The following is a 60,948-nucleotide window of genomic DNA, read 5'->3' on the forward strand; positions in this document are numbered from 1 at the left end:
TCCATTCCACATCGCCTTTCCATCACCATCAACAGCCCTGCCATCGTCATCATCATCGCTCCATCTTTTTTGGGGGGGATGGGGCACAGCTGAGCCAATGGTGAGGTCATGGGATGCTCATTCAGGAAAACAGCAGCTGGAAGAAGGCGGGAGGGGGGATAAGAAAGCTTGAGCGGGAGGGGAAAGCTTGCTGTCATCAGAGGACATACAGTATAGCCATGTGCTCATTCAGAAAAAATGGCCTCAGCAAAGAGAAGAAGTGAAAGAGGGGAGGGGTATATAAAGAAGAGTTTATAGCACCAGCTAGCTTCCCATTCATGTAATAACAGAGTATGGTGAATGCAGTGGTTGACAATGGAGCTAGGGTAAAAGAGAAACACAGAGAGATATAAAGAACAATAAAGGATTTTTTTACTAAAACTACATAAAAGGAGGAACAATAGGAGATAGGAACAAAATGTGGAAACACAGAATATTGCAGGGAAAACTCCAACATTGTGATGAATCAATGATTTACTGGAGACAGTGACGTGTGTGTTTTTAGCATCATGCACAGAGGTATAGAGGCCAGGCTACAGGACACAGCCAACATATTTACCGACTATACAGCAAATCTTTAAAAATGGTGGTTAGGAAATAAATCTGCTTCCTTCATGCAGTGAACTGAAGAGGGAGACAAAAACTGAGCACATGCAGTTCACCCAGACTGAACTGCACATGCACGTGATGAGATGTGACACTGTGTGATGACACGTTTTTGTGCTCATTGTGGAAAGAAAACCTGACAGCATGAGATGAGACCTGAAACAGTCTGAGGATGAGTTGCAGGCTTAAAGATAGCGAGTACATTTTTGATTTAAAAAAGATAATGCTGATTTATTAAACCAATAGTGCTTGTTTCCCTTTCCTGGTCTGATGCAAAATACAGTTTTTAAATATTATATTCACATTCACATAGTTCTGTAAATATTAGATAGTAACAACCAAATTACTTTTCTACTTGTTCGCACGAAATATAATGTAGGATAGGATGCTTTACATTATCTACAGTGTTAAGGTTTCGGGAGGAAGATTATGTAATTAATTTTGATTTGACTAAATCAATTGACTTATTTGCACACAAAAAATGTGTCTTGCCCTGTTAAGAGGAAATCACCTCTAATGTTGATGGTTTAAGACTTGACGTTTACTCTCATGTGTTGTAAGTAGGGCTGTCAATAGATTAAAAAAAATTAACTAATTAATCTCACATTTTGAAATCCATTAATCGCGATTAATCGCGATTAAAAGTTTGTTTTTCTTCTAAAGACTAAATCTAATGAATTAACAAGTAATCACTTCATACAGCCTGTATTTTACACAATGCTGTGTTTTCAAAGAGACTCAGGCCTATAACACCTACCTATAAAGTGGCAGCCATGTCGTTAAATATCATGTATGATAATTGTGTAAAAAAAAATATTTAAAAACAACAGTTGAAAATATTCCCAATGTCTTATTACACTGCTTCTTTCTTCAGTGAAACATCCAGATAAGTAAAAGGTAAAAAAAAAGTGTATTTGAGACACCATTACAAATACGTATTCTCCACATAGGCTTGAGTGAAGAATACGTAATTTACCCTCCACACCCGACATTGAACGGAGCAAACTGCGGAGAAGTTCTTGAAGATGTATGACATTAAATTAATAATTGAAGTGGAGAAGTAAAGTGAGCTGTATGATCCTCAGCACATATGAGGCAAAAATACAAACGTTGGGACGCTGTTGCAGTTAATGTTGGAGCAACAAGTAAGTATATGCTTGAAAAAATGACTAAATGCGGTTTTTACTGCAGGCTGATAGCAGCAAAAGTATGTGATATTATTGGCGCTGCGCGGCGCTTCAGCAGCGCAGAGTAGGACAACACACACGAACATGCGCACAAACACACACACAGTTCGAGGAAGTTAAAAAAAATGCACATGAGAGGACGGAAAGAGTGGAGTTGCCTGTGTGACGGTCTCTGTTTGCACTGCTGCTTTCTTCATCCACTTCACTTGACTCAGGCTTAGTGAAACAGTTTAACTTTATTTTCTGTAACATATAACGGGACACAGTCACAGTTATCTTCAAAAGAAAAGTTGCATATTACTAAACCAGTTTCATACACTAAAATAACCATTAGAAACTAACTAAAACACTAACAGACAGAGCGCCACAACTCACTCAGACCGGGGCAATCTGCTTCTGAGATAATAAAGGGTGCGCTGCTACACTAATCCCAAGAAGTTCCTGCTGTGGGCCTTCAAAATAAGACAAACACGGCAAAATAAAAGAAATATAGTTCAGCCAGCGCTGAGCCACGGTGGCAGCGAGCGGACCCTTGTTTCGCTGGATCCGTTTGATAACCTCCAAGGCAGAATTCCACCGGGTGGCAACATCTTGAACTAGCTACTCTTCCTGCTGTCCTTGTGCAGTTTGCTGTGCTTTCTTACAGACGGGACTAATCATTTGACGGGCTGTGTTTGAAGGGCGACGCTGGCAGCTTGCTCGAGGAGCTGAATTTTCTTCCTCACACCGGATGTAAACAAAGCTGCGTTAACTGCGTTAAAATATTTTATCGCATTAATCTAGGTCACAATAATCTCATAGATTAACGCTTTAACTTTGACAGCCCTAGTTGTAAGTAAGTATTAGGCCAATGTTTATTAAATGCTGCAAACATCAATGTAAACAGGGTCAGTCAAACGCGCTGAGGCCCCAGGCCATGTGTGTTGACCAGTGGCTTGGTCTCTCTTTGACACACACAGTCATCTCCATTGTACTCTCGGTCAGAGCAGGAATCAGGAAGTGCATGTGAGTGTCAGTAATGGTGTTAAATTGATTGTTCCCCATAGTGGGTTTTTTGCATCAGTAGTGAGATGGTGTAAAATACCACAAATTCTTATCTGACAGAGAGCAGGAATGAGTGCGACCTGATTTGATCTAGATCAGGGGTCTCAAACTCGCGGCCCGCGGGCCAATTGCGGCCCGCGGGACGATATTTTGTGGCCCCCACCTTAATATGAAAGTTTAATGTTAGTGCGGCCCGCACAAACATTGTAGCAGCTCCGCTGTTAGCTGCTGTGTGGGACAATGTTATGATGTTCTGGTTTCCTACTGTGTGCCTGACCAGTGAACGCAGCATGCAAGTGAGTGACATGGGGGGCGGGGTCGTGTGTGTGTGTGTACGTGTGAGAGTGAGTGAGAGAGAGAGCCGGGAGAGAAAAGAGTGGCTTTGGATGTGCGGTGCAGGAGGGTGAAATTCATATTTTTCTGCCCTAGAATTTCCCCTGATTTCGCGCAGGTCATGATGTATCCAGTGCTTCATTTATAAATTACAAGGTGCCGGAACGCTAAGTACATATCATAGCGCAGGTACGACGAGCACAGGTCCCGGAACGCACATAAAACGCCGCTTAAAACAGCGCACACATGCCACTTACAATGCAGTGGGACTTATTTAGGCTATACTGCAGTGACGGTATCAGTCTTTATGTCAGTGATTAATAAAGTGGCGTCTTGAGCAAAGGCGACTTCTGTGTCCAGCGGAACGGAACACACACACATACACACACACACACACACACACACACACACACACACACACACACACACACGATTTGTTAAATTGAAGGCAAATTCAAGGGACACCACGGCTCCTTTACGCACACGCTGCGCTGTGAGGTTTTGGGAGCTTCTTTACGCAGACAGATTATTCTAAACCGCAGCAGTTTATAACACGTCATTGAGCTAATATCTACATTTAACAGTCTGGGCTGTTTTACATTATTATTTACACCTGATATGTGTGGATGAATTTTAATGATTTAAATTCCCTCATCCTCTGGTGGTGACATTTACGCACCGAGCCACGGACTGTACATGACGATGTGCTAGTTATTTTGGTTCATCTTAGAAGTCTGCATTTGTTATTATTTTATGAAATTGTGATGCTGTTGTTAAGAAAGCTTTATATATAATTTATTCGATTATCTTGTTATTGCGTGGCCACAAATTAGTAATTCATCCACCGATGTCAACAGGGGCTCCGTAATTTTCTAGTGATTACATTATATTGTTATATTTTATTTTAATCATTTCTTAAAAAACTTTTTTTAATGTTCATATTTTTTTCGATACGAGAGGTACCGGATCTGCTCAAATAAGTCCCAGAACGCAGGCAAGCCAACACGCCGGCACAAAGTAAGCACAAAAATGTATAGAAAAATGTGAGGCTACAGGAGGAATTTGATCATAGATTTGCAGACTTCAAGACGCACAGAGCGACTTTTACAAAAATTTTGCGGATCCCTTCTCCTTTGATGTGCAAGATGCCCCTCCTGTGCTTCAAATGGAGCTCATTGGCCTGCAGTGCAACTCTGACCTCAAAGCCAAGTTCAGGGAGGTGAGTGGAAAGGAAGACAAGCTGGGGCAATTTTTGTGAGAATTGAACCCCAGCTTCCTTGAGCTTTCCCGAATGTTCAAGCGGACCATGTGCCTTTTTTGGAGCACATATTTGTGTGAAAAGCTCTTCTCCACCTTGAACTTCAATAAGTCCAGGTACAGGTCCAGGCTTACTGATGATCATCTTCAAGCCATACTGAGGGTCTCAACTGCTTCCTCCCTCAAGCCAAATGTGGCTCAGCTATGTGAGAGGAAGCGCTGCCAGGTCTCTGGCAGCAAGAAGTAGGCAAGAGAAGCCATGTTTACAAGAACTGTTCGTGTTCTTCAATATTCTATTCATGTTCAGAAGAACCCATTGAAGTTAAATAACTGTTAGTAATGACATTAGAGAAGTTTGGATTTTTTTAGCAAAGTTTTTTTTTTTGTGGAATACCTGATGCGGCCCAGCCTCACCCAGATACTGCCTCCAGCGGCCCCCAGGTAATTAGGGCCCGAGCACCTCCGGTGGGAGGCCCTATTGAAATTGAAAGGAACAAATGAATTGGCTTTTTGAGGGCTTTCCCATGCTCAAAAAGTTGTTAAACTTTGCAGGAAGTTAGAAATGTGTGAAAATGGCCATATTCTGTAGGATTTGGAAATAGGCGTGGCAAAATAGCTCAATAGCGCCACCTACGGATAAGCCCCTCATTTAGCATTCACCGATCCTCACAAAAAAAATACCCAGTTGTGTATCGTCACCAGACGCACAAAAAAGCCTCTTGGAGCATTATGAAAAACGTAACAGGAAGTCCGCCATTTTGAATTTAGTCGCCATTTTGGCAATATTCCACGTTTTTACTTTGATGTACTTGTCGTAGAGCTTTCATCGGATCAACCTAAAATTTAGACGAGTGTCATCAAAACAATATGGAGATCTAAAGTTATCAAAAAAATCAACTTTTCGTCAGAGCGTGTGACCGTGGCGTTGCGTCAAAGTTTGATTAAACGCCATCAAAACACGGGCGTCTGTATCTCGGACATATTTGGTCCAATTGAGTCCAAACTACACACATAAGACAAGAGTCGCGACCTGATGACAACGACACAGAAATCCTGACTTAAAATTACAGCGCCCCCTGGTGGCAGCAGGAAATGTCTTGTTTTTGGTACGTCATACACTTGGAAGTATTTCTCCTCATCCACTTTGCGGAACCATGTCAAACTGTGGCGAATGGGTCTTAAGGGATTGATAATGAAGATATAAGATAACTGTGACTTTTCGTCAAACGCCATATTAATGGCGTAGCATCAAAGTTCATCAACTCGCCATGACACATGAAATTGTAATAACTTCGGTGTACAAGGTTCCATCTCCCTCAAACTACATGTGTGTATCAACAGCCCCCCCCTTAAGACTGTCAGATGGGTTTAAGAGATGGGCGTGGCAAAATAACTGACTAGCGCCCCCTAAAGGGCAGCCCCGGCACTACGATTGGCCTACATCTACAAAATTCAACAGGGACATGTGCCTTGTTATGACAAAGAAATAAGTCTCTTGGATACATATGCTAAACCAAACAGGAAGTCCGCCATTTATGATTTAGTGGCCATTTTGGGCATAATCCATATTTTTACTTTGATGTACTTGTCGTAGAGCTTTCATCGGATCAACTTCAAATTAAGACGAGTGTCTTCACAACAAGATGGAGATCTAAAGTTATTGGAATTTTAACGTTTCTTCATACCATGTGACCGTGGCCTGGCGTCAAAGTTTGATTACACGCCATCGAAACACGAGCTACTGTATCTCAGGCATATTTGGTTCAATCAAGTCCAAACTAGACATGTAAGACAAGAGTCGCGACCTGAAGACATCTGCAGAGACAACATGACTTAAAATCACAGCGCCACCTGCTGGCTACAGGAAGTGAAGCGTTTATCCTTGCCACAGCGCGTAAACACATGCAACGCGGAGACGAGCGCTTGCTCATCCAACGTTCTCTCTTCCCCGACCGCAACAGACTTTGAACGCGCGTGTGCTCGTGCCCGTTAGTGCTACAACGTAGCCCTAGTTTGAGTTTGAGACCCCTGATCTAGATGGAGGCAAAATGTCAAGAACTGTGTGTGTGTGTGTTCCTGTACTGAAGCATAAACATGAGAACATTTTGACTGGTCCTTTCCATTTCAATGTGCTGTTTGAGGGTTAGGACTTGGTTTTAGAGTTAGGGTTGGAATTAGTTTGAGATTATGGTTAGGGTTAGGCATTTAGTTTGGATGGTGAAGGTTAGAGTAAAGGCTCCTTTATACTTGTCCGTCTTTTCTAAAACGGACAGATAAGACCGCCCTATCCGCCGTGGAACGCCCTCTCAGAGCGCCTCGGAGAGCTTTTCGTGCACCTCTGATTTTTCTAACTGTCCGTTTTTATTTCAGAGACCCCACGGAAAGCCCTTTGCTGTGATTGGTCCACGAACTACATCATTTCCCTACGACGTCATTTCCGGATTTCACATTTCCGGACCTCAAACTTCCAGCTTCACAATAAACACAAACACAACTACGATTCTACGATTAATGTGAGGTGTGTGTTAAGTCAGCGGAGTTGTCCGGCTACCGGTGGCTCGTTAGAGCACTGACAGCATGTGTGCATGGTCACATACGGTTATAACGAGCTTTCAAAACGGCGCTAGCGGGCTAGGCTAGCCACCATGCTTACTGCGGTGGTAACAGAGCAGAAACCCGCCGTCACGACTTTAATTCCACTTCTATCATAACACTGTTTCTACAATACCGTCAGGTTAGAAGCAAACACTGGGTAGTAGTTAGGACCGGGAGTCCCTGCTGACTGTGTGTGGAAGCTGGGGGGGAAGCTAGCTGGGAGGGGAGCTAGCTAGCTCCGTCTAGCTTCAAGCTACACGGAGCTTCAAGCTGTGGAATTAGCAACACAGTTGGGAAACAAGACCTGGGAACCGTTGCGCTAAGAAACGATAACATCAGCATTTTGACCTGCTGGGTGTCACTTTATTTAGTTCTGTTAGTTGCCATGGTTCAGTGTGTGGGAGGCTAGCTGACAGAGGTAAACAAACACACGTGGACTTCTTCTTCCCAGAAATGGGGTAGGCTTCTCTGAGCTTGTCTTCCATTGCGCCACCTATGGGTTTGGCGGTGAATTGTTTTCAAACGTACAGTCGACGGACAAGTAAAAATCAAAAAGACTCTCTGGTCTCCGTGCGTCCCTCTCCGCGAAACGGATACGTAGAAGCATACTGGAGCCTTAAGGGGTTAGGAAATGTTTTATGTCAATGAGTGTCCTCACTAAGATAGAAACGCAGAAGTGTGTTTGTGTTCGTACGTGACACTTATGTTGGCTTCCTGACTTCACATCAGCACAAAGAATATACTACCACACATAATAGTGTGATTGATTGTTTTTTGTGTGAGTGAGTGAGAGAGAAAGAGAGTAAACTGTACACTAATGGAAAGCCAGTAACAACAGCGAATACGCACACACAGTGTCAGTGGTCACACACAAAGACATTAGTGCAAAGACTCACACAAGGCCACAATCATCTGATGTGCCCCCTGTGACAGTGGGAAATAAGAGCACTGTTCAGTGATACACACACACAGTCCATGTCTTCAGAAGACATTCATTGACTTACTATCAGTTCCTGGAGAATTGCTCTTGGTTTAATTATAGCTATAAATTATAAGTTATAACTACCTGTTTCTACAATTATTCAATTACCATAATACATTCTAATGATTATTATATAAAAAGTACAACATACAGCCTTATGCAATGAACTAAGCATGCATGTCTTCAATGTATTGTTTCACATTGTAATCTAAAACCATCTGATCTACATCTTATAATATATAATAATTACCAATAATTTCTGCCGCTCTGAAGGAGTTGCCTTGTTCCAAAGGGGTCTACTCTGACCTAGGCCCAAACGTCTTCTTCCTTGTTGAACATGGCCTGCAATGTCAGCACGCTGGAGTGCTGCTTATGCTCGTTAAGGTGCTTCTTTTGGTGTCCATTTCCATCCCATTGTCAATGATGGTCCAACAGCCCGTTTAGATTTATCTCTGGGCTCTGAGAGGGTCATCTCCAGGATGTTTTGTTGCATTTAAACTCCTCTACGAGACTTGAGAAAGGCAGCTCGAGGATGCCTTGTCTATACAGGCCAATGTTGCTCAGACATCTTGGGACTCCTAACCACTTTCTCACTTGAAAAAGTTGATCATTCTCAACTCTTGCGATAGGAACGACAAATACTGTAAGTGAACAGATCATTCGGGGTAATCAGCCAAACTGTAAGCACTAGAGCTGTTGCTTGCTAGGAAGCATGGACTGGTAGATTTTCTTAATGCCACTGCTGAAATCTTGCTTTTCAGTTGCTGGACTTGCTCAAGTCTTTGAGGCTAGCATCACAGCATCGTTCAAGGCCTTTTATAGGTTTTTCAGACACTGTTGGAATGGGTTGCTCATTAATATAAAACCTATGGTCTGATCTCTTACCTTCTCATATTGTAATGCTTCTTGATTTTGATGGATTGAGCCTCATTCTGGCCCGAGAAATGTTTTCTTCAAGTTTCCCTAGCAACCCTCTAGTTCAGGGGTGTCCAAAATACGGCCAGCGGGCCAACTACGGCCCGCCATCCATTTTCAATAAAAATATAATTGACTATGGCCCCCTGTATTACACTTCTAGGTTCAAACACTAGGTGGCGCCACACCTACCTGTCCCTCACAACCGGCAACACCGCCGCCACGCCCCCCCCCCCCCTCCTGAGCGAAGCTTAAGGCGTACTGACAACAGTCCGCCCAGTTCATTAGTCGCGACCCCGTTTGGACACCCCTGCTCTTGTTCATGGTGCTGTTGTGGTCAAAGTTCACATGTAGTCCATGTAGGCCCTGATTGGTGTAATCAGACCCCCGACTTTTGTCGCTCACCACCTACTACCCATTCTGAAGCTCTAATAATCACCTTCATCACCATGGTGAATGTTAGTGGCGAGATTGTGCAGCCAATCACGATGCCTACTTCGAGACGCTTTATGGTGGTAAAATCTGGTGTCGTGAAGCAGAATTGCAGATCTTTTAAGTAGGCTTTAATCAAATTTGTGATGGGCTCTGGTACCTTGAAGCCCAGAGGACACTATTTGGTAATGACCCAAACGCGTAGCGAATAGAGAGATCAAGGAAGATGACATGGAGATCTCTCTTCTCAATCTTGGCTGATTGGATTCGGTGCCAGATCATGCCTGTGTTTTCTAAACATCCAGAGAACAATGTAATTCAAGCTTTTTGGTTGTATTCCCCCATTGTTTTTTACCAGATAGCTTGTCAGCCTTTGGTCTGCATTGATGGCCTCCCATTTCGGCCAGTTCACCTTTGGTTTGGTTTGTAAAGGTTTCTTCTTCTTTGTTGGTTTTCCTGGCTGATTGGGCTCTACATCCTCTTCTGATACTGCCTCTGTGCTTGAGTTAACATCCTCAGACTGATGTCCTGCAAACTTTAGGTTGAGTCCGTCTGCTGGACTTCAGTCAACTGGCTTGATTGACTTCTTAGAAAGTACAGATCAAAGCGAGTTCCCTGTTCTCTTCCGACCAAGTACTTATTTTTTACTCTTTGTATTTTTAGTTTCATCTTCTTAAGCAGGCCCAGCGGAGATTTATCAGACCTGGGTGCATGTTCCTAGCATCTTGGGGCCCAGTTCAGATCTTTCCTCCTGATCCACAGTTCTGCAGTGTGTGATGTTTCTCTCATGGTCTGGCCAAAAGGTGGACTAAAAGGTCTTGATTTCACAGGACTATATGCATGATATTACGAGAATGTGATAATTTCCCAAGAAAACTGCCAATCTTTCAAAATGTTAGAAAAAGGATTCAAGATTCAAGGTCTTTATTGTCATCATACTCAGGAACAATGAAATTGTAAGAGGTTTCTCTCTCAAAAGATATATCTAAATAGGGATGTAAAATATATATTGGAATTTTCCCTTCCTCTGGCTCTAAAATATAGAACCAATCTCATCACTGTATTTTATAGGTATTTTCATCAATCCATAAATCAATCAAAGTCCTGATACTTTACAATCTACACTTTATTCTCGAAATCTCAAGATTTTTTCTGTTTAAGTAACCCTAATACTCTGGTGTACATCCTCAAACAAAACCCCCTGATACGTTGAAACTGAACAAACTAGTAAGGTTCAAGAAGTAAAGTTCAATTCTTTTAAATTTGCAATAAAACACGAAAGCAACATTTAATGTAAAATACTACATACTACAACTACTACCCTGCGTGTAGCTCCAGCTCTCTTACTATCTAGTAACACATAAGTCGTTTCAGACATCCGGGTAAATCCGGAAAATTGGCTACAGACTTTACCTGTAGTTTGCCATTCACTAATACACAACACACTAGTTCACAAATCCTTGGCATTATTCGGGTGAGAGGCGTAGCAGCCTGGTGCAGCAGAAAGAGACAGGAACTGACATATTAATTCACTGCATTGATCACGTGATCTTGTTTGAAGCACTTCAACACCGTTGTCAGCTCTTAACACCACAAACTCTCTTGACATCTACGTCTGTGTCTTCTACATGTATGTCCCCGCTCATTCACAAGGAGATTTTGTGTCTGTCGTGTGTTAGAAGCATTAACAACCCCCCCACTCGCTCGTGGTTAATCCAGCAGGGGATCCCTGCATCGACTTCTCGTGTCTTTCTACAGACTTTATAGTAGGAGGCCAGGCCGGACAAAGTCAGCAGAGGCTGCGGAGTGTCTCACTATTACATTTGCGTTCACACATGCACCTCCTCTTGAGAGAAAAACAACTGAATTCTTCCAGGATAGGGTTGAAGTGCTGACGACTCTTTTCATATGATGTTTAAATGCAGCCTGATAAACTTCGGAGCTGATCAAATAAACACTAAGTAGACTTCAGGTCCTGATAACTTGTGATGAGTGTTGGTGTTAGTTTAAGTGAGAGCAGGTCAGCAGGAAACTCCAGCACGGTACAAACCAACCTTCTGATCATTGAGCAGCTTTGGACCGGAGAGAAACTCTGTATTTTCACTGTTTGTTTCCACTGTTCTTCAACTAAGTAACTTTACGTTAAAACGCTCCTCTTGTCCAACTGTGTGTGTCGTTCTGAGCGAGAGAGTGGGGGCAGAGCCCTGGGGCCTTTGTGTGTGCGTGTCTATGTGGACGACACACACACACAACACACACACATTTTCTCGAGTTCCTGGTATTTCACATTATGGCCTATATTATGATGATGAACATATGATGTGCGATATCGTCGTAATAAATTACATATTATGAACATTCATGTCCTTCATGTAAATTGATTTGTTCCGTTCAGTGTTTACAAAAAATATGTGCTGTGTTTGTATATGTATGACTATGCACAACACTGACCAGGATCAATGTATTTTAGCAATGGATGATTAAATATTATGGCTGATAATCAATATCCCTTTTCAGAAGATGAATGGGATTTTTACTTGCAAAACCATGCTGTTGAGCTTTGTCGAAGATAGTGGAGTAAAGACTAGCTTGAACAGAAACAAATGTGTATAAATAAATTCAATATGTTTAAATTTATATTTTCTTTATAAAGTTTGAATGCTATTCCTATTGCAGCCTTACTTATACTGAGTGCCCCAAAGTAAAGCAGACAAGAGTATTAATTTATCGTATACCAACGTCACATCATGAAGACGCCAGTTTTCTGCATGTAAGTAATGTTCACATCACCCGACTTGTTACTAACATGGAGAAGCTTTGCACAAGTGCCTTGATATCAAACAGACAAAAAAAAGAATTAAGTAAGTTTTGAACTGAACGAAACAACAAATAAATACTCATTCGAAACTACTTAAAAACAGGCAAAGAGATGATGTGGAAAAATGAAAAAAAGAAGCTGTAAAACAGTTTCAATAAAAACTGATGAGGTATCAAATATCCCACTGGTGCATCCAAACAAAGACATGTGTCTATCCTCTCTCAAGTGATATAAAAACTCATAAAAAGATCTAAGAGCTGGCAACAACATGTGCATACGTACACTGCAGCAAGCACTCGCTCTGGTTATCACACTCGTTACAACAATGACACTGTCACTTCATCTCCTTTTGAAATATAGTTTAATTTCTCATGCTGCAATAAAAGCCCTGTACTCACACAGGACCCAGAGGCGATGTGTGCAACCCGAGACTTGACTTTGTGCAGGTCTGTGTAGGCCTGCAGCAACATATCTTGGGTTAGGATATACTGTCACACTGTGGACAAAAATAGGTTTTCAGTCTGAAGCATTCACAGGTTTGTGTGTTGTATGGAAAATAGTTCACCTCAGTTCAGCTCCATACTTGGATTCATCGTTGACCCGTAGCAGCTTTGTTTCCCACCACTTTTAAACTAAAGGTGCTGATTGTTCCACTTCATGATCTATTAAGTGTCATAAATCCTTTTAGGGAAGGGAGATACGGTTTCATGTATCTCTTCTTGGAATCTGAATGTCTGTGAGGCCTGAACCAATGTCTTTGTTCGTACTCATACATTGTTGACATGAGATGCTGCTGTTTGGGCCGGTAGTGTTACAGTAATGTCATCTTTCGTCTTTCCGCTCATTTTTTAATGTTTAATTTGCAATTGGTTTGGAGAGTCAAATATTTGAAAGAAAGGGTCCACAAGGGTTAGGTTGATTCAAGATTCATATATAATACATATTGCTTGATAAACTGTTTGCTGGGTAAGAAAACATGTAGTGTTAGCTGAAAAAATGCTAATACGAATGTGATATCAGACTTAGTGGTAAAGAAATATTACACGTGAATATCAAGCTCTGTTTCTCTTGGAAAATGAATTCACACATCCTATACTTGTCTTCTTGCATGATAAAGTGGATAGGTGGTATTTACATCTTAGACATTTTGTTTTTACAACTCCCATTCATTTATATCCGCAGCAAGGGTTAACAAGTGCATTTAACATCATTTTTCGATACTTCCACGTGTCTAGCATGTGAGCTTATGTTGTGTGAAGTCGAATTTTCATTTTCCAAATACCAATCATCAGCAGTCAGCTGCTTCAGAAGAACCTTTTCACAGTGACTTTTCTCTAATGATATTTCTTCCAAAGATGCCATGACATAGGACTGAATTGATTTCTCATTGCCTGAACAAGAAAATGGGTTCCCATTTTTTATGCAGGACGGGGATATTGAACATAGTATTAATGTTGTTGTTTTTTTATATCCAAAGCCTCTCACATTCTATGCATGGTGAAAACAGTGCATCAAAATGGTCAAAAAGTGTAAAACTATGGTAATTTCTCACCCCTCAACATCTTAGCTATGTCATGGAAGGGGAAGGAATACCAGTGTTTGTTCACATTTGTAAAACTCTCTTGCTGTGAGGCAACAGTGCTTGCCTCACTGCATCACTTGCTGACTTAAAATAATACAATCAAACACAGCATGATTGCTGGACAAGAGAATATGGCATTGAGGAGGTGAATGACATACATTATTGCATCAGCATATGCCATAGTTTCATCTCTTCAGGAATGCAGTAAATCTTACCGCGTTCCTATAATCGGCGCACCTAACGCACATCCTGCTATGTACCAAAACCATAAAGACACAACAAAGGTTGCACTTTGGCCGGATCATGACGTGGCTCATTGGGATCATGGGAGTTGTTTTCACCACAGATGCCGTCATTGTCAGTCAAATTGTCCCAGTCTTTTTCACTAAGACAAGTGAAACCGGTTAAAACAAAGATTAAAGCACTCTCACGTAAACAGGGGGCTTTGAGTTTGGCTCCCCCCAACTTTTGCTGAAATATTTATTCTGATCATTTAAGATCCAAACATTTAGGAGGTTGAACATGGTGATTGGGGGATTATATCTGGTCAATGTGATATTTGGCCCATTACACTGTAGTACTTTGTTGTTGTTGTACCATAAATTGGATTGGTTTAAGTTATTTTGATAGACAATGACACTGAAAAATGTGCTTATACATTGTTGTTGTTTTGGTTAAAACAAGGTCAAACTAAAACAGTTAGAAATTAAACAATAAACCTACTCAGTTCATCATTTTGGAGAAGAATTATCTTTATAAAAACCAAGACACGGTTTTTATTGCTTTTAGCGGCGTCAAAGTCTATAGGTAGAGTGAATCTGTCTCATGAGGCAACAGTTACGCTCATGGTGATCACTTGCTTGCCCACAGGTCTTCTTTTGTTCTGAGCATCATGAGGGTCCATGGTTAGTTACTCACATGTTTTGTCAGACGCTTTCTAGCGGATCTGTGTGATTGTTAGAGACGATTGGTAACACATTACACTGTTTTATATTACTGATGGTGTTTTTTACTATTTAGGTGGTGTTTTCAAAATCTGAAAGATCGTTTTCTGTTCTGACCAGCATATCTTCTGATTTCAGCCATGTTGAAGACAAACCTTTTGAGATTTTGGAGAAAAAAAAAAGGAAATATTATGAGAATAAAGTTCTGGTGAAATATCAGAAGATCAATCTGTAGTATAGCTATAAGTCTCACAAATAACAAAAAACTTAGTGTTTTGGCACATCACAACCACGTTAGACTATCATGAGTGTCAGGACTTTGAAAAGATTGTGTAAGAAAACTGAATCTATTCGAAAGAAAGAATTCTCTTTCATAGTAAGAAATGTTTGGCAGTGGTCTTCTGCCGAACGTTGGTTACATCTGCAGGATTTTAAAAAGCAAGCGAGCACAGGTTTCACTTGCATCAAATGTACAAACATTTTTTTTGTCTTTATTCTCTTAATATGATCACCTTTTCATTAATTTGTGAGTCAATTCTTGTAATATTAGTCTCCTCAAAATTGTATTTATTACCATGATTTCATTACTGAAATCTATAATAATAATTATAATTCTAATTGCTTCAATATGGAGTCCAAAAATGGCACTAGAATAGCTTAATCAACACTGTTGTGAACTGTAAGAGGCTTAAGGTACAAAGAGTATTTTCAGTGCAACTAACACCATGTCAAATGTTTGCTGCACACTATTTCAACAGCAGCCTTAGGAAAAACTTTGCCAGCTACACTGAGATAGGATCAGGAACCAGTCGTGGAGCGACAGAATGACCATGAGTTAATGGGAAAAAAGTATAACTCATCAAGGATTTAAAAATTTTGAAACTTGTGGGACCTTGTGGTTGTTTCCGTGGTGTCATTTAAAATTACATGAGTGTCTTCCGACCTTGGGAAGTAAATGAAATACCATGACCTTGGGGCCTCTTTGTGGTGATGATGAAGGTACATGACAAGCCGTGTGTGACATGAGAAAAGAAAAAAAAAGGTTGTCCTGGGCAAAACACTGACGGCCTTTCACGTTCGCCAAGGCCCTCTTCAGGCCTGACATATACTGTATAGTCACCTGATTAAAAGTACAAGTGTGAACGCCCAAGATGCTTGAGAATGCATATCAGTATGGATCACTCAGACCACAGTCTAGTGTGGTCTGGGGAAAATAAGACCTTGTTCTATTGGCTGTGTGAGGGGGGATATGTCGTGGGTCACACTGAGAGATCACTGCTCAACGGATGTCTTGGACCAGCTACAGCATCGAACCTCAAATATTTTCACACTTTTCAATATCATCATTGACGAGAACTTATTGATTTCTTTATACTATTTCAAATTGGTAAATTCTTATTTCATTGTAAAACTGCGTGCAAAACATGGATTTGGCCGACCCCTTCTTTCCCTAAAAAAAGATTGTTTCTAAAATCTTGTTATATTACAAGATTGCAATACAATTCTATGTTTTAGTTACTGCATTAAAACCGTTGAAAAATATGAGACCTTTATTAGAGCTAGCAAAACATATAACACAAAACTATGGTATAAAGTGCGGTAAGTTTTAAATTAAAGTTTCCAATACAAAATAGCTAAATAAATTCTCAATTCTGATTAGCTGGATTGTGCCAATCAAGTAAAACTGACAGTAAGGGGAACATGTCATAAATAAAATGTAACTTTTTAATGAAGTCTATTATTTATAGATTAATAAATATATTTGTAAATGAATATTGCTATTAAAACATAAGAGTCAGCGGAAAAATGTTACCAAAGCAGATTTGACCATCAGGTTGGTTGGGTAGTGTTTAAATCAAGGTCATATCAGAGTGAAATAATATTAAATATATCAATCATTAAAAAATTATATTATATAGATTTTAAATTTACAGTAAATAGCAAACTCCATTTCTTCGAGAAAAGGAAATTAAAGCTCCGAATTTTTCTTGCATGGTAATGAAACTTTCACCAATTTCTTTCCAGCACTAGGTTTTGCTACTACTTGGTTAAACTAGTTGACTTATGGTTCAATCTTTATTGCAATCGAACCTGTGTCAACTTGTGTCTCTGCTAATCCCTCACATGTAGCATATTGCTACAGCGGCTCCTGGCCCAGAAGAACCATTTCTCAGTAACTGCCCTCTCTTGTCAAGTCTCCCAAAGATGCCATGACATAGGAGGGAATCGATTTCTCATCCGCTAAGCAAGAAAATTGTTTCCCATCCAGCATGTGGGACAGTGATATTGAGTGTGGTATTCCAGTTTATTTCATATCCAGAGCGTCACAAATTTCCGGGCATGCATGGAAATAGGAGAAGTGAATATCAGTACTTTTGGGTCAGATGAGGTCTCAAATTTGGAAGACTCTACAGATCAGAGAACATTTTACATTAAAGACCAGATAAAATTGATTATCATGCACAGAACCATTTACATTTGGGTAGGTGTCTGCAGACTCTAAGTTAACTGTCTATTTAAATTGTTCTCACATGGGTGCTGCACGGTTGCTACACAGTAACAGGCAGTTCATAGCAATAACTCAAACAGGTTTTAATCCAATTTGAATTTTAATTACAAAGTTGATTGGATCTTGGTAGATTTCTTCAAGTGTTGATTGTGAATAGGTCAACCATAGCATTTTTAGCCTAACCCTTAGAGAGAATCACAATTACCAAAAATGTGTACCTCAAAACCCAGTGTTGGATAGTCGACCTCCACATCAGCAGCCGCCATCTAGGTTGTCCAGGTGCTCCTCTGTCAGTCATCATATCAAACCTATTTCATTTTTGGTTGTAATTGGTCAGACCTGTCTCGTGATTGATGAAAATCTGTCTGGATGTAAGAGGTAAGACCAAAAAGTTAAAATAATTCAAGCTGCCATTACTTAGACGTAAGGTATTGTTAAACGTGGGAGACATCAGTGTTTTTATGATAATTCACATTGAGCATATCATTAAAACTGACTAAACTACTTTTAACGAGATGGTGAATTAAAGTATTACTGTCTGTGGACCATCAAAAATAATAAAACATTCTTTATATAGTGATACATTATATTGATAACTATGCTGACTAATTCAGAGATACAAATGCATTGCAAACAGATTTGACGAAGCCCTTTGGTTGAGGTCAGGGCAAGATTCAACTCGTGATGAAATAACCTTTACTACTGGTGGTAAGGAAAGATACAATAAAAAGATCCTTTGTAAAGGCAAGTTGCTAAAGTTTTGTGATAAGTTTTAAACTGATTTGTAATAGAGCATCACTGCAGGCATTAGTCCCAGAGTGAGAAATGATTAATGTGAGTTCATGTGAGTTAGTGTAACACAATATTCAGTTCAAGACATAACGTGATATTAATGACAAAGTCGTCCTCTACAATTGTCAGGCATAATGATGCCTGACAATTGACCCCATGTTATAACGTGTCACATAATGATGTGACACGTGATAACATGTAAAAAGGTGGAGAAACAGCCATGAATCAAATAGACAAAAAAGATCCATGAACCGAAACACTCCACCATGATATTCATCATCAAAAATACTAGGTAAGATATGATAAGAGGAAATCATCCTAATGTGTATGACAAAGTGATTCATGTGACAAACGTGCTTGTCTACTCTCTTAGGATCCACTCGTCACACACCAGCAGGCACATGACTGTAAGTCAGGGTAACTAAAGCCTACATTCACTTAGCGGCAGAACAGAAACATCTTAGAGCCACAGAGGAGATTACAAAATAACACAGCCGCTCTCTTTTTGACTGCGATACTCTGTTTCCCTGGTGACACGAGGCGGTCACTTGTCTTCCTCTGGTCTGTTCTCGGTCTGCGGTTAGACCCCCACCGCGTGTGTGTGTGTGTGTTTGAGCTGACTTCACTTAGGTTCTCCGAAGCAACTGTACAACACCTTGCATTCTGATCCAGAATGCAACTCACGACAGAGGAGAAAATAGAGCTCGGGCTCAAGGACCAGGGGTCAGTCAATCCTGCATTTACGGTAAGTCAAGTGTCATCTTAGTTCTTCAGTCGGACTTTGTGACACCAACAAGACCAAAGTTTCAAACAGGCACTATGTGAGGTTGTACTGTAATTGAATGATTTTTCCTTTGAGTTTTCCTAACGGAGCAAGATAAAGTAAAGTACAGGGCTATTTACTTACAACAGTAAGAGCTAAAAGTAAGCCACTGTGGAATGTAAAATTCCCAAAGTGTGCATGGGTTCCACAAAAGACAAGCTGTTTGATTTGAAGCGGTAGAACAGTTTAATGGTGTGTAGTAAAAGATCAGTCTGTCACACTGTATCAAACATCTTCAACTAGAAGTGCTCTTTGATATAAAGTCCCGCAAGACACAGAAATTGAATAAAGAGGGGACATGTGGTGTATTTGTACTTGTGTGTGTGGGTGAGAAGGTCTGGCATCATGGGGTGTGCAAGTGTACACAGCTGACTCCAACGTTGATGTTTCCCCTTTTCTCCTCATCCCAAATAACAAGAATTTGGGAGAGTGGGAACACAAAACACTCGCAGATGTGTGAACACGTCAGGCTGCCAACACTTGCACTGGGAAAAGGCTTAATTAATTATTATTTTGTACACAACCTGACACTCCAACAAGAGAGAGACTAAAACAAGGTTTCATAATAAATGTTAAGACTTTGATCAGGTAAGCAGTCACACATCAGTACAGTGTCCATAAAGCCTCTCAAAAGCTAAATGTTCCTCTAGAAGTTTCTCCTGTTCCCACATATTATCACAAAATCACCCTGATTAAACCCAGTTGTGCAAAAAATTAAAGTTTATTAGTGTTTCTTTTCTCTATTGTGACTGTTGTATATTGGAGTCAAGTGATGTGTGACTTATTTGTACAAGTCACATTGAGCTGTGTTCTAAACACACAATGATGTGTCGTCACAGCAGATATTGTCATCCCCTGCCGGATTTAATCTGAAATGCTGAATTCCATATTGAATGGCTTGTTAAGACTTGATGCAAGTGAGAGATACAGGCAGTCACTTCTTCAGGCTTATAATAATGGGTAACCGATTCAGACCAGAATCAAACAGATAATCATGGTTTTATGAGTGTGAATTCATTAAGTGTTTAGTATTTTTTATTGAAAGATTATTCAATAATTTTGTAACTTGATTTTTTTCAAATTGCTTTTTTTCTCATGATATAGATACAGTCATAGCCTACAGTGTACCTCCCTTTTCCTCATGATGTTCAGCAACCTGCAGTTTCCTAGAGTTGGTTCAGGAAATGGACACAGGACCTTTTGTATGTTGGACAAACGACCCAGTTTATACATTAGCCACAATTATCATATTTGTCGCAAAGCCATCGGCTTGGAAAGCAATTGTGTCTAGTGCATTTTTCTTGCAGCTTAGACAAGAGAGCTTTTGTTTGTCTATCCAACTTTGAATCAGGAGGAAGTCAGGTAGTGCCAGTCCTCCCAGTGTTTCAGGTATCAGCATAGGACAAAGACCAAACTCCAAAACAAAAGGCCAGCTTCGTGTAAATGAAGGGTAAATACCTCTGGTAACAAGAACATCGACATGGTACAGTACTCTGACCCTTGAGCTCCTCACTGATGGTGTTTTTTAATGTGACTTATTAGTGTCCAAACAACCAGTCATAACTGGTGTAAGAACCAGCTCGCTGTACTTGACTTGTCTCCAAAAACTGGAACCTTTTTAACTGAAGTTGGGAAAGTAGACATGGAACATTTTGACAAACTACAACATGTGCAGTTTTGAATAGACAGTTAAATGCAAATGGCATTTCGCTAAATTGTGGGCACAGCACTGGTGACAAGTGGAGCGATGAGTGTGCAGGTTTGAACTTCATAGTTTGAGAAGGAATTCCGAATAAACGTTCCATGCCCTGACTTGAGAAAAACACTATCAGCTTCTGTACATGTGTAAATATAAAACATTTAAATTAAAAAGTAAAGATAAGATAGTTGACCCATGGAAGTCAACTTATTTAGCCCTTTGATTAAAATCTTAAAACAGGGGTTGTTGAGTCTTGGTATTAAACTCAAGGCAGCATATAGGTTTACAGACGCTGTCAACAGAAAAGCTTGTCATCCTGCTGTACTGTAGCATCATTGGACCAGTTGACCACTAGTTTTCTTTAGTTTGCTTTGCGGTCACTGACCACAAGAGCCTCTTGAAGATCAGCAAGGCTTTCAGCAAACTTATGGGGCTTCCCACACCCAACTTATTCAACTGTATCACAACAGCTGTGACATGGAAGGCACACATCTTAGCACATGACACTGTGCACTAAATAATCGCACTGGCTCCATTCATTGATGATTAACCACACTTTTAGCGCCATCTGGTTCAAGCCCCTTCCCATTCAAGATATTTTTATCCATAAAATGAAACCTGCTTTCTGTCTTTGCTGATAAGGAAACTGTCTGATAGAGAAAAATAGTAAAAAAAAAAATGCATATTTTGTTGCTGAAATGCAGAGGTAAGACTTCTGCCTGAGAGACAGAGGGGGGGGGGGGGGGTGTAATATGCAACAAATGCCCCTGGCTGTAAGCAGACCGGGTAAATTGAAGTTTCATGGTCAGTAGCTCATATGCCCAGGTTATGGAGATATGAATCTCTCAGATTTCTGTTGCCTCCAAAAGTAAAAATGGAGGTGAATGGAACGTTGTGTGTGGCACTGTTGTTCACAGCAATCAAGTGGTCTCCTTAAAATAATTAACAATGGTGACGCTTGGTACAAACTGTTATTTAAGCTAATTAATACACAACACATTCAACATTAGCCCCTGAAAGACAAGTTATTTGATTTGATATGATTTAACCCATATAATAGCATTAGGGAAATGGGTGGTGACAGTATTTCAACTACTGCTTATGTTGGACCTCTCCCTGCACACTGACTCATCCCCTGTGGTCAGTGGAGTACAGGTGGATGACCACTAGATGGAAGCATATGGTCATGTGATCCCATAGCAAATGTCTTTGCAAACTGCCAGCTGAGAATGTAGTAACATAAGCATAAATCAAAGACAGGGATGAAATGTGGTGCAGATTAGCCCAGTCTGTCTCTGTCACGTGAATCTTGTGTGAGACAGATGCAATGGTGGGATGCGCACAACAAGGTGTTTTCTTTGAAGAGCTGACTGAATGCCAGACTCATCCTTTGAGACACAGCAGGTTTCAGAGTGAAGGACTCAGCATGTGCCTTTTTCGCTTGTCATGGGACTTTGATGTGATATATCCTTAGATTCACCGCAGTCTGGATCTTATCTTGTGTGCTGTCTCAAGTATGTAAGTTGCCAGACATCCTGGAGGATGCAATAGTCAAGACACGGTTTGATGCAGTTCCCCATTTGGTTCGGATTTGATTAGTAAAGTTATATTTAAAACTCAATGATAAAGCACTGGGGCATCTGTGGCCTAGAGTTAAGAGTTGTGGCTTCAAACTAAAAGGCTATTGGCTCTATTTCCTGGACTGAGGGTGGAAGGGTGTTTGAACACCCCCATCCTTTAAAGTCCATGGTGTATGTCTGAGTGAGTTCACTGCTCCTAGTAGTCTCTTCATACAGATATCCTGATGTAATATCGTTATGGACACCCTAATGTCATTGCTCGCTTACACTGAACCAACCAACTCGATATAATGCCGACCCAAGTGTGAAATTTAAGATATACAGCAGGCATTCCAGAATCAGAGGCGTGATGTGTAACAGAACATCAGCATCCGCCCAGCCCACCAATCTCTACACTCGGCAAGTATGTGGATCCAGCCCCTGCTAAAGACAGAACAACAATGCCAGCTTATTAGGTGTTTATGCCTTTTTTTATATAGATAACAGAGGCATAATAAAAGTGCAACATCCCGCCTTGAAAAGGTTGTGTGAAGGAGTGTAGTTTGTGTATGTTCACTGTTCACAAATGGGTAAAGGGAAGGTCAAATTCCTGTGTGTTTAAAAGCATGCTTGGCAAAGGAAGGGTGATTGTTCTTCTTACATGCTTCAAGAAAGATCACAGCCATCACTCAATATCTTAAAGTGACAACCTAGAGACTGAACAGGTCCATGGACGATGCCATCGCCTTGGTAACCCACACAGCGCTCACCCACCTGGGCAAAGGGAATACATATGTGAGAATGGTCTTTGTTGATTACAGCTCAGCGTTCCACACCATCAAACAAATAAAAATATTAAAATAAATAAACATCACATGACTTCATACTGCTCCTGTGGTGTCATCCAAGTCTCTGTAGGCCCAGACATTCAAATTTGACTCGAAGCAGCATAATTTACACCATGTTTGTAGCCTAAATGTCCTCTGCTATAAGAAGCGATGCTATCGGATCTATATGTTCCAGAACTAGTGAAGCTAACGCTAGACCCTTGCGAGAGAGCCCGTGTGTGCGAGTGAACTTAATGAATGTCGGGGGCCTAAGGACTCTTGTATGACACCACAGGAGCAGTATTAATGCATTTTCTGTTTTTACTGTTGTTTCTTCTGTTTGAAGAAGTGGTCGCCCAGTTACCTAATTTTATTGGATTTGGTTGCATCACTGTTTACCCCTGAAACTCCATAAGTGTGTTGTGGACTCAAACACTTCACCCACCCTTTCCATCCGCATAGTATTAAGTAAACAAAAAAGGGAATTTTCATCTTTCAGGGAACTATCCCCTTTAATATTCCATGTCATCATCTTTTTCGCCATTCACTGCCCCCACTACTGTTCAATGAGATAGAGAGCAGAGTCTTAACCAAAAATCCATCCATCCATCCATCTTGAGATTATCCAAGGCTGGGTCACAGTGGCAGCAGATTAAGCAGGGTATTCCAAACATTCCTCTTGCTGGTAAGGAGAGGAATGATCCGTCCAGTGAGTTCTTGGTCTACCTCAGGTTCTCCTCACACTTGGACATGCCTGGAAAACATCCAAAGTAATATGTCCAGGAGACATCCTAATCAGACGCCTGAACCACCTCAACTGACCCCTTTTGACCCAAAGGAGCAGCAGCTCTACTTAATGTCCTGTTCTGGTGTCTGAACTCTATCCATCATATTTGAAGTCTCTTTGGAACCTTGATCGACTGGTAAATGAAAAGCGTCGCCTCTAGGCCCAGTTCCCTCCTTGCTACAATAATCCCTTTTTATGTCAGGATTAATGATGCCACACCAATCTGTATGTGTTAATGGATTTTGGATTTCAGTATATTATTTTATCAAAATAAAATAGATGTTTCAGTTATTACAGTGATTTATAGAAGAAACATGCTGTTTGTCATAGTTTGAAAGGGTTATTTAACCTTAGGGGTTAAGTGAACTTGCTGAACTTGAAGAAATTTGCCATATTCCAATTTTTGCAGTTTTGCTAGAAACATGCACGCATAATAAACCATAAATTGGGCCCAGGGGTTAAAAGGCTGAGATTTGTGCACAAGACAAAAATTGAGCCTATGTCTTCAAGGCATTTCATCCAGGGTTCACATGGAGGGCGGCGTTACAGTTATGGCTATTTGTTTCAGACCACAATAGAATTGGAAAGTTGAACCTCAGGGGATCCCATACTATTTAACAGTACAAAGTCAAAATCTAACTGTTGGCATTATGTCATTTTGTCTCACTAGATGTTACGTAATGATTATAATGTAGGTCTAACTTCATCACTCTGAAGACAATTACTGTAATTTATTCTCATTATGTTTTATGAGGACATCTGACTAACTGCTTGTTTACACTTATGTTTAACTATCAAAAAATTGAAAAAAACAAAACTGATTTTCAAAGATTTCTTCCCACCTGATTGACCTTGTTCTTGCAATGTTGTCTCATAAGGCACCACCTCTCTTACCTTCCTTCAAACAGCCAATGTTGGGGAGTAACAGAATACATGTCTAAGAGTTATGTGTTTTAGGTTCAGTGTGTAGAATTGAGTGACAACCAGTGGTGAAGGTGTATGTTGCAGCTGAATACATCTCACCTCCCCCTCCTCTTCCGAACATGAAAGAGAAGCTGTGGTAACCTTCAGTTGTCATAAAAACTCAAAAGGTGTTTAGTTTGTAGCGTTTGGACTACTGTAAATCTCCTGGCGGCCTCCGTAGAGAAGACCCGCTCCCAATGTAAATACAAAGTATTTAAATATAAAGGGCCCATTCTAAGGGGAAATAAATATATATAATTAAATATATAGATATATCACAAGCCAACTACAGATCAGTCTGTTTGCAATTTCAACATAGTAGTTGGCCGCTGGAGAACAGCCAATCAATAGATTACATGAACATTACTTTAAAGTCTGCCCTTTTCATTGGGCAATTTAAAAGTAGTTGAATGTTTAGGTTATTTGAACAGTAGCTGAGTAAATTAACTACTAAGCTGAATCATGAGCCTACTACAGAAAAGCCTGCTAGCGAGAATGGTGGTTAGCTTGCTGAACAGGTCTACCTAACAAACCATTGAGTGGAGACACGCCAGTTTAGTCTACAATATTTATGTCCAATCATCAATAGCTGTTTATGTCTGGGAACTCTTTTAAACAACCATTAGAGAACTAAAACCTTTTGGCACGCTAGCTAACTCACTCTCTCTGTGCAGCGAGAGATTTACGTTTGTGTTATTTATATCCTTTTCACCCATCTAATGCTGTGGGAACACAGCAGGTGAAAACTTTCTTTTCTGGTGCTGTCAGTGTAGGAAGAGAATGAAAACAAAATGTTCTACAAGGAACCGTAAATTCACAAAGTTGTATATTCGTCTTTTTCCCTCTTACACAATGCTTTGGAAAATAAAAGGTCTAGAAGAAAAATGGGTCTGCATCCTTTTTGGCAACTAAACATCAGAGCGATCTGTGAAGTCAATCTAGCCTACTTTAAGTATAGGAACTCTGTGAATGCCATTGTTATTCACAGTGTAACATTCAATGAATGAACAGAATGGGAGCAATTCAGAGTTTGAAGCATATTTTACTCATCCAACAAATTACCTCAAAAATGCTTATGGGAATGTATTTTGTAGTGAAATTTTACACTGCAGACATATTACATATACATATTATACTGTTTACACATTAAAAAACCAAACCAGGCATAGCCTTCAAACAGGCACATCAAAAGTGTCTACACAAACCCAGAGGATACTGATCTGTCCAATGTGGCCTGATTTAAAAGGGAGTGATCTCTTGGCATATCAGGTGACCCTCAAGGATTACTTTCCACCCACCATAGCCAGATATCACTATTTTCCAAAGGATAGTTGCATAAAATGCTGGACAGCTGCCTGTCCATCACAAAGACGACACACAGAGGTGTGCTGGAGCATACCTATGATTTGTGCTGAGTACACTGTTGAGTTGTGGCTTGATTCCAAGTTCACATGAACACAGTTCTTATGGTGAATAGTATGCATTCATTGTTCAGCTATAACTCAGCCCACTTTCAAATGTTAAACTGTCTCCATGAATGGTTTTATGTTCATTTTGAGAATATTTCAGTGAGCCAAACATCTAGCTCAGTTATATTGGACAATACATTGGATGTCGTGGGTTGTAGTTAATATGTAATATAAATGAATGAACATGAGTAGTTTGTGTTTTGAATTATTTTACTTTTACTTTGATCAATTTACTACTTATCCAGCAAATGAAGCTGCATTGGAAGCTGAGGGGTAGGCAGATGTAAAGCTATGAAAACATTGCTAAGCTAGCTTTAATCACCAACAGACATTGTGATTGCATCACAAACTTTCCATGTTTAACATGTTTTTCTGCACTTTCATCTTAAATTTTTTTATGTTAGGTGTGTACAAATTAATAAAAGCAATGTGCCACTCGGTGGCTGGTGGAGCTACCGGTAACTTGGAGGTTGTGAATCAATCAATCAATCAAACAATTATCAATATGAAATCTTTAACCTCTCCAATAGTTTTATTGACTACAAATTCTCTATTAAATAAAAACAATTGTGGTTTTATCAATGTATCACATTTATGAATCTATGACATAAACATATCTGTCATATATTGTGACAACATCATGTAGACTAAGCAAATGTTCCAGGCCCTATAATTATAAATATTTGTTAGCCACTTGGAATTTTCAGACTTTGCTTCCATCAAGTCATCAAAATGTATTCCGTGGCCAATTTGCCAGCATACCAGGCTCCTCCAGAGGAATTTTTTGAGAGCAAACTTAACTAATTTTGACCAGGGATGTTGATCAAAATAACGATCCATAAACAATAAATCTTTCAATTAGCATGTTTGGAAGCTGTGTCTTTTCAAGATTTTGTATACTTAAGCATGTTTGTGCACAGACATATACACATTCCAAACTATGCATGTAGCCTAATGACAGCAATGCAGAAACGTCTACTTTCATCTCTCTGTGTCTATGGCTACAAATGAAGTAAGCAAATATAATCTATTGTATATTTAAATGTTGTCCAATCCATCTCCATATACATTTTATACACAGCTTTGGCTCCAACCTTATCAAACACATGTAAGTGGCGGAAGAGAGGGATAAACTCATGGTGCAAATCAAGTGACAGTTTCTCCTCAAAAACATGGTATTGGCAGTAAAGTGTTATAAATGTTGTATGACAGGAGCCTTTCTGCTTTGAACAACCTTATCAACAGCATCTTGACTGGATTTGAGAGAAGGCCGGTCGTTCACCCCACCTGCCCTACACTTAACCCTCATCTCCCACACTATAACTCACATTAACTACATTGCACACACTCTGTATGTCTCTCATCTGAACTAAACTAAACCACAGCTTTAGAAAACACTGAAGACAGAGGGCTTTCCCTGAACTACCCTCACTTTCAAAGGCAAGAAAAAAAACGTTAGCTCCAGGAGAGTTGCTGTTGTGCTCTTAGAAACACTGAGTGACAAGTTAAAATGTTAAAATGTGTTGTCAAAAATGTGGGAGTCGGTGGAAATGTAGTCGGGGGGGGGGGGGGGGGGGGGACAGAAAATATATTTTTTTCTTATTTGATGTTTCTTTGATGAATACCACCGGTGAACTAATGACTTGTTTGTCTTTGCTGTGCTTCTTTCCAAGGGCAAAGACAGTGATGAACAGCCACAGCTGACAGTGGACGTTGAGGAGCCACACACGGAGGTCCTGGAGGAGACTGTGGACAAAGGTGAAGATTTGGTTTACTCCCTCAATGACAGGCCACCATGGTACCTCTGCATTCTGCTTGGCTTCCAGGTAAAGTGATATCACGGCATGTTTTGTCCAGTGTCAGTGCATTCATTGTACTGTTGTTGTCCTCCATAATCTATGTATTAGTGCAGAAAACATTTACACCTACAGAACCTACAATTTATGCCTCTAGAGCGATGAAAAATGCCTTTTAGGCTTAACAGCTAATGTAATAGTATATTAAATATACTAAAAAGGTAAAGTTCACAAAAAAATGAAAATTCCCTCATTATCTACTCACCACCACTTCGTTGGGTGAAGTGTTTGAGTCAACAAAACACTTATGGAGTCTCAGGTAACAGTAATCCAATAAAATTGAAGTAAATGGTGACAAATTCTTGAAATGCTAAAAAAACACAACATGCCAAAAGTCAAATGGCAAGTCAGAAACAATTGATTTTTAACCAGGAACATTTTCAGTGTTACCCTTTTAATAAACATTACCTGTCTGAGGAATTCTGGTTCCGATCAATTGAGCAGTGCTTGCAAAGTGAATGTCAGACACAGTATTACTTCATGTGCAGGCCCAACTCCGTAAGCCCAGACATTCAAATTTGACACTTGCACCTTGTTTTTAGTCTAGATGTCCTCTGATATCCTTTGGACTATGGACACTTGGATGACACCACAGGAGCAGTATGGAGGCATGTTATGTTTTTTCTGTTATTTTATTTCTTCTTCTGAAGGAGTTTAATTTAATTAAATTGTATTGGTTTGGCTGCCACACTGTTTACCCCTAAAACTCTTAAAGTGATTTGTGGACTCAAACACTTCGCTAACCCGATAGGCATAGAGATGAGTAGATAATGATTGAGTTTTCATTTTTCGGTGAACTATCCCTTTAATGAACAGTAACACAAAAATAAAGAAGTATCTATTCAATAGAAGTAAAGAATGAAAGGGCTGCTACATTACAGTAAAGGCTCAAATATTGCTACCAACATTATATAGTTTTTTTTAAGCAATAGTATTTGACTGTCAAGTGAGTTGCCTCTTTCCTAATCACTGTAAACACACAAGACCCTGAGTCATTCCAGTGGCATTTCCTTATCAAACCCTACTTTATCAGCCCAGGAACAAACATCTGCTTTTGTAAGAAATTATAAAAGATTTTGATTTGAGAAGAAGATCCCCATCCTCCTGGTTTATATTCTGACAGTAATTGTTTTCCCTTCAAAAATCACAGAAAGCATTTGTTTATTAATGCGTGAGCTAATGCCGGTACTGTGACCATGACAACAGGTTATACAGGGGGAAAAGGGCGTGATAAGAAAAGTCTTGCTCATGCTTATGCTTGCATAAGGAAATCAGAAGACCAGAAGGTCATGAGTTTGATTTCAGAGCAGAGCAGCCATGCAGTCATGCAGTAAAATTAGTTACGAGGATGCCCTGAAAAATTTATAAAATAGAGTTGGTCACAATACAAGAATTTAGATAATGTTAAGATCGTGATACTCTCCTTTATTTGTGCAATAAGAGGCCCCAGGTTGAACAACAGATAAAGGAAATATAAGAATATAAGAACATCATGTGCTGTAGTGTACTGTAACATACCCTTCTGCTGTGGCTGAGCTGTAGAGTGGTCGTCCTCCAACCAGAAGGTTGACTGTTCAATACAAGTCTTCAACATCTGCATGCTGAAGTGTCGTAGGGCAAGATGCTGAACCCCGAATGGCCCCTCCAAAAATTGTGCTCCTTATAGATGCACTGTATGAATTTGTGTGTGAATAGGTGAACAGCAAACTGTACTGTAAAGTGCTTTGAGTGGTCATCAAGACTAGAAAAAGTGCTATATAAAACCGTTACTTTCAAGTTAATTCCTTCCTGCTGGGAGGTTGAAACAGGACATATGTCAGCTTAAAGACTGATGACTTTTTGGAACACATTTAAGGTATTAACTGTCCCCCAAGGAAATTGCCTTCTGTTTCTCCCAGTTGGATCCTATTACTTTTACAACTACAACAACCGGTTTCCCACAAGGATTGTTGCCTTTCTCCAGCTTTGCATTTCTCAGATCCCCCTGCACCTTCGTTGGTCACCTCAAATTTTTTCACATGAGGACAAATTACATTTGTTTTCCAGGTATGATGACTTCCAGGAAGAGGGCTTTGTGCCACCCAGCTGCATTTGTGTTATTTTGAGTGATCATATGTTAAAAAAAATAAAGGTTCACTGAGAAAGTGATAGTGGAGTAGAAAGTAAAGTAGTAGAAAGAAAGTAACAACTCTCTGAGATGTAGTGGAGTGGAAGTACCACAAATAGAAATACATGTATCTCAAAATTGTACTAAAGTACAGTAACTGAGTAAGGTTACTTTCCACCACTGGATAATAGGTTTGGTTCACTGTAGATCTCAATTCTTGCAGAAGGTTCATCAGTTATTGCTTCAGCATCTGGCCACCCTTTAATCTTCAGCGGCACTGTCTCATTTACTGTTTCCAGCAGCACTCAGTCACTTCTTCAATCTACGTCAACTTTACTGCAGGTTAAATACTACATCTGTTTCCTGTTGTAAGAGAGAAATGTCCCATTTCCATATTTTTTTTGGGGGGGGGGAAGATGACATATGTTTTAATGCAAAAGAGCTTTCTCAACACTTTAAGGATACACACGCTCACGGTGGAGCTGAAGGAGAATCCCACTGTTTTGTATAATTATTATTATTTCCTCTAATTATTCTAAAGAAAAGTTTAATTTTATTTTAACAACCAAGTAATAAATTAATGTTTAAATATATTAAAATTAAATAATCAAACAGTGGTGTTTTGTACGTGTCGCTATGTCCCAATACTCGTTCAGAGGTTCAATTCATTGCAGATCTTGGTCTTTCATGATATTTGTTGACAAGAATGAAAATATAAAATATCACCAGCGTTGTCCTTGAAGTCCCAAGATGTTCTGTTTGGGAGCCAAATCAATCTGTCTCTCATTGTCTGTCATTTTCACAGAAGTATAAACTCTTTTCCCATTAATTTGTCTTTCTTCCTTCCTGTTGCTTCAGTACAAAATGATTATTTATTGCAGTGATTTGTTCCAAGTGCTCAGCTCCTTGCCACACAAGATTTGGTGTTGCACATGTTTGAGATATTTTTTGGAAGTAATGTACTTTGGTATAATATAATTCCTCTCTGGCCCATGTCTGCCTTCATTACTTGGTCGATTTTGGGGAAATTATCAAAGAAACAAATCACAATTATATTTTTTGTTGATTTCATTTAAAAAAAAATTAAGTTTTGGGACAAACTCAAACTATTTAGTATTTAACTCCCCTCTAAGTTTTTCCAGGCAATCACATTTCCTACATGACTTCCAAATTCAATTCGTCAATAAAAGGGTTTATCAAGCAGTTTGCACAAATCATGGGCCTTCTGTCAGTTTGAAATCAATGCGCATTCACTGGCGATGACACAGGGTTCCTCTTCCTGAAGGAATACTCCCAGTTTCCTCTGTCATGAAACTGACCTTCAGCTCTGATTTATGGAAGTTGTAGGTTTGAAAAAAATCCAATAAATCTGTTGGGGCCTAACAACATCTGGCTTCATTTTTAAGGCCCAGCGTGTAACGTACAAACTGTCACAGCAATCCATCTCATGTTGCATGTTAGGTCGGCCACTTGTTGATTGGCAAAACTCAAAATGATCTCAATCAGGAAACTTGAGATGATCTACCAACATGAGTGATATGGAAAATGTTGGATTGAATTGTAGTTTAAAATACAATATTAAAAAAGTGTTGGGGGTATTTGCTTTGAAAAGGATGCAAGCCACTGTTATCAGTAATTATGGAGGTAAAATAATATTTATATTTTTAAATAAAATATGAATTCATCACCCTGACCACTACAACCAATTACTTTATTTAAATTGAGTAATTGATCTTATTTCATTGCTGAGCTGCCATGTCTTTCTCGTCCAACACTTTGTACCCTTAAAACAGTTTTAACCTCATGTGAGAAATTAAACTTGAAAATGGTTCTAAATGTAAATTTGTCAGCCCAACATCAGTGTCACATTACAGCATAATGTGTGCATTTAATAGGTTCACACACATTTTTTACAGGCAATCACTAAATTTGTAATTACATCCATCACAGAGTAGATATGGGTTTTAAAAACAACAGAACATGAACAAATTATACATTGTTAGCAGTCTGTACATAGAAAAATCGCCATTTTCTTTTTACTGAATTACATTTTTGTACATCAGTACTTTTACTACTTGTACTTGCTGCTGTTTTTAGCATACTGTTAATACGTGGAGTTTTGTTGGAGTTGCCTCAGCAGCTCAATCAAATGTCTGTGTTTATGGCGACATCTATTGGCACTTCAGCAAAACCGCAGCTTATATATGAGCTGTGCAGATCTATTAGTTTATTTAAATTGCTGACACTATCCGTGTAGGTAAACCCTGTGGTATGTGTTTTGGTAAACACAGATAAAATAATTTTAACTTTACAGAGATGAAAAATGCAACTTGACAGCAGGGCTTGACGTTTACAGTCGTGTAGGTTTTCAATGTAACAGGTGATTCATTTAATGGCAGGTTTAGATTCAATGGCTGATGGTATTTTCAGTTGTCTTAAATGAGTCCCTTACAATACGCCCTTTGTCCAACTTCTTTCGGATCAATGGATAGCTCCACCACCCGCCCCCATCCACTCAACAAACACATGCGCACACATGGGTTGAGTGTGACAGTTAAGCCTTGCAGTTGAGCAATGAGATCTATAAGATGGTTTCTCTTTAGTTCATATTATTCCCTGTGTGCAGAATGGCCACTTTCTGGCAGACATATAATGAAATAAGTGCAGATATAAAAGCTTAATGCTGCAATAAATCTGCTGATATCATGAAATGAATAGAATTGGCAGGAGGCTATCTATGATAGAGTGCACTTTAAACTATCAAATATAAATGTGCATCTGCTGCAGTAATGATTAAAGGTTATTGTACAAACTATGTTTTGTACGGTTACAATTTTAAACAGGACCATATAAGTGATAGCAGTGACAGAAGCAGGCTAATATTTTGGATTTGTCTTAAGCTAATGTTTGTTTGTCCTTTCTTATCTCAAGGAAGGCTATGAAGTGAAGAAGATATTATAATGTAAATTGAAATGAAAAATAAGTTTTATATATGGACTGTTCCAGTGGTTTGCATTTTGACATCATTCAAATACAATCACTTTTGTTTGAATTAATGAAAACACTTTCAGCTACATGACCTTTAATAATTTTGCTGCAGTTCACTATGTTTGCCAATTGTCCGATTTTGGCCAGCGCTGTGCAGGATCCATAAAACAACTTTATCCTTTTCTGTATGTTATAAGAGAAACTGTTTCATTATTAGTTTGAATGAAGTAACTCATTTCATAATGAAGGAATTTTAGCATTGCATTTTTCCATTAGTCATTGCAGTGTGTAGTTGTGGTACATCTCATTTGCACAAGGATTCATTCGAGGTAAAAACATGTAAATACATTCACATCTTTAACATAAAGTCTAGTGAAGTCAGGAGAAAACAGGAGGCCATGATCATCTCTTAATCAATATGAATTTATTCTTGTTCTTCTGCCTCCACAGCATTACATCCTCGCTTTCGGCGGCATCATTGCAATCCCACTCATCCTGGCTGAGCCTCTGTGCATTAAGGACAACAACGTCGCCAAAAGCCAGCTCATCTCCACCATATTCTTTGTGTCAGGGTTATGTACACTGCTACAGACGGCTGTTGGCACCAGGTAACGACCTTCAATCAAACACCTGTGAGCCTGTAAGCTGGAGGCCTTGTGGTAATGATAGAGTTCTTAACAGGTTTCCACACACACACAAACATGTACAATTTGACTGCTTTCATTTGTGTGTGAACGTTCTTACATATTCCAACCTCCTACACTTTTATTGGTCTGTGTTTGTATGTGTGTGTGGGTGTACATTGTCATTAAGGTTTCAGATTTACGGCAGGTAAAAATGGAGGGAATGCTTAGGTTAAGTGTTCTCACGGTCAAGAAAACTACCTTATCCAGTATTTCCTGACAGCATGCCTCTCTCCTGCTCCACTACTCTCTTCATACTCTGCCTCCTCGCAATGGTCTCATGATGGTTTCATAAACTTCATGCATAAACAAAGCATCACTGAGCTGTGCTTGCATCAGCCTGAAGTTCCAGTTTATAGCTCAGAGTTCATGTGGAGTTCAACCATGAGTTGAGCCCCTTCCAGGCTCTTTGTGATTCTCATGGTGGAAATGCGATTTCTCAAATAGTTTTCCTCTATGCTCTGCAAAGTTTATTTGACTTAATTTGCGGTTTTCTTAGAGATGTGAAATCTGGGAGCTATTTTGCACTTAGATCAATCTGAGACTGATGGATCAATCTCTATGCTGCACCACACAGCAGCTGCCTCCCACACATACAATACTGGACAATACATTACAGGGCTCCACACCTACTTCCCTGGCCCTTCTGCACTGCTACAGCAGTGCAGAAGGGCCTGAGCAAAGAGCAAAGAGCCTGAGCAAATAGCTAATCCTTTAGTTTGAGTTTCCCACCTACGCAGTTTGGCAAAAGCTTAAAGGGACAAAAAATGGGATCCCAGCACACACACTTTGACACTCAATAGTAAGTAAGTTAATCTGTATTTTTATTGCATCTTTTAGAGCTGTGGTATGATGTGTTTTTTACAACAAGAGAAGAGGAGGATAAAAAGCTCAAAGGCACAGAACCTTTAGTCTGAGAAGAGGCCATTACAAATGTTTTCTAGTATGCAGAGACCTGACATCATTTTGTTCTACTGAACATGACCTTTAACCTCTTGGCCTTATTAACTTGCAGGTTACCGATCCTTCAGGGTGGGACCTTCAGTTTCATCACTCCGACCCTTGCCATTCTCGCTCTGCCGAAGTGGCAGTGTCCATCCCCAAACTCCCCAGTTATGGTGTCCATCAACACGGAGAATGGCACCAGACTCATAGAAGATTCTGATGAGGTCTGGATGTCACGAATGCGTGAGGTATGTAAAATTGTCTCTGGAGGCAGTTTATAAATTCATGAGTTAAGCCCCGTCAAGGAATCAAATTGGTTATCTTTGTTGTGCTAAGGCGTTTAAGGGGAAGGATTAGACCAGTGTATCACCTTAGCAATTTGAAATAATTCTTACCAATTTAGGTGATAACATGCCAACATGGACAAGTATTGGACTTAATTATAGAAATGTATTGCAGTAACGGTTTCATATTGTTCTGTTGTCATGAGCTACAGGTTGAATGTTAGAACAGTTGTACAATTTTTTTATGGGTTAGCGGGTTAGGGGGCTAGGGGGAACTAGTGTTGAAGCAAGAAGAAGCAAGAATAGCCTCTTCTTCTTCTTCTTCTTCTTCTTCTTATAAAAATAATAATAAAATCCCAATCATTTGAAAAAGACCATTTTATATATATTTGGAATCCTATGACTTCTTTCTGCCTCATCTCCATCTGCTGGATTGTAGCTTCACAGTGCAAACCAAACTCATAGCTCGATCAAAGAGATCTCAATCGACTGGTTGAGCCTGCTGGGTCTGTAACAATGTTCACAAACCAATCAGAAGCTTTAACCAGCTGACTTTTGATGACTGAAGTTGACAGTTTTATTTTCGTTTTGTCCAGCAGGTTAGACAAGGGATAAATAAATGTATAAATAAATACAATTCTAAATATTTCAATAATTGTATAAATAAATGTATAAATAAAATTCTAAACATATGAATAAATATATAAATAAATACATAAATGAAAAATTAATGAATGTATAAAAAACATTTATTGATTTATCTAGGTATTTAATTATGTAATTGTGTATTTATTTATTAATTTGTCCTTTTATTTAGGTATTTAAAAAATTATTTATGTATTTTTATACAGTATATATATTGTTTCAAACCCTCAATAGTATGGGGTCAGCTGGTTTTATGTGCACCTCTGCAATTATTCTGACTTAAACTTGTGTTCCACCAGATATCTCCTCCTTGTCAGCAGGGTTTTGCACAAGATTATCTTTCCCTGACACAAAATGCATGCCTACGTCAGTCCCAGAAGTATGTTGCAAAAGGGGAAACTGATCATACAGTTACCACACCTTTACATAGCTTTCAGCAGGAAGTATGTTTTACTGTTTTCACATGCATTTACAAATAAAAAAATCGCTTTGATAAGACTTACAACTATATATATGTCAATAACAGTGTAGTGGGAGGTTTTAAAGGCAGAGCTTTTTAGCTTGATACTGAGCAGTTAGTCGGTCTGATCCTTTGGAAAGTGCTCAAAGAAAAGGAGCGTATAAAGCTGCCACAATGAAATGCGTCATTAAAATACAGTGGGCTATATATTAATGCCAAAGTCCAAAGCATCGGAATGGAAAAGAATGTTCAGTATTTGTAAGTTCAGCCTGCGATATGAATCACTATTCTCACCTTTACAGCCTGAAAAGGAAGTATGATACATGATGCCCAGATGAGACGCCAGAAACCCAGCATATAATACCTCCTGACTTGCCATCCACAGATCCAGGGAGCCATCCTGGTGTCGTCTTTGCTGCAAATCTTCCTGGGCTTCTCCGGGCTGGTGGGCCTGGTGCTCAAATATATAGGCCCTCTGGCTATCGCTCCCACCATCAACCTAATCGGCCTGTCGCTGTTCATTGAGGCTGGAAAGAAGTCTGGAGGTCACTGGGGAATAGCTGCTCTGTGAGTGGAAGATGTCTCACACTGACGTAGACGAAACATGCGAAGGAATATTTTCATGTATCATCATATCCATACATACTGTATGTGCTACAATTTACCGGCAAATTCAAGGCTTCTTCGAATTGAGATTAGTTAAATAGGTCAGTTAATGAAATGAGACAGTAAGACGACATTGTAGAGATTTCCATCAGGAATGTTTAAAAAAAAAGGAAGAAGAAAAAAAATACTAACTCCTTCTCTGCATAGAGTAGCAGTCAGTCCCTGCAAGACTTAGAGCACCATTCTTTCAAACCTCTTCTGTTACCCCCATTAAAAATAATAATTATGACTTTATGTATTTCAGTTACATATTTAATTTCAATACAACTCTATGTTCAGTGTATCATTGATCATTTCTATCATCATCACAGAATTGTTGTCACACTATGAGAAGTGTCTCTAGTGTTTCATCGTTCATTTATGATATTGATCAATAGATGGGTAGAATAGTCTAAATAGTCTGAATCTACTGTGCTGTGATGTTCATTTATCCTATGACCTCATGACATTAAGAAAGATGATGCAATAATGAGCCTTGATGGTTTAATAAGATTACTGTGGATGCATGTGAGCATAGCAACATAAAGGACTAAAGACGCATTAATGTAAGGTATAGCTATGGGAAAGGCATTACATTCAAAGAAAAAATAACCCTATGCCGTCCTTCCAAACCAAAATTGAATCTAATTATCATGTGTCTGCAGCCAAAAGTTTACATAAATCCAGTATTTACTTCCTTGCGTTCCAGACCCTTGGCTCCTTTACGAAAGAAATTATGTTCACTATCTTAATTCATTCAATCTTCTCAGCTGCTGCCACTGTAAATCACTTCTCGACATTATCTTTCCTCTCATTTACCTCTGCCCCTGTCCAGCACAATGTAATCTGTCATCATTTCCACGCTACCGTCTGCAGATAATGCAGACTAAAGCCATTACATAGAGTGATCCTTGTGGGTTTTAAAAGGTTCAGCAGATTCACCTCCTGGTGCCGTATATGGATGCTAATCTGTCATATCCTTCTTAGCCCCAGTGCCTTACTCCCCCATACCAGTCTCCATGCAGGTTATCCAGCAATTTACAGGAGCACAGACACAGATCCCATGGTTGTAATTCAACTTATCCACTAAAAACACTAGAAACTGTGCCAGTCTATCATAAGACGCAGTGTGGTGCAAAATTAAGAAGACTTTTTCTAAAACATGATCAATTTGAAGAGCGAAACATTATTTTGTGTGATATCGTTTTTTTACACTCTCATTGACAATTTATACATAATTTATACTATACTATTTATACTACCTGCTCCCTGGCTGTGTCCTGGTCTTTCATACAAGGGCAAATGAGATTCTTCAGGGTCATGTTTTCATACCTGTGGCTAATTTAACATTTTATACATCCAACCAGATGTTTAGACCGACTGTGTGGTCATAGCTGTAATCTGGAACGGTGTTTCAGCTACGCTGTAAATGTTTAAATCCGATTTGCTCGTTAAGTGGGACGCAATGCTGCTGAGCGACACAGGGGTGTGTTTCATGCACAGCATGGAATCCCAACCACTGACAGGCAACTGTGAGGGCAAGTGTCCATGTAGAGTTTGCTTTGGTAGTAAAGCACTGGAAGAGTGCTCAGGACGGGGGCGCTGCATCCCAGTGCTTTAAGTAAAAACGCTGCACATGGATTTTGTTTCTGTAAAAATCATCCGGAACATTCACAAAAGAGATTATTTTGTGTTTATTGGGACAGACACGGCCAGGATAAACTTCTCCATTGGTTATCAAAATGGCAAGTCTGATTGGTTGCCTGAAAAAGAAGCTCCAGTGATGACACCAGTGCCTTTCTAAAGAGCTCAGACCAGCTGCACAAAAAAGACAAAACACTCTGATTAAAGCTTTTTTCAAGGCGGTTATTTGGTCTCTATCTTCGTTGGGATTACCTGAAAAATCAGTATAAAATACACCCTCACAATGTTAACTGCCCATAAATCTTTCAATGATGACAAGTATCAAATGGGCATGTTTGCTGTGCAAATTATATGTCTCCCTTTGTTTTGACTTCCCCTAAACGTGTGATCAATCTAAGTATGTCATGCTTAAGTACAATTAGACTATAAACTCTGAGCGAGGGGCAAAGCCTTGGGAGAAATATCAAATTTTTTCTTGTCTTCTGTTTTCCCACAGCACCGTCTGCCTGATCCTCCTTTTCTCCCAATATCTCAGCAAAGTCGATGTCCCAATGATCGCGTACAAGGATAAGAAGTGGAAGGTTTTCCAGTATCCACTGTTCAAGCTCTTTTCTGTGAGTTGCCAACAACTCATACACACATCGTTTCCTATTCCAGGAAAAAAAAGTAATACACAACATTTTTGTGTCAGCTCTTTTGGCCCATAAAACAGTTTATAACCCCCTTGTTTTGTTTCAAAACTATAAAGTTTGATGAAAAGCACAGTGCATAAATCATCCAGTATCGAGCCAGAGTCTGACACTCCTACGCAACACTAGATTTCCGCAGCGATAATGTTCACCTGAAGTTCCCAATGGTCTGCAGGTGGATCGCATATCTTGCAACCGGTTCATCTCATCGACTTCACATTTGGCATGTCTCAAGTGAATTCCCCATTAATGTGCAATGCTGGGTTTGGACATGTAATACATTTAATATTGATTAAAATTGAATAAACACATATGAACAGTAATTAAGCAAATTCAGCTTTCTTTAATTAAAAACAGTAACAATAAAATCTTTTTAAGAAAAGTGTCAGTATATCGTAGAACAATTTGAGGAGGATTCACTAATGAATCCTCCTCAATACAGTGAATGTAAAACTGTACTGTAAAGCGCTTTGAGTGGTCATCAAGACTAGAAAAGCGCTATATAAATACAAAACCATTTACCATTTACTAATGAGAAGGAATAATTCTGAAGTAGGTCCAGAGCATCAACACAAGCCAAGAGAACAGAACATTCCAAATAGACTGGTCTAGAAGTGACACCACATCGAAATGGCAAAATCAAAGATTACATTTTGAAAAAAGACAAGGTGAGTGGAAGAATTAAATCAGAGTCTGGTATGATGTGAAGGTTTTCGGTCTTGTGTCTGTGCCTTAAGCCAAAGAACCGAATGTATATACAGTAAAAAATCACTGTGTAGTCACACTTGATTCACAGACTCAGCGGGGACCAAAACAATTTGTTCTAAAGAAAACTATTCTGTGAGTTAAGTATTCTTTTTTTTTGTCTGTGTAGTGAATGTATACAGAGCTTTCTTTACAGCAGTCATTTTGACATGAAACAGTAGCTACACACATGTGTTACTTGCCATACAGAACAGATTAAGGTGATGACTAACACGTTTGTCAAACTGCTAGTTCTTGTCAAAATGACTGCTGTGCTAAAGATCTATATTCTGAGTTGTTAGTTGTTCAGTTTATTAAGAACACCTAGCTCAAACTAAGGCAATTTAATACGACAGCCTACTACAGACGGCCTTCAATAAATCCTTCATTTAACTTCATAAAAGGTTCAAAGGCCAGTGTGTGTGTGGAGCTTCCTGGGAAACAAGAAAAAAAGTGTTGCCAAAGTTATTTTTTATGGGTGATTTCCTATTTGTTAAGTCTTTCAATTAAGACTCTTTAAAATGTATTATATACTTTAAAGCATGTCCACTGTAGTGCATCACGGAAGCATTTTGGTGTAAAAAAGACAGTAAAAGTTAGTAGGGTAAAATATGACCAGATTATGACTGGATTTATATCAAACCAACAATACATTTAGCTGAATTATTTATCATTCTGTATTATTTCACTTGCTCACTGGTCGCAAGGGTGGTGCTATATTTTATGGAGGCATTGTCATTTTAACCATTCCATCAAATGGGTCCCCTTGAATACTTTGAGCGAGTCCATTAGTGGAACTAAAGTATAAAACATACTTAAATTGTTCATGTGTTGTAGGGTCGTAGGACACTTGGGAAGCTGAGATTACATTTGGTCCTGGTAGCCCTTTGAAGTTATATATAACATATATATATACTGTATATATTAAGTTGCCATGATGGTTATATCATATGTGCTCTGAGCTTCCAAGTACAGTACTTTTAGGAAGCAGAGATAAATAATTTTGTTTAAACGTATTGGTTTAATTAAAATAGAAAAAAACACAACAAAACAAATTTAATTGATAACCTGAGGTTTTATTAGCTCTTAAAAAATAACCATTATCTTTACATTTCTTCCCTTTCAAGGACAAATTAAATCATGTTTCTAATTAGCCTGGGGAGGAACCAGATGGCTCTGCATAGCTCAAGTTTTCATTTGTGATGCCCTGCTAGAGCTTTAGAGTCATTAGGGGAGGGGGGAAATGCATATAAATGTATGAAATAATGAACAAGTACAAACGTATGAAAAGCAGGATTTAATCATTTTGGTTTTTTCTTCAGGGTTATTTCATGGTCTCGGTTTGATTTGAGCAAACACAATTACAGTCTAAGTGTTTAGAGGGATAATGTGTCCAATCCCTCACCTCCAACGGTCTTGTGATTGCAGTCACCACCTCTTAGAGATCTCCTGTGGTGACGGACCAACACAGGGAGTGTTTTTTTAACCTGTTTTAAACTAAGGATGGATTTAGATTAAGGACACATCCAAACATTTTGTTCAAATCCAAACAGACAAATTAAGGGTGAACAATATTCACACTGTGACAAATTTTCAGTAGGTTTTTCAGTGAAGATTATTTTTGTAGCTTGACCTTTTTTCCCCATCAATAAGTAGCACAGTTAATATTATTTTCCTCTTCAACAACAGCCAAAATAAATAAGGCGTGTGGTTTTGAAGTTCCCTGGATGTTGACTCTGTTAAGACGGTGAGGATAGAGAACATTGACATTAAAGACATGCTGACTCAAGTCATAAAGCTTTAAAAGAACAACAGAACCAATCCCACTGAAGACAGAGGCCCCTCAGGTGAACTACCGGGCTCTGAGTCATGTTTGACTTCAGGGTTCTGTCTCTAAATACTTTATGAATGGCAGGTCCACACATTTTAGCAGAGTGACTCAAATGTTGTGCAATCTAGCAAAACCCCAAGGGCCATCCACAAGAAAAAAAATCTTCACTGCTCTGAGTTTTTATAGCTATTCATTGGTATCTGTTTAACTGAATGAAGCAGGGATAATACAGCAGCATAGGAGGGTTGGCCAACAATTAATAATACACAGAAATTTGACATGAAAGGGCAATAATGCATGTATGCATGTACACAGTGCATATGCGCTTATTACATTGAATGTGTAATTTTAAATATTTTAAATTAAGTACAGTATATAGGATTGTAAATATGGCTTTTTTTTTACTTCATCAAAATCGATTTAATTTGTATTGCACCACAATATTATAGAGAAACCCAAAAGTTCCAACAATGAGCAATCATTTTGGCGACTGTGGAGAAAAAACAAAAAAACTTTAACTGGAAGTACTCCAGAACATTATCATTATCGTTAATACCAAAATTATTTATTTTCATTTTTAGGATAGATTTGATTGTCATTGCTTTTTGATATGATCCAGATAACTGGCAGATAATGTCAACTGTATGGTTTGTATGGGACTTGAGTTCAATATTCTACTCAGTAGCTTAAAGGTCTTTAGTCTGTTCCTCACCAGACGTGGCACCAGAGTTGCTCAAGAAAGACATTTATAATAATGATTGTGTGTATGATTGATGAACTCCACTTGAAATACGATGTTCTCTGTCTCTCATAAATTATAGGCTTTGTTTGGGATGTGTGGCAGCTGGCTGATCTGCTTCTTACTGACCATCTTTGACGTCCTGCCTTCAAAGTCTAATGAGTATGGCTATTCAGCCAGGACCGACATCAGCCTGGACGCTGTGGCAAACTCCCCATGGTTCCATGTACCTTACCCTGGTACGTAAATCATCACATCATATTTATACCAAATCATATCATATCATGTCATATCATATCATATAATATCATATCATATCATTTCATACCTACTACTACCATTACTTATTTCCTAATATTGTTATTCACCTGCGTGAGGGTGTGGTCCAGGGCAAAAAGAAAGTCAGAGTAAAGTAAATCATTACATAGATATATTGTAAGGTTTGGTTAAGGTCATGGTAAGGGTTCATTTTAGGAAAGTAGTAAGGTTAGAATAAGTCAACTCAATGTTCTCTGAAGTCCTGTGTGTGTGTACAGTACATTAGTGCTACTTAAGGTCCTGAAGTAGTTGCACTTAATATTTATTTTATTTTGCTTGAATATAACAAATGCCAATGTATTGTGTTAGGTTATTTGAAACTGACGAGTGAAGTGCGCCCTACAGTTTACTCTCCTCTCAGTCTTCCAGACGCTCCTTAATTTCCCCTTTGACACGCGTCCAACAAATATACAAACAGAGGACTTTCTAGCTGTCAAGCTGATGATTGCACAACCGCTCTTTTATGATCTGCCAACATGTCATTAAATCTGTTGCCACAAATGAAAATGATCGTAATTTGTGTCAACTGCTTAAAGTATATCTTATATGTGTCAATGTTGATGTCCATGACTTAACAACAACAAGCTGTTGAAAGAACATGTGCTGCTGTAATATCATAATTATTATTTTAGCCCTTCAGTGTTTTCATCTCATCACGCGATATATGGATATGTGGAGCTGAGAAAATCCATTTTAGGGTCTGCTTGACAAACTGAAATGTGAATGGTAAAGCCATGCAGTTTGGTAGCTTATTGATTATTTGCACAGCTTGGGACTTACTGTTTGCACATGGCACATTCACTCTGACCCTTTAATCCACATTTGAGTCTATCATGATTACAGCAACAACTGTAGCAATTAAAGAAAACTTGTATATGTGAGCAGCCCCAACACAGTTTTTAACAAGTTAGGAAATATCAGCACGCAATGTTTTTGGCACGGCTTGGTATTATTCAGCTCGTAAAAATGGATATATACAACAAAGGCGCCAACAATAATTTATAACATGACGTATTTTTTTTCCTTCACTGATACAATGAAGGAAAAAAGTTATGTCAAAGGCTTAAATCTTCAACTGACTTGACAGTGATCATGCAGACATTGACACTGACAGGAGATATTAAATAAACTCATATGGGATTTTGAAGGATAATCAACCGCCATCTCGGAATAAGCTGAAAAATCCCCATCCTAGGCCACAACCTCACAAAGAAATCTAATTGCTACTCTGTAGATTTGCAATGCATTGCTGACATTTGAGGAGGGATTTATGGATTTGAATGATATGGACACGTGTCATTATTTTCATGTGTGACTTGATGCATTCTGTGTGGCCCGACATGTTTGTGCATGTCTTTGAAAGGTTATTATCAGGCTCAAGAATATCTGCATCATGAACCCGCTGGCATCAATATGCTTTCAGAATACTATTACGTTCAACGTTTGCCACCTGCACCAGTGGATGCCTGCTTTCAAGTACACACTAGTACTGTTTTTACAGCTTAAGGGGGAATAGTTTGTGCAGTGACATGCATACAAAAGATTAAAACCAAGGCAAAAACATCATCATGTCTACATTACACAATATATTTATAAATGATGCAACCTTCAACAAATATATTATCGAGACAAAACCACAAATATTACTACATAGGACCAGATTAGGTATACAGATGACATAATATTCACAGTAAAGTGCCTGGGGATATTATCAAACTACATTTGGAATTAGAATATCTTTGGCAGGTAAGGACAACGACTTTGTGTTTTGATGAAAGGAACAGCAATGGGTGAGGATGAGTGCTGCTTTTGCAACTGCCTATGGGGCTTTAAATGTCACTCAGCAACATCATCATTTGTTATGGTTTGGGATGGGTATTCAAGTACTTGGAAAGTGTTTGCACTTTGTAAAGACAGAAATGTTTGTAAGTCAAAAAAGATACGATGTAACAAGTCTGATACAAATCAATTTAACTTATGAATTCCGATTCTGCAGTATGTGTCATTTTGATTGTTGATTCTATTTCAACCTACAACTGCTTTCTCTACAGCTCATACCTCTACCAATGGCCAACAGCCCCATACAATTTAAATAATATGAATAAAATAAAACAAAATAAGTAAATAAAATAAAACTGCAGATACTAAAGCATTTATTTCTCATATGTGAATCTCAGAGACATAAGGAATCAAACACAATTTAATCAAACATGTTTGTGCAGAGTTATTGGTTTGCCAGAAAAAGTAATACTAGGAAAAGTATTCAGACTTGTTGAGGGTCTGTGTTAGATAAAACAGTAACCTATGTCACACATTTAACTGTTGAGTAATTAACAACATATATACACCTCATCAGAAATCTGTCTGTTTGTGTTTGTAGATCTGTGGATGTATGTAAAGTAAAGTTTTCCAATTCTGTACCCATAGGTCAATGGGGTATGCCAACAGTAAGTGTGTCTTCAGTGTTGGGTATGATGGCAGGCGTCTTGGCATCTACCATGGAATCAATCGGTGACTATTATGCTTGCGCTCGCTTGTCCGGTGCCCCTCCACCACCTACTCACGCCATTAACCGAGGTATTGCTGTAGAGGGCATCGGCTGCATCATGGCTGCACTGTGGGGAACTGGAAACGGCACCACCTCCTATAGCCAGAACATCGCTGCACTAGGCATTACCAAGGTAGTACTCATGTTAATCTCATCTCGTATTTAAGGACTCTTTAAAGCTGAACAATTGATATTTTTGTCCTCTTGGAAACAAGGAGAATTCTGTGGAATGGTGGTGTTGATGTCACCCTTTTAAGTTTGTAGACACAATTTACAAACAGTTGGCTATGTCTATATCAAATCAACATTAACATTTAATTGGACCAGATAGCAGCTTGCTTTCAGTGGTTTTATCAGATCAGTATTATGGAAAACAGGTTCCAGTGCATGGGTTTGATGAAAACAGAAAGATTAAACCATAATGTACATAGTAGGATAACGTTTATTCTGCATGGGTTTGTCTTCATGAACAGTGCTCACAGCAATTCTTTTTTTTTTAAATACTGTTTTAATCATTGACTGTTTTTTCCAGCAGATTGATTTGGAAACATTCTGGCAGTAAGCATTGGAGGCATATCTCTTTTTGACACTCCACTAGCACACCAGGATTTTTCCTGGAATGCCCAACTTTGTTTTCAATCTGCAGTTGTCTTGATGTTCACAGAAGCACATTTGTGTTGTCAGCATATGCTTTTCATTCTTTCAATGGCAGGACTGCTTTATAGTCTGTTGACGAACACTTGTCTGATCATGCCTCAGTCAGTGAAGCACTAAAAGTTTAGAGTACTCTAATGGGTAACTGCCCCTTGGCACTTCCCCTTGAAAGAATTCCCACTTTTGTTTTTAATGGTTGTGCTTTTAAATGAAAAGTCAAGTGAACTTTAGTGACATTAGCCTTTCAAGAGCCTAGAGCCGGTTTGGGGAACATCCAGCAACTGAGTCATATAGGGCCCCCTTGAGAGTTTGACTGTCAGATCATAGTAAACACCTATATAGCAGTTGTCACATGTCATGACTGCCAAGAAGAGCAAATTATATGCACAATGTGATGTGTTGCAATAGAAAATTACTATAATTGATAAAATAATTGTAACTAACCAAAGCCCAAGAAATAGCCCTGATAGTCCCCACTGCTAGGCGGAGATCCAGAAGGAATAATGCTGACTCCTTACAAACGTGTGACTGTTATGCTCTCTAAACATTCAAGTAATATGAGGATTTCAATCAACATCGCATTTTTGATATCTACTAATGAAAACTAGTATTTGGCAAGTGTTAAACAGCAATAAGTGAAAGTGTGAAAGTGTACCTAGACCACACATCTACTTCAGCAAACCTGTACGCTAGCCACATAGGCAGACTGGACTTAACATCATTAAATATCAGGTCTATGTTACTATACCTATCAGGATTTATGTTTTTTACTGAAACTTTATTACACAACATCAAGGAAATGAGGTGGGGTGGACACTTTATTCCTCTGCAAACTGTTGACATAAAGAATTTTTGGCTTTTCTGAATATGTTGCACCTAAGTTGAGATCCTTCTGTTGAGTGATGTTAGTAACCGTCTACATGTCCCTAAAAGACAATAATTAGCTAAATTACTGTTTGCCATGTGTATTGATTTTAGCCCATCTTGAATTGCTTTAGACTAAGTTCAACACACAATATAGGGTAATATTTTAGACCTACAGTAATTATTTGCCAAGGTCTGAACATGTCTGATGTTATGGTGATAGCTCTTAACACAGGCTTTTTACATCCACACGTGCTCTGCCAACAATGCCTTTCAATTGACAGTTTAGTTCGACAGCTGCCATTGCCCAGATGAAGATCAAAAGTTGCCGCTGGCCCCTGCATCAAAATATTCGACTTAACTTGGCACATTGTCATGCCCAAAATTACAAGTTAAATTAAATTTGATGAAAGTGGGGTCTAAAAGTGCATCGTATTCCTCTGCCTTTTATCTTCCTCTTCCTTTACAGTAAAGTTTACCACATTCACCAAAGACCTGTGTTAACAAATTACACCTTGTTGAAACTGTCAAATAGTAAACACACATTAAAATTGCATTTGACAGTTTAGATAATACTTTAAACTGCAAGAATTTGAACCACCTGGTCAGAGCAGCTATCCAAACTGGAAGATGGTCCTGATTGGCCTATTATTACCATTTGTTCTTGGCCTCTGTAAATTATCAGAAGAATGGAGGCTAAAGTGAAAACCACCTCCAGTCAACAAACCACCTCCAGTCCACATATGAGAATTCTACTGTATCTTGATCAATTATTGACTCTTTCCAAAACCCATGCTGGCAAAACTGAAAAATAAAAACAATTCTCCTAACAGTATTGGTGGCAAAACCGACATTTGGATGAAAGTACACCAGTGACCATATGCGTCACATAAAAGTGAATATGGATAAAATGTCTTGTATTCTCCTGGCAAACACTAATACTGTTGACAGACATACTTTGTATTAATTTAATTGATGTGTCAGTTTGATATACACAAGCCCATTTAAAACGACAGCCTGTCTTTGAGTAAAAACAGATCCCACCTCAGGTAAAAGCCAAAGTAAGTGGTGAAAGGTTTATGGACTCCTTTATGCAATTATTTTTGCGAGGACGTCTTCTTTGTAGCCGATTGTCTAAATCAAAAGGATCACAAACATGATAGCGTGCCATTCAGGGCTTTTTGCCCATGCCTCAACCTGATGAAAAATAAATAAAACAGATATTGCAACAATGATTAAATTAAACAATCTTGTCCCTGTGCTCTTTTTATGCCAGGTTGGCAGCAGACTGGTTCTCCAGACGACTGGTATTCTCATGATCATACTGGGAATCTTTGGGAAGTTTGGAGCAGTTTTTATCACCATCCCAGACCCGGTCATTGGAGGCATGTTCCTCGTAATGTTTGGAATGATTGCAGCTGTTGGGATATCCAACCTTCAGGTAAATGCATCTCAATTATTATACATATTCAATACATTATATCCAGTTTTTTTCACAGTATCATATTTAATTTGGCAGACACTTCTAAAGCACCTGCTCTATAGAGTAATAAGACACCCGTTCCACGTAAAATCAAGACCCTGTGACACAAAACATAATTAGCTGAAAAGGTCAATCAATCAAATTGTATTCGTATAGCCAATATTCACATATCACAATTTGTCTCATAGGGCTGAGGAGGAGAATTTAACACAGGAGAAATGTGCTCTCTTTTCCCGGTTCCTGTCAGGACAGGTGCTGCAGCATTTTAGACAAGCTGCAGAGTCTTTAACGACTCCCTGCTAGAGCCTGATAATAAGGAATTACAATAATCAAGCCTGGATCTAACAATGGCAGGGACACATTTTTCTGCATCCTTTTGAGACAGGACATGTCTGATTTTTGAGATTTTACTTAAGTGAAACAAGGATGTCCTAGAAATGTGAGAATTAAAGGACAAATCTGGGTCTGGGAGTGCTGGACTGCCACCATGGAGCTGATTGGCTATCGTCTCATAAAGAATTAGCCTCTCAGGCCAATGACCAATAAATTGGGGGTTTCGGTGTAGACATGATATCCGGAGCCAAGACTCTGTCTTCGTTTCACTACACACTGTTTACAGTCCTACTAGTTTCTTTTATGAAAAAAATTGAACATTTTTCACAGCTATCTCTATTTACAGCTATCTGCATATAAATGCAGATATATTCAAAAGTCGATAGCCATGTCATTGTGTTTGGTCTTTTTTGCTCTCCACACATACTGTATCTCCAAAGGAAACATATGTAAATCAGTTTTCTGTGTTTTGATACCCCTCTTAAACTGCGCCCAAAGAACCAGTCTGAACTGGGTCAGACAAACAGCCTTAGTCCTCCTATTTAAGATCCTTGCATTTGACTGTTCTGCATCTTCACTCTGAGATCCCTGTGACTCTCTCTGTTGATCCTTTCTGCAGAAAAACCCCTCGTAAAATACACATTAGAGAGACAAATTTGGTGTTCCAGCCTTTTGTATTTCCATATTTCCATCACAAACATCATTGGTCAAACTAGAGACAGTAACCAGAAGGCTTCCAGCTCCAAAACCATGTCCCTCCCTAACAGCTTCTACATATTCACAAGTAGAATCATTTTATAGAGATTACACTGGCACTGAACCTGTGACCTAACATACAAGATAAAACTGATAATTCCTATAAGGATCAGTTAATGAAAATATACTTTATTGGGGAGCGCATCTCAATTGATTTGGTAAAGTCATTAAAAGAACAAAGCAAAATGACAAACTAAAGTATCAAGAGTACTCAGCAGTGGACTCTACACAATTAAAAGCTGCATGTCAGATTTTAAATACCATACCATTACTCTAACTGCATGTCTTTTAAGCAGGCCAGTTACTTCCCCTTAAGAGTCTCTGTCCGTGATACATCTGTGGGTGGTGATATACTTTCAGTGTGAGTGTGGATGGGAATCAGTCCAAGCAACAAGATGAGCTTGGGTCAACTGTAACCCTCTTTCCTGGTACGGCATGTTTCAATTTGATTAATGCAGGATGTGTTGGGGCAGGTATTAAGAGCTATTGCTAATTAAAACCAACCACAACCTATTTCTTTTAAATTATTCTCTTTAGAAGATTAGATATAATTTCCTGTTCACAAAACGACATTAAAAAAATCATATTTTATCATACAGAGAGTAAGCATGCCAGTATATAATCTTTTCCTATATTCATGTCAAAGCATCAAGCCTCCAAACGTTTTCCTTGACAGACACGAAGGTCATCAAAGCACAAATCAGAAAAGATTATTTGATGAAGACATAAAATATTGCCACTTAATAACTCTTTTATTAGGTAATTGGGCTTTAGAATGTAAACATGTAGCTGTTTTGGAATGTCTAAAATGTTTTTATACTGAGCAGTTCCTCCAATTCCAAGTAGCAGGAAGTTAGAGGGAGTATTGGTCAGAAAAGAAAGTCAGTTGAAATATAATCGTATTGGTAAAGCTGACTCAAGGCCAAAGTTACACCCAAATACTTCATTTTGCCTGAGAGAGGGTTATTTTTACTTTCTTGGGGAAATTGGGCTTTTTCAGAACTTTATTACAGTAAAGCATATTAGTAAAATACGTAAGCAGAAAGTTAAAATTTCCCCCCAAAAGAAGTGAGAAGTGATACTTGTTATCTCTCTACAGATCGACAGCTATGTCAACCCCCCTCCTTCATTTTGCAGGATTATGGTCATTCTGTGTAATGAGCCTGGAAATATCTTCTCCAGCTGAATGAACAGAACAGCACATTAATTTCCTCACATTCTGGCCTGTGCTGACCTGTCATGACTGAATACATGCGAATCCTGCAACATAATAAAATGCAGGCTTTTTTTTGAAATTCAAGATTATTATTTCTAATCACATTTTAGTCAAATTTGGTAGCCAGCTGACACAGACCAACAAAATAATGGTTTCCATCTGAGAGTCAGTTAACCAATTGAAATAAATTTGTATCACATAGTCAGCTCTCTCTCTCTCTCTCTCTCTCTCTCTCTCTCTCTCTCTCCTCTCTCCTCTCTCCTCTCTCCTCTCTCCTCTCTCTCTCTCTCTCTCTCTCTCTCTCTCTCTCTCTCTCTCCCCAGTATGTGGACCTGAATTCATCCCGTAACCTCCTCATCCTCGGCTTCTCTACCTTCAGTGGACTTGTTTTACCCACCTGGTTTCACTCCAATCCTGGCATCATTGACACAGGTTATTTCCCCCCCCACACACACACACACACACACACACACACACACACACACACACACACACACACACACACACACACACACACACACACACACACACACACACACACACACACACACACACACACACACACACACACACACTTGTCTCTCTATAGCTGTGAGGACACTCATTGACATAATGCATTCCCTGGCACCTTACCCTAACCTCACTGACTGAGTCCTGCCGCAGCTTGCTACTTGCTGAGGCTGAATAACTGCGGTCACTTTTACAGTTTTGAAAGACAGCTGCAACCAGCTACACCACAGACCAAGTAACCAGCCCATGTTAGAACAGGCAACAACTCCACACATAATTACTTTCACCTCCACCATACACAGATTTGTTTATTTTGACAGAAAGATGCGCAGATTGACTTCCCAGCGACAGCAGACAGGAAAGCAATGATCTTGTGACAACATGAAGTCTGGCATGTTCTTAAAATGGTCACAAACTGTCCGACAATGCGGAAGTAACACTGAGGTTTGTTGAGATGGTAGATGGACTCACTAAAAGAGCACCTTGCTGTTTCAACCATATGGCCAGGAATTCATACAATAGTTTTTATTTTTTTATATAACGTCACCAGAACCACTAGAAAGACAAATGACTGAGGGCAACACACATTACTAAGAAACGAAGTGCACCAAAACACCCACACTTGTTTTTAATATACACTGTTGGCCCACACACAGTGTTGACGTGGGTTAACTTGTCAAAATACTTATTTCCCAGCATCGATAGGCATCAACTCTTACTAAAAGCAGCAGATTTATCACATTTTCTCACTCAGATCAGCACATCCCAGTTACTGTACCTCAATTACCTTTTCATCTGTACCCGTACCAGGGCCACACGTGTCAATACCAAGAGTCAGATGAATCTAAAGCTGACTAAATAATATCACATTCACAATCTGTAAACAAACATTCATATGTGTATGTTTTTCATCTTAAGTCTGGCCTTCTCATTTTTGTTATGATAAAACAAAGATAGATGCCAAAAAACAATGCCAAAAATGGTATATATCTAGGTTAATCCCTATCGCAGGAATGACAGCGAGAGGGAGGCTGTGTGCTGCAACTGCTCCACTTACAGATTACACTAGAAAAGATAGCAGCGGTTCTGCCAGCCTAAGCTCCTGAGGTCAATGTATACCGAAATCCACAGGCCCATATGGCAAACACTTGGTTACCTTTAGTCTTTAGCCTAGATTTTAAAGTTGAAGGGAGAGCCTTTTTAATTGTCTTACCTGAGCCTGAGCCCTGATAATGTTTTTTGTGTGTTTGTTTTACCCCCAAGTAGTTAGTTTTGGGATAGAGAGGTCAGTCGTTTAACGCTCATTTGGCAGACACTTGGCCCCCTGAGTTCTGTGCGGTGTAAAGAGCTGCTCGGCTTTCGCACTCTTGAGTCTGTCACAGCCACTCATGACTTGGGAGCGACTGTGGCTCAGGAGGAAGAGCGGGACTTTGACTTCTCTGTGGTTTAATCTGAGGCTTCTCCAGCTCATTCCCACCTCGAAGTGTCCTTGGGGCAAAACCCCCAAACTCAGAAAACCAAATTGCCCCTGATGCCTGTACTATCACAGTGTCAATGGGTGACAGAGATGTATGATGGAAAATGGGTGAATGTGATTTTCTATAATGATGCAGTCCTTTTAGAATTTTGCTTTTTACTTGTGGTATTAGGGTGTGGTTGTTATATATTTAGAGTTCAAACATGCAGGTGCTGTCAGTCTTTAGGAGGGTGTAATTGTGAGGGAGTCTCAAACAGTGACATTAGCTGCCTGGGGAAATATAGTCCAAAACTAGTTCAGTCAGACAACTCACGTTCCAACATTTATTGCAGCATTACAACAGATTTAGTGTTTGGCGTCTAGGCTCCAACTTAATCTCTCCCCCATATGATTACACAGGAATGATGGGAGTGATGAGCAAATACTTGTAACCCCCCCCCCCTGTTGAAGCCTACAGGTGGATGCTGGGCTGGTGGAGGGGCTGAAGCAACAGGTGGCAATACTGCAGCAGCAGTGCAAGCAAGAGGGGTTGATTGGAAATGTCTCTCTGGTTAAATAGACCACCTGATAAGGTGGGTGTGTACTATGATGGTTGTGGAGAGTGAGGTATGTCACGTGATTTATGTAAAATGATTGGCGCAGCACAGCTCGAGTTGCCTGTCAGAACTAGCTCGCCGGCGTCGCCACATTTGTGATTATCGTTAAATACATAAATTATCATTGAAGTCGTGCACACTTATATTATCATGAAAGCCGGGCACACAGTTTATTCTTTTATATTCCCTTTAACTTTGGTATATTACAGATTACAGATGTTACTGACTGACTTTCATGAATGTTTGTATCATTCTTTTTTTACTGATGATTGCCGCTCTATTGGCATAAAAGCTGTTATTTAATTAATCTATTTGCTGAGTCACACAAGTTCTTGTGATTATTTGTGAATCCGATTTGTATTGTGTCAGCTCTTGAAAAAGTTTCACGTTCAAAAGAAAATAAGCGTGCACAGAGTTCACAGAGGTTAAAATTCACACATTACCACTAAAGTTTAATCTAGGTTTCAATCCGGGTTAAGTGTGTGCTCCAGTGAACTCAAATGGCAGCGGTTGAGGTAAAAAGCATTTTTCACTCACTACTGGCTAGTCAGGTAGGAAGAAGGAAGCTAGAGGGAAAATAACAAAACCAAAAAAAGTCAAATACTGGAAATCACCCATTTTAAATCAAGTTAATACGCAAACAAAAACATATGCGTAACAGGTAGAACTCAATATAGTTTAACCATCAAATAGTATTCTACTAAATGAAATTAGACCATTTGAAGCTTCTGCAAACACAAATCTGATTGATCAGAGAACTTAGAAACAGTCAGAGATCAATCACAGGCCATCAGCTGATGATTCCTTGCTTTTGATGATGCATTGATCGGGCCTAGCAGCATCGCTGTGGCCACCGGCTATGAAGTGCAATCAAAAGAGCAATTCTCAAGATTAAACAGCTCGTCCCTGCAAACATAAGACCTTGATCCCATGAGTCATGTGATGCGAGTGTCTCCCAGGAAAGTGCTAATCCAGAGTTCAAGACTGAGCATAAAGGCTTGTCTGGTTTCTCAGGTCAAGGCTGCTTACCTCCCAATCCTCTTGGCTAGCCCCCATGTCACTGGCTGTAATCTGCCTGGCTGAGATAAAATACTGGCTGAGATAAAATACTCTTGCTCCTGAGTCTTTCCCCAGCCTCAACACTGAGCGCATAGCTGCTCACAAGACGGAGCCTGTCAGTACTGCTTGTAAACAAACTGCTGCTCACCCAGACATCTTTAGATGTACAGATTGTGAGACTTAAAATCAACTCAGCAGGTGCCTTGAACTTTTGACTTATACCTCTCTAGGCTGGAAATGTTTGTGTGTGTGTGTGTGTGTGTGCGCGTGTGATATGGGATGGGTTCCTTGAACAAGAGTGTGTTCAGAGGCAAACTACGTCAGTACTGTTTGCGATTCTTGATTCAATTCAATACAACTTCATTAAGCAGTTTATTACCTAAGGGGCATTATGAAAACAGGACATGCAGGCATTCACATATTCAATGGAGCTCTGTATTCACCCATGTGCTAGTGGCAACACATGCCACATGAAAGGCCTGACTGAGGAAACTGGAGTGCCACAGTTGTCCAGTGATTACTGAGACTGCCCCTCAGCCACCAAACAACCTTTAGAAGGCCAAATATTTGGACTCCCCGTGAGGGCCTCAGCTTAATGCTCTCCATTATCAGAACTGCTTAACACTGACTGATCTGCCATTTGACCTATGAGGGAGGGCAGTTGAAACTACTTGTCAAGTCTTCTCAGGGTATGGTACCCCTATTTATTAGTGTCATTTCACTTCTCTCAGAAATAGTGTGTCATAAATATGGTTAACCTAAGAGGCAAATGTTTATGGCACATACCACACTGACCATGGCCAATGTGGTATGTGCCATAAACAGAAAAGGTCCCAGTAAATAACTTTAAGAAAAGAAAAGATAACCTACGATAACCTATCAAGAAGCTGAACAAGCTGTAAAAGATAACATGCATATATACGAATATATGCATGACAGACAGATTATGTTTAAGCACACTTGGTTTAAGTTAAAGGATAAATTCAGATAAGAAAAAAGATTGTTCACTTTTATGTTATTACTGCCTGCAACAGCACAATGAAGACCAATATGATGATTAATATTAATTATTGTGATTGCCCAGTGACTCTGCAGGCAGTACACTCTCATGTGCATCTGAATGACAGGTTCTCAGAGAGGGCAGGTGTTGCTTCATGCTGAGGACAGTCAAAAAGTATGGAAGATTTGACTAACTCGGCAGGATTTCTCGTGGTGCTACCAATGGCCAGTTGACTATGACATGGGCAATGTGTTTGTAAGAGAGAGAGCTTGAGACAGAAAGCGACAGCTGAAAAAATAAGTGCTTCAAGCATTTCTGCCATGACCAAATGGCACAAGACACTAAGGTCTTTTATTTTATCATCAGAGGTATACTTTATAATGTAGCATAGCTTTCCATCAGACACTAATATGTGTGCAGACATTTTGGGATGCAATAACTGAGGCACTGAATGCTGGGTCCCTTGAGGCTCTGACGGTGGCACAAGTTTAGAAAAAAGGGTTTGACATCAAAGTTGGAGGACAAGGTTACAATATCTGTAACCTTGAGGGGTTGAGGGAGAAAGTGACGATGTCCACCAAGAATCGTCACACAGAGGTAATTTATTTCATAATTGTTAAGATGAAATTTGCAATTTCTTGTGTTTTTGTAAATAGCGAGTGCAATTCAATCAGAACAAAATTGTATTGAAATGAAAACGGCATTGTTGCTTTCAACATTTAATTAATTGGGCTAAACAATGATGATGCAGGAGCGTAGGATGACGCGCATAAGACCTCTCACTACCAGTTGCCTGCGCTATGTCACACAGTCAACTTCCAAGATTAGATTTTGAAACAAGTCATTTTAACTTAACATCATTAAAGAGGCTGCATTACGCTGTAGCGAGCCAACACAACAACCCTGCCAGGACGACCCATATTTGTCTGTGTGTCTTCGTGCCGGTCTGGTTGTGGTTCTGCTCCAGGTGGTAATGGGATGCCATGAGCCATAGGTTGTTTAGGACACAGCATGATTATTCTGCACCTCCCCAGGTGTAAGGAACTAGCCGTGTCCAAGCACATCCAACGACTCTTGAGCTTCCCAAATGTGTGCTCTGTCAGGGAAGGAGTGTGGGCATTGATGTCATTGTAGTCCAGCTCTTGGGGGGTTTGAGGGTTGGCAAATTTAAGCAGAACTATATATATATATATATAAATATAAAAATATTTTCATAAACTCTCGTATCATCAGAGGTATACTTTATAATGTAGTATAGCTTTCCATCAGACACTGGGCCTGATGCACTAATATGTGTGCAGACATTTTGGGGTGCAATAACTGAGGCACTGAATGCTAGGTCCCTTGAGGCTCTGATGGTGGCACAAGTTTAAAAAAAGGGTTTGACATCAAATTTGGAGGACAAGGTTACAAGATCTGACAGGATGAGAGGCATTGAACAAACTCCACCGTGGAGTTTGTTCAGGGGTTGAGGGAGAAATGAATTGTAGTGCAGCTCTTGAGCTAAATCAACAACCATTTCATGGCACTAGAAATTGTTGGGAGTGACCAATCAATTATAGACTAATAAACTATTAAACAAAAGTCAAAACTGTTACATTTCAATATGAACATTCTTATATACTCTTTTGCAAACTAAGTAAACTATCTCAACTGGTATAGTTGAAGATATTATTTATTACAATAAATGATGAGGATGAGAGGGTGTCAATTTCATGGTTTTTTAATGCATTTGGTCAATGCATTAGTACATTTTATTATTTTAGTCTATTAAAGCCTTTTTGTGTTTAAATAAATGGAGTTTTAAAATACTTTGCATTTAGTTAAAAGGGTGTGTGTTTACATTTTGTAGGACAGCCAGTTCTTCATCATTTGTTTGAGTTTGAAAACACAGAGAGGATCTGGAGCAGTTTAAAAGAAGTGAAGAACTTGCGCCTAGTCTTTGCTTTAGGCTAGGAGCTCAAGACTACATTAGCCACTGCAAGCATGACATTTGGATCTCCAACCTGAACTGTTGGTGGTCGAAGGATGCATGGGTTGTAAAAGAAGATGGCAGTGGAATTTTTCCTTTTGTTGTGACTTTGACGACAGTATATCGGTGTATTGCTAAATCGGTGGACAACTTTTTAAGGATACTGCTATAGCCATACACAAATTATTTACAAAAAAAAAGGACAGTATTGGATGTAAAACAAAAATATTTTCATTAAACATTTTTTACAGAGCTGTCCAGTGTTATTATCTACAAATATTGTTTTCAGAGGGCAGTTGGAACTCAAGAGGCATAGTAAACTACTATTAAGTGGAAATTTACAAAATGTTTATTTTTGTTAAATGAATGAAATCTAAGGTCAAAGTATGATCCTTTGCCCATGAAGTGCTACTATTTCCAAGAAATAGTGAATACATTTTTATCATTTAGCTTACATAAAAAAGCCTTGTCTTCATGACAATTTCAATTTTGGACATGTGGGGGGAGTTTACATTTCAGATATATGGCTCAGAGATGAAAACAGGAATAGGGGTCATCTGGTCAAGAAATCCAAAAAGCAAGTATGTGATCCATCCAACAGACAGATCGGAGCCGGACCGTGTGTGGATTGGCTGTAATCCTGTCCTACAAGATTTACTGTCAAGCCCCAGTTGCTGTTGGTTTTGATTTTAAGAGGGCCTGTATTTCTTTCTGTTTTACTAGGCTGAACTAAAACCTGATCTCTGACCTTCATGTGGAGGAGGCAAGAGCAAAGAGAATCTCCCTTCAGAGATTTATAGTTGTCACTTTGTTATTTCACAAGGTAAATGTCAGGTTTCAAATGAAGTTCATTCTCTTTCTTTGATTTGAAGGAATAAAAGAACTGGACCAAGTGATTGTTGTGCTCTTCACTACCCACATGTTCATCGGAGGATTCCTTGGGTTCATCTTGGATAACACCATTCCAGGTTTGTGTGTTAGTCATAATAAATTGTTAAACAAGTCAAATCGTCACTGACAACCAACTTTCATCTTCAGGTACCGAAAAAGAGCGGGGCATCAAGAGCTGGCAGGAGAAGGTGCACCAGGAGGGCAAAAAAATGTGTGACCAATCTTGCTATGATATCCCTTTCTGCAACGGTATTTTGAAACGCTTTCGATGTTTTCAGTACCTGCCCTTCCTCCCTTCTTATAAGACCAACCAATAGGGGACATCCAAGTACTGAAGTGCTACCTTACAGGGTGGCCTTTGGGCCGGTAAAGCCAAACAGTAGTTCCCTTAGGATTGAGAGATAGAACAAGTGAAACTGGGAATTTGCATTGAAAACAGGCTTCTAAACTCACATAAATATTGTTGGCTCATAGGTTGTTTAAATGCTTCACATTATTCATGGTGATGTTAAATTGTCAGAGTGGAGTTATAAATGTGCTGACCACTGAGCCACTGTGAACTTTGTCTGCTCCAGTTTCCTCCCACACTTTAAAACAGGTTTGTGGATTGGATAAAACAAAGTGTATATCCTAAAACTTTGTTTAAAACCATTAAAGTAAAATAAGTGGTTACTGTTTGCCTTTAAGTCTTTATGTAGCCGTGCACCAAGCTGTAATTGTTCATACTGTGCTGATGCCTTACCGTCTTTACTACAGTGTGAGGGAAGGAATAAAAATCCACTTTTCTGTTAAATGAATACCATCTTACCCAAACCACATATCATCTTTAGCACTTCAAGCATTTTGTCCTTGTATAAAGTCAGACAATGATTCAACAGAATTTATAGAAAATAGTTGAGTTGCTGTGTCTACTAACAGTTGGAATTTCCACAAAATTAACCAGCTCAAAACTTATATTAGTTAGAGTTAAACAGCTTGATACAGTGAGGAGGAATAATTAGATATAATATATTAAGGAGATAGTCCTCCTTACATATGTAAAAGACAGCAACAATATATAATACTATAATATAATATAAAAATACATTTTTTCCTCATTGAATTTAAGATATATAAACATACATTTATACATATTTTTATAAACATCTCTTGCGATCAGAGGAAAGTAAGCTTTACATTGAAAAATGCAATGTCCAAAAAAACATTTCATTTTTTCTTTTCTCTATTGTGTTGTGGGTTTTTGTGTGTATAAAAGGTCTGCAAAATTAAAAAGTCAAAAGTCCACAGTAAAGAGAGCTCCACAGAAACACTGCTCCTGAGGACCTGAAACATCTCATCAGTAGGTTCGTTGAAACTTACATAATAGTGATGTCACGTGATAATTATTTATACGTGACAGAAGGATGCCACACATTTGCTTAATGCACATCTAGTAGGTGAAGCCAGGAAAAGCAGCATTGTCCAAATACGCGGTAATCAACTGACCAATCACAACAGAGCAGGCTAGCTGACCAATCATTGCAGACCAGGCTCTATCAGGAGGGGGGCCTGAAAGAGACAGGAGCTAAAACCACGAGTGACAGACAGAGGTTGAAAAAAGGAACTAGTAGCCTAAGAGGAAAAGTAATGTATTTTCTGAACATTTCAGCATTTTAAAATAATAACCCAAAGTAAACTTATGAACCTGAATATTAGCATATGTTGCCTTTAAAGCCTCACACGAAGCCTGACTGAATATTTGTATGTGTCCCGAAGCGCTAAAGCCGCTGTTCAGGTGTTAAGAATGCATACATTTTCAATAGGATGATTACTACCTCAACAACAACAGCGTCTAAGAGAAACATATAATTAATGAAAAGTTTTTTCATTTGAATAAAATGATATTCTGTAATGTCTTTGAAAAGAGTTGTTTTCATCAACATTATTGCTTTATACTTTACATTTTGTCCGTTGTCACTGTAAAAGAAATACATTTGTGATTTTTAAATATGATGATTTTACATTACAGAATATGTGTTATTTTTAGTTTTTGTACTATAACTTTGAATCGATTCTAAACTGTGACAATAAAGCTTTGTTGTTAAATTAATTCTGGACCTAATAAAGACTAACGTCATTAATTCCTACTCATTTGAACATTGGAAATAATTTTTTTATATATATAATAGCATCATCGCCTTTTGTAATTATATTTCATCAATATATAATGTATATAATTTTGCGTTAATTTGTGAATGACAACCACCAACCAGTCTAAAAGAAAAAGTTGTTTAAAATGTGTTTTAGATTTATTTGTTTTAATTTATTTTTAGTTGTTCCCCTTTACCAAACATGATTAATAATGTGGGTCAGCATGACATTTGAAATATGCATGTAGTAACCCCTGTAGTAAAACAAAAGATAAACTCAAGAGATGTAGCATATGATCTGCAGTTGTTAGACAGGAGTTAATGGTAAGTACAGTCTGTCCTTTACGGTTTAAACTGATAACCAGCACATAATCACTTAGCTCTTTAGGACAGAAATGATCCCAAAAGCACAGAAGAGTCTGTCCTGTGGTCTGCAGCCATTGGATTCACATGTGGAGAAAACAATGATGATGATCTAGGATGATAATCCCTCACCTGAAAGGACTATTTGTTCCCTTAGTTGCCCCAATGGAATGGTGATTTACTGAATTAATAGAATGTTTTTCATTACTTTTAGTTTCTTTATTTAGGCTAGGATTCTTTATTGTGATAATTTATTTCTAAGGAAATGTGGTTACCAAAAGTTTAAGCACCCACATTCACTGTCATTTAGCTGCCGCCCCACACCAGGAAGTATATATATTTAGACACAAACTAACC

The 60,948-nt window shown here is 39.1% G+C and overlaps 1 protein-coding gene across 1 annotated transcript; it reads left to right on the forward strand.

Annotated features, from left to right (window-relative positions):
• Positions 1-18,708: 18,708 nt before the first annotated feature.
• On the forward strand, positions 18,709-58,416 carry si:dkey-106n21.1 (solute carrier family 23 member 2). Its single transcript, XM_061076880.1, has 12 exons — positions 18,709-18,780; positions 27,836-27,988; positions 33,564-33,721; positions 34,812-34,989; positions 36,516-36,697; positions 38,916-39,033; positions 42,505-42,661; positions 45,168-45,421; positions 48,083-48,247; positions 50,918-51,026; positions 58,081-58,176; positions 58,247-58,416. The coding sequence occupies exons 1-12, from the start codon at positions 18,709-18,711 to the stop codon at positions 58,414-58,416; spliced, it is 1,812 nt and encodes a 603-aa protein (XP_060932863.1).
• The last annotated feature ends 2,532 nt before the right edge of the window (positions 58,417-60,948 follow it).

Source organism: Limanda limanda, chromosome 8, assembly GCF_963576545.1.
Source record: "Limanda limanda chromosome 8, fLimLim1.1, whole genome shotgun sequence".
In the NCBI taxonomy this organism is placed as follows: Eukaryota; Metazoa; Chordata; class Actinopteri; order Pleuronectiformes; family Pleuronectidae; genus Limanda; species Limanda limanda.

Bases quoted from the DNA above. Each gene is read 5' to 3' on its own strand.
- si:dkey-106n21.1 (XM_061076880.1), top strand. From the start codon at position 18,709: ATGCAACTCACGACAGAGGAGAAAATAGAGCTCGGGCTCAAGGACCAG. The intron at 42,662-45,167 runs GTACGTAAATCA...CTGTACCCATAG, and splicing joins GTTCCATGTACCTTACCCTG to GTCAATGGGGTATGCCAACA. The intron at 45,422-48,082 runs GTAGTACTCATG...TTTTTATGCCAG, and splicing joins CTGCACTAGGCATTACCAAG to GTTGGCAGCAGACTGGTTCT.